Source organism: Rhamphochromis sp. 'chilingali' (genome assembly GCF_963969265.1).
Source record: "Rhamphochromis sp. 'chilingali' genome assembly, chromosome: 5".
NCBI classification, from domain to species: Eukaryota; Metazoa; Chordata; class Actinopteri; order Cichliformes; family Cichlidae; genus Rhamphochromis; species Rhamphochromis sp. 'chilingali'.
Window position 1 is genome coordinate 3,209,932 of NC_137932.1, and position 72,089 is coordinate 3,282,020.

At 43.1% G+C, this 72,089-nt stretch overlaps 2 protein-coding genes across 5 annotated transcripts; one reads left to right on the forward strand and one right to left on the reverse strand.

Annotated features, from left to right (window-relative positions):
- Positions 1–964: 964 nt before the first annotated feature.
- Positions 965–9,086, reverse strand: ccnk (cyclin K). 2 transcript variants are annotated; one of them, XM_080883699.1, is made up of 11 exons: positions 8,946–9,086; positions 7,941–8,173; positions 5,760–5,841; positions 5,531–5,662; positions 3,975–4,080; positions 3,830–3,887; positions 3,525–3,694; positions 3,222–3,430; positions 3,104–3,134; positions 2,788–2,859; positions 965–2,328 (listed from the first exon to the last, which is right to left on the reverse strand). In XM_080883699.1, exons 1-11 carry the CDS (start codon positions 8,952–8,954, stop codon positions 1,814–1,816), a joined length of 1,617 nt encoding a protein of 538 aa, XP_080739825.1. In that variant the 5' UTR covers positions 8,955–9,086; the 3' UTR covers positions 965–1,813. The 2 variants fall into 2 exon arrangements, with proteins under 2 accessions (XP_080739825.1, XP_080739824.1); XM_080883698.1 differs by having other exon boundaries at positions 7,941–8,176.
- A 3,908-nt stretch (positions 9,087–12,994) lies between these two features.
- bcl11bb (BCL11 transcription factor B b) lies at positions 12,995–49,893 on the forward strand. 3 transcript variants are annotated; one of them, XM_080883197.1, is made up of 4 exons: positions 12,995–13,817; positions 21,009–21,392; positions 44,705–46,641; positions 47,008–49,893. In XM_080883197.1, exons 1-4 carry the CDS (start codon positions 13,754–13,756, stop codon positions 47,044–47,046), a joined length of 2,424 nt encoding a protein of 807 aa, XP_080739323.1. In that variant the 5' UTR covers positions 12,995–13,753; the 3' UTR covers positions 47,047–49,893. The 3 variants fall into 3 exon arrangements, with proteins under 3 accessions (XP_080739323.1, XP_080739321.1, XP_080739322.1); XM_080883195.1 differs by having other exon boundaries at positions 44,705–49,893; XM_080883196.1 differs by having other exon boundaries at positions 21,012–21,392; positions 44,705–49,893.
- Positions 49,894–72,089: the final 22,196 nt, after the last annotated feature.

Consider the following 72,089-nt stretch of genomic DNA (forward strand, 5'->3'; position numbering starts at 1 on the left):
AAGCATTCTCCTCTGACCTCTGGCATCAACTACGTATTTTTGCCAAGAGATCTGCTGCTCACTTTCTTTCCCATTTAACTTCACCAGGTCATCATGACTACGTCTATCTGCCTAAATGCTCTGGGTTGCTGCTATGCGATTGATTAGATATTTGCGTCAATAAGCAGTTGAATGGGTGGACTGAAGAAGTGGGGGAGTATCATTTTCACTGCTAAAACCGATTAGTGGAAAAGGTATCTGCTCATCTGTCTGTATCCTGGCCTCTGTTCATAAACATTTGACTGGTGGAGATAAAGAGGAACATGAGCTGGTGTGTAAAGGGTGGGAGAAATCTAAGAAGCAACACCTTCTCTCTTCACACAGACCCCATTTTCAGCTATGAAGAGCAGGTGACGAGAACTTTTCTTACACCTAAACCAAAGCACAGAGTAGTCTAAGGCAGTTTTATACAGAAGTGCTCAAAAAAACTGAAATCTACACTTGCAAACTGTCCAGTGTTAGTTGTGGTTGATCTGTGTGTGTTTCCTGCAGTGCAAGGAAATAAAAGGTGCTTAAAAGTAAGCTGGTGGTGCAGCGGTTAGCACTGTGGCCTCACACCCAGGTTTTGCTTGTTCTTCCTGTGTCTCTTTTCTCAGAGTACTTAGATTCACTCAAAAGATGCTATTTTTTATTTTTATAGTTGTTTTTATGTGTGGCTGTAGGAAAGTTGTCACTGTTTACTGATGACCTGCCCAGGCTGTAACCTTCCGCTCTTCCAAAAAGCAGTTTTTCATCCTTTTAACTATTAGTGTTCTGCGTGTGTGTTCCCACTGCAGGAACAGCCACTCAGAGGTACCTAACCCAGAGGAAGTACTTCGCTCTGCTTTCTTTGATGAACTTTTGACTCTTTTAAACTTACGGCCATAAAAAGTACCATTTAAAAAAAATAGAACCAAAGCAAAACCCAGATAAAGAACAGCTGAAGTCAGTTTTTCTTTTCTTCTTTATTGGGCTTCTTAGACCAGTGACAGTGAATGAGGAAATTATTGTTTTAATGTTTACTGCTCTGGGTGCAGAAGCGGATGAGAAGATGGGTGGTGACATGAGGGGGGAAAAGCAGCAGAAATGTCTTGCAACACTACCTCAGTGTTATCAGAGTAAAATGTAAAAAACCAACAAAAGAAAAAACGCTGTTTAAACCACAAAAAATATACAGCATGTGTCTGTTCAAGTCTTTCAATACGACAGTCCCACAGCATATTCAACCACCTTAAGATTTTATTACACTGCTCTCAGCAGAACAATGAGAATGTGGAGAAGAGAACACAAAGTGAAGGGAGGTGTATTCAGGAAAACCAATAAAGGTGACAGAATAAAGGAAGGAACACAAGACCCAACCTTAGATCCACTCAAAGGCTGAATGAAACTGGAACATTTCACCATCCCACAATTAGTGAGAGTGCATGTATGACAACAGAAAAAAAATCTCTTATTTCCTGATAAATTTCCAGAAAAAAACTAATAAAAACAATGACTGGACAGTGTTTCTCATAAGCTCCTGGAACTGGGCACTGTGAGTACCTATCCTCTACATATTTGCTAATTTGTTAACCTTCCTATCACCTCCCATAACAAAACTGTCCAGACCTCACTTTATCTTTACAGTCCATTTACCTACACGCTTTCTTTCACAACCCTGCACCTCTCTATCAGAAGTTAAGTCATGAAGCAGCTCCGCTTTTCCTGTTTTGCTCCAAGATAACAAGATCCTGGTTGTTTTTATTCGCCCCAGTTGTGGCTCTGCACAAGCTCAGTTCACAGACTTATCACATTCTCATCTCATCCATGCGCCACGGTTCATAGGCATACCAGGCGGAGGGGGCAAGGGCACCTGTGACTGTCCTGGAGGCACTGGAGGTGGAGGAGGGTACCCAGTGGGTGGAAGGGCCATCCCTGGTGGAGGCACGTGGCCTGGTGGCATGCGTGGAGGCGGTGGCGGGGGGTAGTTGTTGTAGACCGGTGGTGGATAGGATGGTGGCAAGCTGGGTGGTGGGTATGTGGAGGGAGGAGGTGGTGGCCCAGGAGGAGGTGCTGAAGGTGGTGGATAGACGTGATACATTGGGGGTGCGTAGCTGGGCGGCATGGAGTAGGAGGGACCCTCAGTCTTCATCATGGACTGTAGGCTCTGGTAGCCTTCACCAGACATATAAGAGCTCGTTGTGGACATCAAGTAGTTGGAAGGTGGTGGAGGAGGAGGGCGGTGGGGCAGCGGAGGAGGCTGGTGTGGAGGTGGAGCCTGTGGGGGAGGAGGAGCTGTTTCATTTCCTGGTTCTGCTTCTGCGGGAGGAGCTGGAGTGAAAGGACAAAGTAAAGAGAAACGACTTGTTAATAAAAATCAGCTTCCCTACTGCAAAGATCTAAAATGAAGCTCTCCATTCTCAGACAGTGAGCACACGGGCAGACCAAAACTACCAGGCTTAGCCACATAGGAGGTCTCATTATGAGGCTCAAGCACTAATCAGATTGGTCTGGGATAGGTTAGGGGTATGCGTGTCTTGGGAAATAATGTCCAGACGAGATGTGGTTACGTAAGCAGACTGAAAGGACTAACGACTGTGGGCTGCTTCTAAGCTCGAGCTGCAGGCAGGGGGTCCTGGCTGCTCATTATTGGTTGCTGTGGTGGCGCACGCAAACAGAGTATTAAGAGGACGCCAGCACGTAACGATATTTTGATCCAGCTCTAAATCATTTGAACTTCCTGGACAGTGTAAAGAATGCAGATGACGTAAGCTACACAGTCACGCTTACCTGGGGGTGGCTGCGTTGTGGGTAGAGGAGGCATGGGGCTCTCCAGTCGAGGAATCTTTGATCCAACTTGTTCTGTGAATTAAATAGAAGCTTTTTAAGACAAAACAAAACTGTAACTGCGTAAGCAAATGCTTCTGTGCTCCTGGATAATCATAAAAACCTCAACCCTGCCAGGAAAATCTAACTGCCGTCTTTCATCTTTCTCTAAACTGCTCTTCGTTGACATTAATTTGTTGCTTTCTTGGAGACATTTCAGTTTAATTTCATCAGATTTTAACAGCTTTAAAATCTGCCTAATCATTAATAAACATGTTACCTGGAGCCTTTGGTTCATCTTTGGGGGACGTCTGTAACACAGAGGAAATAAAATATGAGCCCCGTGCATGAATCATGTTAAACACGAGTTGTACAGCACAGGCTGAATGTATACTTACATGTGAGCGTTTAAGCTGGCGTGACGGGCTACCACCCTGAGGGGAAGTCTTTTTTGGTGGTGGGGGAGGAGGGTTAGCGGCTGGCGGTTGTCCCTGTGGAGCTGGAGGAGCAGAGATCGGAGCAGCAGGTGCCCTCTCCTTCTCCTGCATCTGCTGAGGGATGGGTTTGTTTCCCTGAGAGTACAGGTCCAGGATCTGGTGGCAAATGTCTGGAAGGCAAAGACATGTTTTTTTTGGTAAAGACAAAAAAAAAAAAAAATACAAAGGAAGAGGCTTTAAGTGGAACGTCTTTATGCTGAGTACCTTCAAGTAGCTCCACTGGAACGTCCTGGACAAACTGCTCCCACCAGCGGCGTGTAGACTGCTTGTTGGTCCATTCCTGGATGTCGAATTTGCACAGGCGGCCAGCCAGGTACATGACAGCGACCGCGATGATCTCCGGCTCCCACTGCAGAGACAGCATGGTGCACAGGCTGCAAACAACACGAGAGGTGGTTTGAGTTTTTGCCCGTTGAAGCACCAGGTTATTGTGACATCACCATATAACTTTGCATTCCTTACAAATGAAAACTAACCAGGCTGTAAAACCTGACGCACAAAATCCTCACCTGTCGTTGACAAAGGTCCAAGCCATTTGCAGCACCTTGCACACTTTATTCTTCTCCCCTGTAACGTGAAACAGGTCAGAGTTTGCCCACAGGACCATCATTTCTCACGCTCTGTGGAGCTGATGTCATACTTATCCTATCTCACCTTTGAGCTGCTTGACATAGCGCAGCAGGAACATGTAGGGGTGCTCCACCTGCAGGTCAAACTTGATCGTCTGGAGCAAAATTCTCTCTAACACCATCACCTCTTCCTGTTAAAACAAGCAGGCTAATTAAAAGCTTACTGCTGTGTCAGAGTATCGTTCTTCCAAAAAACACCCTGCTCGTAAATGTGGAGGCAGTCTCTAAAAACGCTGTAGGTGCTGGAAATCCTGCACATGTTAAAAACATGAAAGCTCACAACTAGATTGTATGTGTGGTCGTTTTCTCTGGATGTTGCCATTTGTTGTGGCAATGAATGACAAAAAATTCTCCTTTTAAAAAATGTAACAATAATATTGTCTTTTGGAAAAATCCTAATTTTAGTGGCTTAACAAGACAAGTTCCCATTACCTTTACTTCCAATTAGTAACGATAAGCCAGATGAGAGTCGAATAGCTAAACTTTTCATTTAAAAACACTTAAGTAAGAAAGAAGCTGATGTACAATTCTGACTTAATGACAGTAGTTAAGCTACTAAAAACTGGTGAGAAAAGCCAGGACACTGATGGTGGCTTATAACTAAAAGGCTGGTATCCAAATACCAATGAGGTATTTGGTATGACTGCAAATGATTGGCAGTAAAAGCCCTCTATAAGTTAAAGCTATTGGACTAAAGGCTTCAGCTCAACTGAGTAAAGCACTCAGGCTCATGTTTTGGGAGAAACTGGCTAATTCTAGCATGATGCTAAATAAGCTAAAGAGCGACTGGGAAAGCAAACAAGCCGTCTGTAAGATGCTTGTGCCGCTTCATGTGAGTGCTGTAAATGTGTCTAACAAAGTGACAAGTTATAAGCCAGGTCCAGATGTCACAGATCTATCAGCTCTATCAAAAGTACTCAAGGTTAAGTGAAACAGAGGCTACTTCAAGTTAATAGATATTTTAGCTCGCCAACTGGTAAGAGGAAAAAGAAAATCTTGAATGTTGAGAGGGAGTTTTTAATAGCAAAGACGTGAAGCGGCATAATGACATAATCATATTCCACTGCATTTACAGCTTGTTCTTGTTTGGTTTTGACCCCGTGAGAGCTGCCGGTTTGATTACTGTCTCTGTGAGTCAGGGCACATAAAGCTGTGTTGAGTGACGCTCTGATGACCTCGCTGATGTGTTTAAAGAATGAGTCATGGCTCACTGTGGTATTACACACCTAATGTACCAGCTTAAAACTAAAGAAATGTAAGCGTGTTTGAGCAAAGCTTTGTATGCAAGTGAACACAGACAGTTATTCTAATAAAAGCGAGGAATAAAAGTTTGTTTGTAATGCAAGCCTGCTTCGCTTACAGGCAGCAATGGTAAATAAAAGCCCTGATCACTAAAAAAATAAGTAAGGAACTTTTTAGGTTATTGGAAACTTCAGTTTTACCAGGACCTCATTTATTCTGCCTGTATCAGTGAGCGCTGTTACACACCACCTGTTTTTAAACAGGTATTCACACCCATTCTGCTTCTGCAATCACAAGTGAAAAACCTCTCAAAACAAAGGTCAATACAAGGAACTGCACCTTGGGATCATCTCCAAACTGGGCAAACTGCACATCATTCAGGAGGCTGCGGGCAGTTTTAATGATATCTTTGCACTTCTTTGGGGTTTCCTCTACTTTACCAGCCAAGAAAAGACAACAAGCTCCCGTCACCTGTCGAGACACATATCACACCATTACTTCACCATTACAAACATCAGGTCTGCTTCCAGGAGTGAAACAAACAGAGACCATTATCAGATTGACTTACATATCTGGGAAACTGCTTGAAGGAGTGAAACATGTAGAAGCGGTGGAAATATATGATGCCCGTTGCCAGTGTGTCATAGTGTCTGAATGCAGGTCAAGGACTCACAAAGACTATTAACGGTTTGCAAAATATCAGCTTTAACATGTGACTCTTTAAATTAAAAAAAAAATTATTTTAATAATGCTTCCACAAACATCATTATATATAAGTATTAGGGGTGCAACGATACACAAAATTCACGGTTCGGTTCGATACTTTGGTGTCACGGTTCGATATTTTTTCGATACAAAAAAAATGTTCATGCCTTTTTAATTTGTCATTTATTAAAATTATAAATATATATTTTAACTCAAAAGTACAGTTTTTAAATTTAACCCTAACCCTTGTGCGTGTTTTTTATTTTGACAGCGAATGCGCACCTGCGGACCACTTATGTGCAGCCCTGGTTATTTAGCTCGTCATATTGCAGCCACAGAAATTCTTTTGTCCATGAAACCATAAAGCTGCACTTTCTTTTTGCCTTATAGTCTGATTTGTCATAACTTCTCCGTTTTGTGGTAAGCTTTTCTTTGGCTGTCACTTCTTCACCCTGACCTGTCTTATTTGGCTCAGCAGAACTAAAATATATATCTGTCTGTGAAGGTTCTCAGTCATCCAGGTCATCGTAGTGATATATATATCCTGCCGCACTCACATAAGCTCAGCGAATCTCTGCGCGATCAACCTCTCACATGTTTAAGCTGCGGGAGATTTCACTTGTCATGTTTGCATAGTAAGCTAACAATTAATAAGACGATGTCAGAGGAATTGGTGCACAAATTATCATCACTCACAGATCAGTGCTGTCGCTCTCTATACACAGTTCACGTGATTGCAAAGTGAAAGCAAAAAACAAGCGCAAATTCAAACGCGACTTCAATATGTCACATATTGACAGTGGCTCACCGATGCCAATGACATAATTACCCAGCTACATTTCTGAAAGAATGCAAAAGCATTGACATATATTTTTCCTACAATAGCCCGACGGGCAGGGAAGAGATAGATTTTGGTAGCCCGACTGAAAAGATCGCTAGCCCCGGGACGTCGGGCTAGCGATATTGCGAGCCCTGTATCTGATTGAGGAATCACTCATCTTTGGAAAAGAGAGTTTATTACAGAGAAATGTCTCTTTCCAAAATAAAAGCTATACTATCCGCTTCTTCTGGGCTATATTCTCAGCAGCATATTAAACACATAAGGAGAATCATGTGCTAACAGCTGTCTAAATGACTCGGCTAAAGTTAGTAGCATGCTTGTTGTTTTTTTTCTGCTTCCACTTGTCTTTGCACTAGGATGATGTCGGCGTAAATGTGCAGTCATATTCGTTGTGTTCCCACTAGTGCTTTCAGGTTAATCTCGTTGAAATGACCTTAACGCCACAACACGGCAAATCTCCGTTAACGAGCTACCGCCGATCGCCCGTGCATGGGGCTAGATGGCCAACATGTTAACGAGCTAACTGCGCTAACACACTAGCTCCCACCCATGTAATTGAGCATTGCATGGCAAACATACTGTTTTACTTTAGTCCATGACGCACTTACCTTCAGGGTCATACGTCACATGAAAACCAAAATAATTCCAAACGCCAGATCTGAATGAGGGTGCGGGAGGTCCATGTTGTAAGGAGAGCTTAACTTCTGTCTCGCTAGCTTGCCCTGCGCTCTTCCTTCTGACGATGCTGTCTGTGTTGAGCGCTCAGTGAATCTGCGTTCGACTACTCCGCCTAGGCTGCACTGTCGAGCCTAGGCGGAGTAGTCGAACGCAGATTCACTGAGCGCTCAACACAGACAGCATCGTCAGAAGGAAAGTTGATAAAATAAATTAAAAATTTTGTATTGTTCGATACATATGCGTACCGAACCGAAAGCACTGTATCGAACGGTTCAATATCGATACGAATATCGTTGCACCCCTAATAAGTATATATCAGACAGACCCTGTAAAAATGTTCACATTCACATCAAAGTAGGTTCTGTGAGAAAGGACAAGACAGCCATAAAAGGCGTTTTCAGATGTATTGCTTTTTAAAAGTCTCTTTATCTTTAACTATAAAACTGAAGCATGTGGCACTGATTAATCTTGTGACCCTTTCTCTTGTAGCTGTAGCAATGAATCTATCATCTAAATCAAGGATACAAGCCAAGTCGGGTCCCCACGTCGAATATGAAGCGAGCCCCTTCTCTGCGATACCGGGCCTCTGTGCCAGGGTCCAGACCCTCAGACTGAGAGGGCGTGTGGGCTAAATCCTTCTTGTCCCAGTACCAGCATGGTTTTATATGGTCCAAGATTGCCTGGCCCGTCATTGACGAGTTTTCCTTGGATTCCTTCATTGATTGAGGAGAGGCGGTGGATGGACCCGCTGTGCTGGACTGCTGAGATAAAAATAAAAAGGATCATCACTAAGGGCAGCAAAGCATTAAATAGCATAGCTCATACGAGTAGATATTTACGTTCAGGCAAAGAGTACCACAAATCCTGTCTCTTTCTTAAAAAGGATCTGTCTATAACCTGGCCACCAGTGTATTCTGTGAGGGCCATAGCGCAGTTTTATACACACTCAGGCTTATAAAAAGTGTAATTAGCTTGTAGTCCACGGTGTGAGACGCTAAAGAGCAGTAAACATTTCTGAGCTACACTGAGCTCCAAGTCCAGGCTCGTTGTAAACAAATCGATGATTAAAATGGATTCAGATAGCAACATAATATATTTCTATAGTTTTCACGGATCTGTGAATGTCGGCTCCCAGTGTGCATACAGCAGCACAGCAGAATCAACAGTCGAGTTTACACACAGCGAATAATGCTTTGCAACGAACCCGCTACTGCTGGCACTGTTAGCTGTGATGGTAACTTAGCTTCGTAAAACTAAAAAAGCCGCTAGAGGCGGAGATTAGGGTAACACGAGCCACACACTCGAAGCGGCTTAAACGCACCGACAGGCTAACATCTATGAAACACTCAAGCTGAGGGCAACCAACGCCGTCACATCAACAGGGCCACTCTGCACCAGCCTCGGCTAGCTAAACCTCGGCTAGCAAACTTGCTCCACTCGGTGTAACGCCGAAGCTTCCGACATGTCACAAGTAGTTCAGAATTCAGCCTCTTCACCTCCCCGCCGCTTCCAACGAGACACAACTCTTACCTTTAACATGTAGACGTCCGAATAAATCGCCTGAATCAGGCAGTTGTAGCAATAATCCACAGTTGATCACAATAAGTTGGCTAACAAGTGAACAACAGACCCCATTGTAACAAGGGCACCACCATTTTGCGGTACGTCAGACCGTTGGATGACGTCATCACGCAGGCACTGAGGTACACGTGCTCTCGGGTCACATTTTTCTTTCCATTTCCACTGCTAAATTAATTTCATTCGTGTTTTGAGTCTATCTAGCGCTGCTGGAAACAGCCCGCCTTTCCTGAAAACATTTTAAATTCTTATATTCTTGATAATAATCTAAAGGATGATATTCCCAATAATATCCACTAGAGGGAGACACAGAATCTCTCTTGGACTTTGGCGGTCAGCATTGACCAAATAGTTTACATGTGCAAATTACAAACAAGCAAGCAAATATTATTTACATTGTGCTAAATAGTCACCGGTTATTTTCACACCTGGTGAGTCCTGCAGCAGGTAACACCCAAACATAGAAATATGCTCCTCATAAGAAATATCACTCGATGTAGCAGTAGCAGGATGTTTAAGGAACCCAACCAAACAAGTATGAGTTGTGACCAGTATAAATGCGAATCTGCAGGTAAGTTAAAAATTAAATTAAAAAGAAAAAATGACAAGGTTAAACACGTATAATACATAAACTGAAGCAGATTTTCCTTTGATACCTATAGATCTTTATACATCTGTATGTGTTACAAACATACTTCTGATGCACAACTGGATCTAAGAGTAGATGAGTTTTGCCGGTGTTTGCCTGATAGTGCACATACTAAAGAACACTGAGCCAAAATCTACTCTGTCTGACTCCCTAAAATAAACATCACTGGTTTATTTTACTGATTAAACACAAGAAAATCCCTCATTCTTTTACCTCAGTGCCGGCGTTATCTTCTATATTACTCGTGAGTTATTTATATCTAATCAAACAATACGTACACGTTTAAAATTAACTTAAATATTGGTTTTGAGCTGTATGCACAGAATGACGATGATATTAATTAATACGCAAAACAATATATGCACATGAGATTCAAACTGCAAATAATTATCATGTATTATCTGTCACTATGGCTTCTGAGTTCAAACATGAAGGTTGTGAAACAGGACAGATTAGGAAAGTTTACCACCTCATCCTGCTGCAAAGGAGAAGGCGAGAAAAGGGACTGATTAGGACAAAAAAAAGACGTGTTTATTGGTAATGGAAACTTGCTATCATATTAACCAAAAAGGAATTTTAAGCAGGAAAATGAAAATATTAGAAAAGTAATTTTCCTTTAGGCTCCTGTTGTTGACACGTGAAAGGTGCAGCATCATCTGTGCTTGTTTAAATGTCACTGCATAAGAGCGGGGCTTGCAAGTAACATCTTGTGCCCTCTGCATCCCCCTCCCGCCCAGTCTCACTTCTGAGAAAAGCCAGCATTGAATCATTTACTCCGTCCAAATTAAAATTTGGAATCTGCATGCATTATATATTCACCCCTGCTCGGACAAATCCTCTTAACTGTGGGAGAAATTGTCAGGATGTGTCCTGTAGAAAAGTAAGAGCCTTGTCTAGTTGTATTGCCTGTAGCAAGGGAGCATCTCAATCTGTCACTCAAATCCACACACACACACACACACACACACACACACACACACACACACACACACACACACCAGCCACCGTAAATCAGCTTATGAATAATATATACTTATACTTTCTTTATTAATATTAAACATTGCATAATGAAGCGCCGACTATAAGCAAATCCCAGAGCAATATTCATATTACCCCAGCTCTCCTGGAGTGGACCTTTCATTGTTTATGTCAGCTCTGTCACGCTGTGGTTAAACGCGTTGAAGCGACTGCCTCCAAAGGTCTGCACGCTTAACCCTAAAAACTGTATAAAGTCCAGTTTCCGTCATGTACATTAGTCTATTTTAGGACTATATTAATGTCTTTGTTGTATTCTTTGGAGAGTAAATAAATGGGAGGGACATGAAAAATGGAAGACGTAAGGGATGCAATGATGGAGGTGACCCAGAGTCAAAGCCGGGGGAGTCGCGTGTCCACACAAATGCAAAAGCTTCTAATTTTAAAAAAAAAACTTTGTTATCGGGCTCATTATTTTAATGCTTAACTGTAAGTTACAAACAAGGCAGATCTTTCTAAAGTCAGTAGATTGCATGTCAGCACCGTGGCCCCTTGTAAGTTGGACAAAACTTTCACATCTTGCTTGGATGTTGCCCCGTGGTGTGTTCAGGTACCTCCTCTTGAGCGACCGCACTTAGCATGAGAGATGCATGTCTCCTTAGAGGCAACATTTGGACTTAAAACCTTTCCTGTGTCCACAAGTGGGGTATTTGTGGTATGTTGGCCCCATGCAACCCAGCTTTAAACTGCCTTTGCCCAGAGCCTGCAGTTACAAGCTATAATGGAGACATTGATGTATTATTGAGAAACCCATGGGTAAGGATCAAGGAGCTGCTCGCAGCCGGCAGGGATGGCAAGAGAGAGAGCGAGAGAGAGAGAGCGTGCGTGAACTCAGGATAATGTTTTCCTTCAGCATTCAATATGTCCGCGACTGCTGTTGCTCTCTTGGCCCGACGCGGAGTCGAAGACACTCCGTGTAATATCACATATCGAATTTATGCGCTCCAGTCAAAGCAATATGCTCGACAACATGCTTGGCCTATCTGTGAAAGATAGCTGTTGTGCCGTAGTGTTTCCATGTGGTGTCTGCTGAGGTTACGTCTACTTGAGCCAGAGCTGAGATGACATTTCATTTATATAAATAATTACTGTCCTGAAAGTCCCCTAGGCCTGCCCCGAAGCAATCAAACTTCTAATGCTCTTAAAATTGCCCACCATGTTTTATTAATGGCGGGCTGTAAAATGTATTGCTATGGCTGCACACTTCTCTGCTGATCTACGAGGAAACAGTGTCAACTTTAAACGGCCGTGTGAGGCTATTATTTTTATTCGACAATGTATTTCAAGCAAATTACGGCACGGCACCACTTTGGACTGTATGGTGTGGTGGCATTAGAGCTGTACTAACCTGTATCTCAATGCAGACCCGTACGTGTGCAATTACCTTCCCTTAGTGCTATTAATTGCCTCTCAGTGAACCCGATCTGCTTTTCCAAGGACTCTCTCTCAGACGCTGAACTGTATAAATGGCAAATTAAGGAGGCTTCATTCTAAAAATAGGGATGGAGTTTAGTAATGCTGCATTAAGGTATCACCGCCTAAACAGGTTCTCCAGACTGTGCCAACAGAGGGTACTGTTGCCTCACAACATATTTAAATGATCCCCAACAACAAAGCTACAGCATGGGTTTTCCACCCTCTGACTCAAATGTGAGTAAATACTACATGTATGGTGCCATGTGTCCTGTGCATTGCTTCACCGTTTACACAGCCGACAAACGCACAGCAACACAAAGGATTAATTGTCTAAATTAAAGGTGACCCTTCATCCAAGTTTGACTTGGACCTGATCGAGGTGTTTGCTGTTCTTGTTTTAAGATCATTTCCATCTGGCGTGCCTGTGAGGCTTCTGTAAGCAAGGATGATGAGGTGGTGGTTCTAAATAGGTAAAAGGTGAAATGACCAGATTGATTTACTTCATACTATTTGTGATAGAATTACCAAAAAGAAAAAAGAAAGTCAAGGTGAATTTTGGCTGCTAACTCGACACTGCTTCCAATAGCCAGACATGAGCGTGTCTGTGAAGTAGCCACTGCTGAGTGATGTTTGCGTCTGAAGCTGGTGGTGGAGCTCTGGGGAGCCACTGCTGGTTGCCCCCCGCAAATTGTCTCTGTGTTGTTTGCCGTTCACACCTCTGTAGTGGCTGATGTCTTGGACGCACTTAAACTTGAATGAGGCAACACCAACCACACACACAAACACCCACACACACATGCGGGTCGCCCCAAACAGGGCATGTTTCGTCGTGTGAGCTGCAAAGACGGCTCAATAGGAGACACTGGAGCTTGTTGGAAGGAGGGGAGGGAGGTGTCTCTTGTCCGTCTGCCCGCCTGCGCTCTCTCTCTCTCTCTCTCTCTCTGTCGCTTTCTCTCCCTCTCTCAATCAACGCGGCTACTGCCACGAGAGCCAAGAGTTGCCGTTTCTGCGCACCGATGCCAAAACGCGCGAGGGGAGTCAGTGCCAAAGGGTCATTGTAGCGCGCCACTGCTGAGATGGAAGGACTGTAGGGAATCCTAAACTAAAGAGCCACCATTTGAACCCAGATGATATAATTATATCATTAAAATTAAAGAAAAGGAGAGGAGTTAAATAGGTGACAACATCCATCACTGGTGGAGTGCTCCGTAGGCTACTTAATCTGTCACCGCGGTCGCTGCAGAAGCGGACAGTCCAGGATTTTTTTTTCCTTTCCTTGTCCTATTTGGTTAATCTGCAAAAGCTCACTGTACCGGCGCACTCATTAAGTCATCGGTCGTCTGCAGACGCTTCCTTGCTAAAACTACACTTTTTTGGCGTCCTTAATCCAAGTGTTGCTTCCTCCGAGGCGCAGCAGGACACCGTGGACTGAGCGGTCCTTCATCCTTATCGCGCTGCTGTCCGACTGGTGATCTTTCCAAAAGAAAAAAAAAAAAGAAACAAAAAAAGACGATTTCCAGCTAAAGACTGTGAAAAGCAGCAGGGGAATACAAAAGGGAGCGGGAAGTCGGGGACCTGTGATCCAGAGAGGACCGACACCACGGTCCAAGCCGACTCCAAGTGCCGTTCACCGGGCGATGCCAGAGTAGATGCCGGGGCAATGTCCCGCCGCAAGCAGGTGAACCCGCAGCACTTATCGTTGACGCACAGGGAGACAATACAAGGTGAGGTTAAAATCTTTACACGCTTATCACTTCCTTTATCGTAACATTTACTGCTTTGCAATTTTGTCAATATTATTATTTAGCCCGATTCGGACTTTCGGGCCAATATAAATAAATAAAGAACTAAACGTGATTAATAACGCACTTTTCTTTTTAGTAAAACACGAAGACAGCACGTTGTTTTCAGTGATTGCAAAAAATGCGCCGAACAAGAAAAAATAAATAGATCATGTGATATCACTCATGCACAAACAATAAAAAATAGTAGGTATACCGTGCAGCTGCTTATTTAAAACTAAACTTTTAGACTCGATGCGAGTGACTGCATGGCTTCTAAACTATTTTATCATTTGTATCAGTGTAAGTGAGACCGTTTTTACATGCGCCTTTTTCGGCTTCAGTGGATTTTACTACAAGGGACGATCCTGTGACAGCTACAACTGGGGTGTCTGCTTGATTGTGTGTGTGAGTAGCACTCACACACACACACACACACACACACACACACACACACACACACACACACACACACACACACACACACACACACACACACACACACACGTGCACTGAGGTTGTACTCTAACAATTCATATTCAATTTTACGTTTTCTCTTCTCCCGGGATGTGTCACATTTGCGCGTGGATACTTTGTTAAACATTTCCACAGAGGGTGAGTTTGCACGATTAAAGTTTTTTTTCTTTCTTAAAAAATAGCCTCTTTCTCTTTCTCTCTCACTTTTTGTCACACACTCTAACATTTTGGCACAAAGCATCAAACTTAAAATGATTTTTTTGCGACACACCGGCCCACAAGAAGAATATTTAAGAATGGAGCAGGGCACGAAAATAAACACACACACACACACACACGGGGAAGATCACTATTTTTTTATTTGTACTATATTTGCTAATCTTATTATTACGTGGGCCACATTTTAGGATCCGTAGGGTCACAACTTCTTTTCACGAGTGCGGCAAAAAAAAAAACTGCGCAGGATTTTTCCTTTTTCTTTCTTTCTTTTTTTTCTTTTTTTTAGGGAGGCGAGCATATGATTAAAAAGTCTTATAATCCAATTTCAAATCAATTATATCAATCTAACCTTCATCTCCCAGCGCTCTGCTGTGCCTAAATCCAATTTCATAGAGGCCTAATCTGGGTAATTCATTGCAGAAGTTCATGATGTAATCTTTGGCCAATCTGTTTTGCGTTGAAAACGGTTAGGTGCATTCCGTCCCACCCGACACATTTAACATTTAGACTCATCACTATTCACTTTGGCACTCTCTCATTGACTTTCCCCTCTGAAGTTTTTTTTCTTTTTGTTTTTGTTGTTGCTGAAATTGTTTCGCCAATTTCAGACACAGAGAGCGATCTGAGAGACACATCCAGATATAAGCGGTTGGTTTTTTGTTAAATTAATGGAATTATTTTTATTTGTGATAACGTGCAGCACCACGTTAAGCTGATGCTTGGCTATGGTGCAGCTATTGATGTGAAGGCTGATTCTCTCTGTTGTCGCTCTGGCTGTCTGATAATTAATTCAGGTGGAGATGATTTCAGCCCCAGTCGTACATTTTTTCGACTGAACCGAAAAACAAACAAACAAAAATTTGCAAAACTTTGTTTGCACCTCAGGCACTGCTTTTGTGTGTTTAACACTTAATCTGGATAAAGTGTGTCTAACAATTGCAGCTTTTTTTCACCCTCTTTTTTACATAACATCCCTCTGTTATTAGTCAACTCATACAAATTAAGGCTAAAATAATATTTGCTTCTGCTTCTGCACCTGCTGAATGTCATTAGGCTGATAATTAGCTGTCACAGATCAGCTTTCATTTTCTTAATTTCTCTGTCCAAGCTCTCAAGCTGTGCTGAAATGTCCCCAGGATTCATTTGCTCTTGCCTGAAGCTTTAAATGACTGGATTTAGAAATCTTTTTAATCATCTCTGGCTTGGTCTTTAAAAACAAAAAAACAAAACTTGCAAGTGTCACAAAACAACTTAATATCTCTAAATGCTGACAAATGTTTTGGTGCTTAGCCTAATAACACAGGGGTGGTCGAGTACAGGGTGGAGGAAAGGAGGGGAAATGTGTGGAGAGAGGGCCTGGCTCTCATCTTCTTTCAGTGTCACCTACTTAAAAAAAACATACTCCAGCAGTGGCAAAGACCTGAGAGGCTCAGGTTCAAGAGGGAGGACTTGGACCTGTGTCCACAACTCAGGCTGGAGGACAAAGAGGGGCAGTGGGAGGAAAGCCAACTTGTTATTTGATTAAGTCAACACATGTACGGAGATACTGCCAAAGAAAAAGAAAGAAAGACGAGAAGAAAGAAGTACATTTCTGAAAAAAGAAAGTTTGATTTTAATATCACTTTGCAGCTCGACGGTTTCACATTTTCTGTATCAACTGTCGAGACCAGTCTCGGCGTATCTCTTTATAAAAGGAATGATATTTAGCTTCTGCAGGGCACCAGCATTCATCAAAACACACATCATGGCTCACTGTAACAGAACACAGCCTTGTGCCAGCTGCAGGACTACAGGTCATGCACTACTTATGAACAGAACCTGAATATCTGCATATTTCTGGACAGGCTTAGCAGAAGCCTGTGTACTTGCCAGGCCAGACATCTAAAGGGGTGAACAAGCGACTGTAACTGCAGTCGAGGCACTCAGTGCGCAAGTATGCAGCAAGGAAGGAACACGCTGACTCTATGTAGATCTGCCTATACTGTGCAACTGCAGAAAGAACCACGCTCAGAATACATCAGCACGTATCTGTTTATGCTCTCACTGTGACAAATGCAGCAGGCCGATTCAGTCGGCGCAGTTTATAGTTCATTCTCGGTTTCCTTACAGGGAAATCATCCCTATAGGCTTTTTCAGGCTCGGTGATTCAGCTTCGGAGTCACATCCGTGACAAAGAGAGACCTGTCACACAAATATCCTTATGAATTAGTCAAATTAATGTAGAACGACTGGCGTTTAGCATCCCAGGTTTGCTCCCCCCCCTTTCTTCAGAGAGTGGTGCATTTGCAATCTCGAATCAGATTTATTACTGTGAATTCTTCTCTGGATTCAGCCGTGGAAACGCCTCGTGATAACTGTTTACCCTCCGAATTGGCATGCTACTTGTGAAACAGTTAATGTTTTCTTCTTTATGCACACCATATGGCTGTCAAATGATGGGGAGAAACCCACCGTACGCAGTCTTACGCCACAGTAAATATGCACACACATTGTGGTAACCGGATGATAATCTCACAGGGGAGATGACTGTTGAGCGATTTATGATTCACTGCGAGGCAGTGCTGCAGTTTGTTCGCCGATTTTCCTTCTATATTTCAATATTATTGAACACGTTTAATCCGTTTTGCAATGCTTATAAAGCGGCTTTTTAAAATTATTATTATTATGATATCTCTAAAATTGTTTGGCAAATTTGATTTATATCACCAAATGTCATGCCTCAGAGGTTGCAAGTCATTTATAGCGATTTAGTGACAAGTCACAGTCAGCTGCAGTCGTATTTTGCTCACTTTCAGGCCTGATAATCTAAGATTTATGATAAGAAATAGGGCTGCTACAGATTAAATGGTGATATGATAATGAAACACACAGGCCTGGCCTTTCACAACGCACACTGTTGCAGCTCTCCTTGGCAATCGCTGCTGAGAAAAAAGGGGAGAGGCTAAGCGAGGCCGCTTGTCGTTTGAATTTTTGATTGCAACCATCTGCGTCGTTGCTGGTGTCATTTATTTTCAACGACAGCGTGAATCTTTCCCAACTTTCCCCTTTGGGGGTTTCTGTGTGTGTGCATGTGTTCTCAGCTCAGCAAAATGGAAAGGGGGAAAACAAAGAGAGGGAGACAGGTCTGAACCCATACGCTATGGCCGACTGTCATACGAGTGCCCATGGCCTTCCTCTGCCTTTCAACTGCCGAACAGAGCACGCAGCTGGTATTAAAGTGTTGTGTAAGACCAGCGGAAAATAGTTTCGTGGTTTTCTGTTCTGACACTGCTTCTTCGGGGCATTTCGTCAAATTCAAATAAAAAAAAGAAAAAAGAAAATTGTGTCTTATCCAAAAAAAATTGACTCCCCCCCCTCCTCTCCTCCTTTTATTCCGTTGGGAAGAGTAGAGCTTGTTTTGCCGTGCTGTCAAATTTCCTTGCTTTTGCCCTCACCTCGGGCACAGTGAAACTGCGAGAGAGTCGTCATGTATAAGAACATATAAGAACAAACACAATAGTTGAGGATTAGAAGGACTTATAGGTGCAATTAATGTCTGAGGACATGACTGGAGGCCAGAGTCCTCCTATATGCACTCTGGCAGGTTTCACCCACCTAGCTGGTTTCACCCAGCCGCTAACTTTTTACCAGTTTAATCACCGCTCGAGCATAGCCAAACTACACGGGATCAATTTCAGCATTTGCACTTAAAAGTATCTAAAAAATCCCAAAAATATTTTTTTATTAAGTGTTTTCTGGCCTTTGAACAGCTTTTTTTGACCTTCTACAAAGATGGAAATTTTGGTGAAAGAGGCCCATTGTCTTGAGCTCCCATCTGGTACATATTGTGCAGTGGCTGTGTGCAGCAGCAGCAGCAGCAGTAGTAATAGTGGAGTGAATGACTGACTCTCTCCTCATCAAACTGATAGGGGGTGCTCTAAGGCTGCCTCAGTTAACTCACACTTGATAAGGCAGAGTAGCAGGACTGTCACAGGGTGAATATAACTCCAAGTTTATATGTGTGTGTATGTGAGAAACAGAAGAAGAAGAAGAGACAGAAATAAAGTATGTGTGCTATCATGTCAGACAGCCCGGTTTCATTGCCATCATCACGCCTTCCCCAACGATGGCATGTTTGACAGCGTGTCAGCTATGCTCCTTTACCTATCAAGCTTGTTCCTCTCACATAGGAGTTTATACTGAGGAATTAGACACTGTCTGTCACCGTGATCGGCTACATTAGTCTGTTATTCTTTCACGTTTCCATTTTGCCGTGCTTGTGTCCAAGATTTTTTTATTTTTGTACCACCCTCCCGCCCCGCAAGCATTCCACGTTTGGTTCCTTCTTGCACACATGTTTTTCTCACACAGGTGAGCCTCGGGACAGATGAGTGCGCGGGTTTCAGAGAGGGGTGCGGTTTTCAGAAGATGTCCGACTGATATTCCAGATATTCACAGTCACGGTGCCAACTCCTGCTAATTTACTGCTTTCAGCCTCGGGCCGTGTTACTCAACCGTAGGCTAACAAACAGGCCTTTTCACTATTTGTCTCTGTCTCTCACAGGGAGAGAGAGTCGAGTTCAAATGCCCAGGTGTCTGTCAGCTCGCTGACTTGTAGTTGTCTTTTTTTTTCTTTTCATTTTCGCATTTCTCACACGAGGATCCGTACCTCATGCCACCTGTCTTCTTTCTTTTCTCTTTTGTTTTTTTTTTCCCCAAAGTAAAAAAAATAAATAAATAAAAAAAATAACGTTAGCAGAAAGATCTCCTGCACCGTCCTACTTGTATGCATTGCACATACATGCAGAGTTACATTGCCTGCGCGAGCGAATCATGGTCACAAGCTGTGAACTGTAGGTAAATATGCGGCTGTGTTCCTTCTTTGCCGCCAAAAGATTATGAGATGGAAATTATTTGGCGGGCATCCAGGAAGCCATCGCCATTTAGAGAAAAGATATTTGGCATCGGATCATCACTCCAGGGTGGAATGAGAGGACTGGAAAGTGTGTATGAGTGTATACGTGGGCGGATGGGTGATTTGGTAAAGGGGGTGGTGGTGGGGGGGATCATAGTTACAAAGAAATATTTGAAAATGATAAATAATAATAATAATAATGATAATTTGGGGAAAAAAGGGATGCGTTAGTATTCATCCCCAATCCTGCCCGAGTTTAAGCATTATGACAGCGACGCAATGCTTCCCTGACAGAGTGAGATGGCTGATAAGAAGGTTTAGGATCTTTGGTCTGATAAATACAGCAGAACAAAAAAAAGAAAAAAGAAGAAGAGAGCGAGAGCACACACCCTCTTTGTCTAATCTTTGCAATTATTAGGGTGTCAGGAAAAGAGAAAAGGAGGCAAAGAAGAAGGGGTGTAGGGGGAGGGGTGTGGGGGCGTGGGTAGGGGGGGAGATACGGGCACTAGAAGTGGAGACGCAGCAGACAGGCAAGTGCTGCTATGCTTCTCTCCCAGGCATCAACACCTCTCCCTGGGTACCCGCTCACTCAGACACGCCTTCAGTCTCTGGAGCTTCAGGTTTCCTCGGGGCTCTTTAGAAGAGGACACATTTCCATACTGGTGCATGAGGGTAGAGTTTTAAAATGTAAAAAAAAATGGAGGTTGTCCATGAGGGATTTACGTTAAGCTGAGGGACAGAGTCTGCGCCATCGGGGAGGAACAGAGGGAAGAATGTGTAAATGTTATTAATGACCGTGTCAGATCTGTAAAGAATGAGATTTACTCTCCTAACAGGACCCCGGGTTTGGCTTTATAGATTTTCTGTCTGTGGAGAATACACTGTTCAAACTCACCTGATCCATTCATGTACACACACGCACTTAGACATGGCCCTTTTTTTTCTCTTCTCTCTCCTTTTAATTTTTCTTCTCGCTGTCTTATTCTAGGATGCACACAAACACGAACACACACGCACGCGCGCACACACAGGGTGGTGGATGTGGCCTACGTTACTCTACACTTTGTTCTGCACAAGCTGGGGCTCCCGTGGTGTAGGGAGCCGTCTAGCTATGACAGCTTAGTGCAGCAAAAGGCCCTCACCGGAAACCAAGCCTGCACTGTGAGATGAATAGCTTCCTGGCCACACACACAATCACACAGGCTGATATGCACACAGACACACATACACGTGGAGTTTATGTGTTGGGTGCAGCCCACGCAGATCTCTCACGGATAAGCAGTGCAGGTGTTTGCCTAGGCGAAGCAACTTAACAGCGGCGTTGTTTCATGCCATGAAAGTGACACACAGTTGTGACTGTAATGATCATCTTGTGTGGTAGGAAGAGATGGCTTTCATCAGGTAATGGTTTCAGGGATAACTAAACTCGCTGGGTGTTTTTTCCCTTTACCTCTCTATATTTGGCTCTAACTATCTTACTCCTATCTTTCTTAAAATAACATCACTGACTGACATCTTTTACCTTCCCCTTCTTATTTCGGCAGCAGAGGCCAATCATGACTCAGGGGCAGGATCTCCATCTCCTGAGCTGTCCACCCCGAGCCCTCGGAGGAGAGCATCTGGAGAGCATGACCTCTTGACCTGCGGCCAGTGCCAGACTAACTTCCCTCTGGGTGATATCCTGGTTTTCATCGAGCACAAGCGCCGTCTGTGCCGGGGGCCCATTGGCGGACTGGGGTCCTTCTCCAAACCTGGGGCAGCTGGCGGGGTTATGGGCCTTCCCATCTCTCCGAGGGCCAGGTCACTGGAGCTGGGAAGAGGGGCTGTTCCGGTGGAAGTGGGCGTCCAGGTGACCCCAGGAGGGGAGGAGGATCAGGCGAGGAGGCTGACCCCAGCCAAAGGGATCTGCCCGAAACAAGAGAGAGGAGGTAAAGAGATTGTAGCGCACCAGTACACATCGAGCCCATAAACACAGAGGTCGGGAAAGAGCTCTCTTGTCACACAAGAGGCGCACTTACATAAATGAGCATTCACATCCACATATAGAGTTTTATATCTGTGACTTCAGAGGACTTGCTGTCGACTTGCTTTCATTTTACTACACTTACCCAAACCTTAACCTGCTGTGTTGAAAATATCATGTTTTTTGTCCCTGTCAGTAAGACACTTGGCCTATCATGGCAGAGCAAACGGATTTAGGTCCCCACAACATGAGTAATACCTGGATCGGGCACACGGGCACACACACGTCTCTCACCTGTCCGAGACAGATAGCTCTCTTTAAAGAATCCCAGCTGTTTGTTATTTTGACAGTGGCCTTCAGGAGGGATTAATGTAGCCTGAGATGATTTTATTAGAGTGAGTGAGAACTGCACTGTGTGTCTATTCTGCTCCATTTTAAGTAAAACATCACACACACACCAGAACACACACAAACATACACGGGCACGGGCACACACACACACACACACACACACACACACACACACACACACACACACACACACACACGCACGCACGCACACACACACACACACACGCACACGCACACGCACAAACACACACACACACACACACACACGCACACACTTGCAGGCCTCAAGGACTTCTTCAGCTGAAACCAATTGTGAAAGAAGGTGATAGAGGAGCCGCCCCCAGAATGTGTGTGTCTATTTGTGTGTGCCTGTATTTTTTCCTTCTTCTTCTTCTTCTTTTTTTGAGTGCACCTCACGTGTCTGAACGTTTGTATAGAAATCCTGCAGCATATGAAGAGGTTAAGAAAGCTGATTAAAATTCATCTGTGTGCGTGGTGAGGAGAAGGGGATTAATAAAGCAGCAAGGCCGTTCATCTGGCTATGAGGGGAAGGGAAAGGCGGAGGGGTGGGGGGCAAGGCCTGGAGAGTGCCAGCGCCGGAGGGAAACCAATTCAAAGTTATCAGGAGAGAGACAGTCACCATCACACCCGAGAGCTGGGAAGGGTATCCAGGATTACACAGACTCCAGTAGAGTCAGAAAGGGCTGGTTAGAAGAGGGAAGATGGCTTCACTGTGAAAGTTACCGAGTAGAATTACATGCGAGATTATGCAGTTAATGCAGGAGCCGGTCAGCACAATGTTATATTGTTACGTCCTCGTGTAACAAGTGCTGTGACACACTAATTTATAATATATTTACACACATGTACAGTAGAAGCGACTGTGAACTGTGAAGTATTTGATCCCAAACTTGATGAGATTCAGTCACCACAGTTACAAACCAGGCAGGTGGTCAAAATACAGAGAGGCACTATTATGACCCTGAGTAAACCTCACTAAGTTTGTAACATTATTTTTTATTTTTTTTAAAGATTGTAGCGACCGAGCTGATATGTGAAACAGTATCTTACCCAATAACCTCACTATGACACTTTAGAGCTCCACTGGCTGCTGTCATTTGACAACCACACCATATTTACAGCGACTCTAACCTAAATTGGGTGAAAGACAAAACACAACTCCTATGAGAGAGAAGAACTGCAAAGACATGCATGCACGGTTAGTGAAACCATCAATGATGCACCACTATCACAGTAAAACAGGATGCTGCATCACATACAGACACCACAACGGCCAAATCAATGTCATTATGAGAGCAACGAGTACAGGGCTCACAACAATCAGTAACTTTTACAGATGCAGCAAAAAGGCAAAGACGCCAGGCGCAGAATAGCACACTCGGCCGTAGCAGCTGCACTGCCTAACTGCACACACACACACAGGCACACACGCACACACACACACACACACGCAGAGTCAAAGGCACAGACAGGCCACTTGATCTGAACATCATACACGCCAGCAGCACCGATCTAATGTAAGCAATGACAATAACTCAAGCACAGCCAGTAACAGGCTGCTGTGTGCTTCTTTATTTCAGCACTGTGGACAGCGCGGGGTCATTTAAGCACAACCCGCCTTGCTTGCACCTAAAATACAATTTCTTATACGAAAAAAAGCAGTCGAACTTTACAAAGGCGTCTGAGATGATTCTCAGTGGAGGAGACATGAAGTCCATGCCATCTTATTTTTCTGAACAAACATACATGATCCCTGTTGTCTAAAGTAGGCTGCCACCTGTTTAGGCCTCTGTGTGTGCTGGATAAGTGTGTAAATCTTTGCTGAAAAGCACAACAGCTATAGTACGATGTGTTTTTGTGCAAAGACATGAAGATAGCTTTCAGATATCGTTCGTCATATGTCAGTGGAGTTGAAGAAGCTGTGAGGTCCTGGGCTAAATGGAGACAAAGCAGGCTTGCACCAGTGTTCAGGCTCTTAATGTTTACCACGTCGATTAAATTAGAGCTTCCTTTTGTCCAGAAACATGAATATATCGGTATTTTTCCTCTTTTCTGCCTGCATGGTTTACCTTCTCTCAGTCTCACCATGGCTAAGCGTCTCTCAGCAGTTCCATTAACTTCCACGTTTACTTGTTAGACCCACTGATATGTGCCCATTTTTCAGTACTGCCCTTTTCTGCAAGTGTCCCACCCTCCTTTCTATGTCCTTCTACTAAGCATGCTGTGCTATCTCTTTTACTAGTGTGCATTAAAAATATCTTTTGATAAAGGAAAAACAAATTCAGATTCTTCAGAACAACATCAAAGGATTGAAATGTAAAGTTTGACGTAACGCTACGTGGTTGGCAAACGTTACCTTTTCCTTTCATTCAAAAAGAGAACTGCTAGCAGGCAGCCCCTAAACCTCCTCCGCCTTTGTTTGTGAAGACTTGAAATCTGATTAATGTGATATTTAAATACAGTTTAAAATTTCTAAACCTTTCATATATTCTAAGCCTTACCTTATATACCGCCCACTTATGGATCGTAAAGGAACTTCAGACAGTAAAGGGAAACGAAGAATTTGTTACATACTGAAATAAATAAAATAAGTGAATAAAAAATAGATAAACTTTACTAGTTAAAGATTCTTAATGTAAAGATTTTTTTTTGTTAATAACGTGTGGAGTAACAGATACAAATTACAAAACAGCATTTGTCCTTATCAATTAAACACACTCCTTCCTGTTTAGTGAAACAATGTTGCATAAAGTTGCATCCAGCTGAATAAACTTACACTTTGAGTAAATTATTAAAATTTATATTTTGATGTATTTTCATATGTGCAATATTTTGCTATAAACTTTCAAAAACATTTGTTCTTGATTTAAAAATATACAGTCGTGACCAGCGTTGCACTGTGAATACATTTATATATCAAATATATTAGAAGAAAAAAATTAGCAATGATACTTTTCATATTTTTTAAATATACTTTCAAAATACCCATCATTCAATGTGTCAGGCGTTACAGAGTTAAAGACTATTACAGGTTGCAGCTGCATGTACCACTATCACACAGATTGGTTAATATCTACTGACCACAAACCTGCGACAGCTTGTTTTTGATGTACCTGCTAATTTTAGTGTACAACGATGTTGTTTCCCTTTACTAAGACTTTACCCAGTAGTGGATAAAAAATCAATTACAAAATAACCAACCAGCACTGATAATAGCAAAAGCTTTTTTAACTGTCTAGTTTGTTCCCATTAGACTGAGTGTGAAGCATTGAGTAGCAACACAAGTGCAAAAATAGTGTTTTGAAAGCAAAAAAAAAAACAAAGATGCTATACATTTTACAGAGGTGCTGAGTGAATGTTTAAAGGAGGGGGGTGAGTCAACCTGTTACAGCAGCAGTCAGTTAGTCATTCACACAGACAGTCTTATCACTAAGAGAACAGAACATGAAAGCACTCGAAGCCCCAAATGAAAGAAAGGAGGATGGCTTTGTTCAACACATTATACTGCCACTCAAGGCAGTCTCAAGTTTCAACCAAATTGGATTACATTATTAGGTCTAATTACGTCCAGTGTGTTAGCAGCTCTCACATTTGTACACGCACACACTGTAAGGAAACATCGCATTGGCTTACACGTGGTATCGAGGAAGTTTGGGGTGCGCAACCAGATGCACGCAAATATTTGCAGCACAGGAGTCGACACAAAACACACAGGTAAATTAGAGTGTGTATCTGACTTGCGGGAAGATGAAATAAGCTTTAATGTAAGCATGCTGATAATGCATGAAATGCCTGGGCCGTCCCTGCATATCTAACATTATTAACCCTCTGCCTTCCTCCCCCCGGTCCTGGATTTATTTTTTTTTACTCCTCACCTGGCTGTGTTTTATAACATCCTGTCTGGCCTCTTTGTCTGTCAGCTTCCTTGCTTAAACTGCAATCATGCTGCAAGGCTAGCAGATTCAACCCCAAAAGCTGCACGCAGACACACACAAACACACGCGTGCACACACACATGCACGCAAGCAAATGCATACTCGACGGCGTAGATGAAAAATGGCCCTTCTGTGCCCTGTTTGTATTTTTTCCAGAGTTTCTCTTGCTGATGCATGCACTATGTGTGCATGTGTGTGTCAGAGCTTTGTCAGACTATGTTAATATGCGTGCGTGTGTGCCTGGGATGAATTTGTATATGTGTATGTGTGGGTGAAGAATGATGCGTGTCATCCAGAAAGCGAGAGGTTGTCGCAAGGGGAGTGTTAGTGTACTAAGACGACCCTGGCCCCGCTTTGAACTCCTCCTAGGACTGCTGTTGGGCCCCCTTGGAGCACTTTAAGACATCCAGCACAGACGGGTGAAGTCGCATCATGACAGCCTCTTTCTTTTTCTATCTCATTCTCTACCGCGCGCGCAAACACGTTGCGAGGAGCTCAAAGTAAATATTTCATGAGGTGATGTGAACGACAGTGACATCCTCAAACGTCTTTCTGTGTTTCTCTCTTCGGCCCACCTCTGATCCCCCTGCTTTCGCTTTAGTGGGCATGTCACTACACTGAGATAAAGATTTCGCGCTGCTTTTTTTTTCTCCTTCTTTTTTCTTCTTCTTCACAAACTCAATACGATACCGATACTTCTTTTCTTAACTGAGCCAAAGTAGCGCTGGATTCATGATCAAAGAATTCAAATGAGGCACCCGCCACTCTAGAACCGTCACACCTACATTTTCTGCAGGTGCAAAAACACGCAGAGGCATTTTAACGTAAAACACGTCTTTTTTAGTCCTAATGAAACGGGGAATTTTTTTTACGTTTTCTATTTTTTTTACCTGAAATGAGTCATTATGGTTTCTAGATAAAGGCCTGTGGAGTAACTTACAAAAGCAACACTGACCTTTGCTATCAAAGAGGTCAAAACTGCCACAAAATAACGGTGACATTCCTGTTTCCACACCTCTACATTAGATTTGAAGGTGTCCCTCTCCTCTCTCCTCTTCTTTCCTCTCTCTGTTTCTCCCTCCCCACCCTGATTTTTTTCTTCTTTTTTTTTGCCCCACCACCCAATGTTCCTTTAATCACCTGGCTTGCTCTCATTTCCATATTAAATAGGCTTTAATCATGAAAAGCAATCAGGCTTTTGCATATTCATACCTTCCCCTGTTCGCCGGCTTCCCTGTCTCGCTCCAGTGCCAAGCAGCCAGTAATCAGTAGGCAGGCGGCGTAATGCCATAGCCCCGGCCCATCGCATGAAAACACACACACTGCGTGAGTTAGAAATAACTTCACATGCTACTTATGTATTATCTCTACTCCAAAAGAGAGAGAGAGGGAAAGCAGGAGAGAGAGAGAGAGAGAGAGAGGGGTAAGAGATAAAAAAAGAAAGATGGCGAGACTGATCCCTGATTTGAGCTGCGAATATTTGTACAGAGGCTCAAGGAAAAGTCGATTTGCATAATGACTTTGTAGTTTTGCATTAATCACATTTGCATATGAAAATGCGTTAATTACTCCTGATGATTTTTTTTTCAACTTGCTTCATTTGATGTCCAAGCTCTGGGGTTGTGATTAGGGGTCACATGGTGGGAGTTGTGGAGGTAGCGTGTGTGTGTGTGTGTGTGTGTGTCTTTTGCTGCGGTCTGAGTGTGTTTCTCTGTCCTTACATGAGTGTTTTGAATGCTTGCCAAGGAATTTATCTTGTGTCTGCTGTTAGGCATGTGCGTCTATTTTAATTTGTGTGTGTGTGTGTGTTTCCTAGTTTCTACGAGTGGCAAATATTTCCTTATTCCTCTGCAGGGGGAAAAAAAAACGGCGAACACTCCCTCCTCTATTTAAACACACAACACTGAGTAACACAAATTCACAGTATCAGTTGCATTAATAAATAAAACATGTTTGGCTCGGTTTTACATTTGAAACACTGAAGTCAATTGCAAAATACGTCCAGCACGTGCATAGAAAAGTATTTCTATTTTATGCAGTTTGGTCTGGAGAGTTGGCGCGCACGCTTTTGTTTGGTGCTTTTGCACAAAGCTGCACGTAAATCTTCTCAAGTCATCCTTTCTGCACAGCTACAGGCGGTTGCAGGCTGAAAGCAAAAATAATTGGCCACTTATTTATTTGCAATTTTCAGCTTCTAACATGTTAATGAAAGAGCGAGAAGCACGCTGGACTGTGTGTTTTCTAGGAGCTGCACATGCATAGTAATACTGAACCTGTGAAAACACAGCAAATGTAGTTCCTGCCTCAGCTTTAAATTTAGGTTAAAATAATTAAATCCTTTGTGGTGGTTAAAATCTAATTTTTTTGCCTGTGTGTGTGTGTGTGTGTGTGTGTGTGTGTGTGTGTGTGTGTGTGTGTGTGTGTGTGTGTGTGTGTGTGTGTGTGTGTGTGTGTGTGTGTGCGTGCGCACAATTACCGTATGTGTTCCTGCCTGTGTATGGGCCCCTAGTGTTGTTGGCCCATAACACCGCGACTCAGACAGGACCACCCCAGGGGCCGTCTGACTCTGCTTGTGTCTGTCTGTCTGCTCTATGCAGCAGGGTCAACTAGGTCTATAAGCAAGCTGCTAAATGGCACGGCTGCACATGCACACTGCCACAGCATCCAACGCACACACACACACGCAGAGATTTCAAGAAACCATTTGCATGTGTGTGCAGGAAAGTAGAAACATAAACTGATAAGAGCCACACACACATAGAAAACATATGTGCATGCAAGAATTCATACAGGGACTCTCATCTTCCATTAAGGCCTGCATCTCCCACCAAACACGCACGCGGGCATACACACACGGCTTAAAGGCTCCCACATGAAGGCATCAAACACTCCAGAGCCGGCTTTATGGCACTCATATGGCAACAGATTTGATATTTTCCTACCACAGCGGGGGAATAAAACTCGCCACTAATTTGGACTGCGAGCGCCACCGCTAACTTTCAGCATGTGCTGACTGACTGTGTCTTCCAGATGTGTGGACTCTTTGCTCCTTAACGGCCTTACTGAAGAGGCATTAGGAACCTCACACCCCTGGTCCCTGCTCTATATATATGTGTACGTACGCACGGCGAGTGATGATGGCGCTTTGGGATTCCGACACAGGCGCAAGAGTTTGAGGGAAGTGAAGACCTTACGTTGTGCCAGTGGGAATCTGAATGTGTTTATGCTCTTTGTGTAAATAGCTATAATCAAGGTGTTTCCACCGCTGAACTTGAGCTACCCCTCGCTTCCCCTCGCTGGTGGTGACAATTGATAACAGGTGTGCTTTTATCAGTGATGGGCAATGTTGCAAATCTTTTAAAGAACCTACAGTAAGTGCTTATAATTAAAGTATACACGTGCATGGACCTTAAATGGGAACTTGCACATAAACCTTCTCCCACTCTGGAAACACTTCTCGGAGAAACCTTCAAGTAAACATGCGGATAAAATCCTCACATGTGTGCTCAGCTATCGCGGAGACATTAGTGCGTAAACATATCATATGCCCCTTTCAGACATAAACGGGGAAATTTTCGCTCCCATTTTCCTATTGAAAAGTTGTGTGTGTTTGCCTTTGGGGGAGGAAAAGTGGGGCTAGCATTAGGTGTTTGTGAAAAGAAAAAGAGATGGTGCTTTTTAGCCAGTCAGACAGGGGTAATCCTACTTGCCACACCGCTGTTGTTCCTTTCCTCTTATCTTATTAGCGTCCTGCCTCTGATTGGGTGGGATGGTCGCGAGAAGAAAATAAGGAGACAGCGTTTATGTCGTTTTTTTTTTTCCACCCCTTTTTTGCAGGCTGCTTCACCGCAAGAGATATTGGAAGCCTTTCATGGTGCAATTCCTTTTATTTCATCTACTTATTTGTCTTGAGCAATTATGCCGGGAGAGAACACTAGACACAGACAAACACGTGCTGAACGCGGGCTGCCTTTATGCTGGTCTACCACTTAAGTATAAATCAGGAGTGCTCCTAGAGCAATGCTGTGATATACATGCTACTAATACCGCCTTCTTCCTACACGCTACGCAATCAGCAACGATTTACTGTAAGCAGGAAAAAGGAGGGAAGGAAAAAGCATGGGTGCAAAGGTCACCGTCGCCTCTGTTTTTTACACTTTCATTTCTTTCAGTGTCAGTTTTCTTCACTTACCAAATCAGTCATCTGATTTCATTCACTCACTCAGATTTGAGATACAGATTTCTGGGTTGAATGGCTCCACCCCATTGCATGAGAAATGACTACTACTAAAAAAAAAACTTAAAAAAATAATAAAATAAAATATAAATTTTTTCTTTTTTACATTGTAAAAATTATCTCCATGTTAGAGACTTTTTTTGGTGAAGTCTGGAATTACCCAGACTACAGGGGACATTTAACGGACTGACATTTAATTTATTTCTTCAGCACTTTGAGCAAACACACCCTCTAGATGAAAGGTTCATAGTTGTCCTTCTGGCCTTATTCATTATCTTTTATTATTATGTTACCTTATAAAAACTGTGTTTCCATCTATAAGAATGGAGAAGAAACATCAGCTCTGGCCTGGTCTTTTTTTTCTTGGGATGAAAGAGGGCTTGCACTGTCATGTCCATAGATGGCATTGAAGACAGGGGAGTTAACTGCTCAAGGCTAAGGGGCTACACTCTCCCCGTATACTGGCTTAATTTATTCTTTTCCAGAAAGCCCTCTTGCATGTGCCGGTCTTTCCCAGAGCAAAACAGAGCAAGCCAAAATGAAATAAAGCCTAAGATGTTATCAGGGTGATTGGTGCCAGCGGAGCTTGTCTGGGCCTGTGGTCTGGCAGGGCAGTGCTGGCCTGTACCAGTGATTGTATATGTGTGTGTGTGTGAGTATAGGTGTGAGTGTGTTTATGTGTGTGTGTGTGTGTGTGTGTGTGTGTGTGTGTGTGTGTGTGTGTGTGTGTGTGTGTGTGTGTGTGTGTGTGTGTCCTAGAGGCACTGGATAGATGAAAGCTTTCTTTAACCATAAGCTATGCAGGAGCCGTGCCAGGAGCAGGAAATGTATCACCGTGATAAGAGACAGAGAGAAAAACGAAAAAGAGAAAGAAAGAAAGGAGAGAGGGAAAGAGGTCTGGAGCCAAACTTAGCCCTTCATAAAAATGTGTTAGGTGCACTGGCGGCTAATGCTAAAAAAATTTGTGAGTGCAGACACACTGAAAATCACACAATCAGTAATGTGTGACTAGATAAAAGCCACTTGACACAGGATATATCCATGTATTAACGCTGCTTATTGGCTAGGAATAAAAAAAAGAAAGAAGGAAAGTCACTGTTAGCCCCTGTAGTAAGGTACCACTGATCGGGGACTTCAAGTGTGAACACCACCAAACACTCACAAAGCAAAACTGAACCTATTTAAGAGCACCAATAATACGTGAGACATTAGAAAATAATCACGTTATCACGGTAAAACTACGATGTAGTTATCAAACTTTTTGAAACCAGTCATTTATCTGTAAATTTTAAAAAAAAATCTTGAATTAAAAAAAATTGAAAATGAATTTTCTTTTTAAACTCTTTGAGAAATATTTGTTCTCATTTTGAATTTGATACCAGATTAGCAGAGGACTCCTCTGGACAACCCTCTGGAATTCCTTTGGACTGCTGCAGCTTTGAAAGAAACCTGTTTAATGATTCCTGATTGTGTTAAGATTTGAGCTGCTTAACAGATTCCATGATTTTTTCTCTCATAATGTGCCGAGTGTTTTCTGTGGGTGGCAGGAAAGGACGAACACTACTGTCGAGTTACGCTGTTGGAATGCATGCACGTGTGACTTGACATTTTCTTGCTGAAATAAGCAAGATCTTCTTTTTAAGAGATGCTATCAGGATATAAGATGCTTCAAACCCTCTATTTAAGAAGGAGTGACTTTTGCTGCTCCACAGCGGGTGGCTCCGCATGGCTTGTTTTGGCAGATTTCTACCCTTCGGGATGCAACCCCAGAGGGACGTACGATTCAGTATTAATGGGGCCTTCATGTTTGTGCAGGTTATCCAGTCCATGTCCAATAATGCAGTCATAAATCCCGTTATGTTTCTTTCACTTTTGCAGTTATTTCCACAACAAAATCATTGGATTTTTAATGCAGGAGCTGAAAATTACCCCATTTAGTAATGTGTGTAAACATATGTACACACATTTAGCAATCATAGATAATCTCTCTCTGGGATGTACTTTTTATACCTAATCATATTATTTATTTACCCTATTAATTGTGAGATAATCCACTAGGTGCTAACCTTTTCCTGCCGCATGCCAAAATCTTTTGAAAGATGCCATCAAATTTTAAAGCTTGTGAGTTTATATATTTTACAATCAAATTCCTCAGTTTCAGTATTTATCATGCTGTCATTTGTGAATCGATCACATTACCAGTTAAAATGTGTATTTTCAAAACTCAAAGAAATGCCAGTGAAGTGTGTCAAATACACGCTCCTGAATCCATTTAATATTTGTTCAGACATTTTACTGCCTAACATAAACCAAAACTCAAGTCAAAAAAGACTTAAAACAAAACACCACCCTGTCATGCTGCCCAAACACTGGCCAGCACATTTCTCAATTACATTCTGGTTAAAGTAAGTCATCTCTTTTCCGCTGACAGCACGGCCAATGCATTCAGCCTCTCCTGGGTTACAGGACAGGAAAAGTCTGAATTCTTGTGGAGGTTGAAAATACCTCAGAGCTTCTGCTGTCGTCACAGATATGGTGTAGGGCTGGGAAATACGGATCAAAAATCAGTCCTCTGCATTGTCAGTCTGAATGGTGATACAGGATATGTGAATCTCAGCATTTACTGCCAAAGTTAATGTGAGTGTTCACGAGCGAAAATCAATATCACACAACATATTTATTTTTTGTTTTTTTGCCAGAAGCTTTTTCAATTTTCATTTTACATACGTCACCATCATTTTTTAAAATAACAACCACTTTACTTTGTTTTCACTCCTTTAGGCATAGTTTGGTTCCTTTGAAGTGGGGTAGTATGAGGTACTTATCTATAGTCAGTTTATTCCCTACAGCGAATGAACGGCACACAGAAGAGCTGCTTCTTAAAACTTACATCAATTTAGTGTGCACTATATTTAAGGGCATGTTTACCACAAACAGCCCATTTAACAAGCAGCTAAAGCTATTATATTGCTCTTGTCAAAGCCTCTAGATTCCACTAACAAAAGCTTGCAGAACATAGAGGTGCTGGGTCGTTGGGTTGTGAGATTCTTGTTCAGATTTATCGACTAAATCTTTGAAGAGAGCCACTGCTTTCTTGAGACCCATTTGGTATGTAAAGGCATGTGCAAATTAAAAACCTCCAGCCAGTGATATTGTTCACATTGGACAAAGAAGTCAATAGTCCCATGTGGTATGACATCAGTGAGTCTAAACAGGCACTATGGCAGCTGGCACGAGATCAAGAAGTCAAAAAACTATATTTAAAAAAAGGATTTAATGGTTTTGCTGTGGTGACATGAACCATTGTCGAGTCCTAGTGAGAAAAAGTCTAATTCTTCATGGTGTGTGTAGTGGGAAGAACCATTGTCAACTAACATGTTGTTAGCGTATGCCTTTAAACTCTGAATTGCTACTTATTGCACTGACTTTTGCTTTCCCACCATGCTGCAGGAAAAAAATTATGAGAGATGCAAAGGAAGGGGTAGAAGTTGGAGAGATACAAACACTGGCATAGTTTTATGGGATAAACAGATCATCTCACCCAAATTTAATTTTAACCCTAATTTTAATTTGACACCTTATCCAGCCCTAGTGCAGTGACGAGATCCGCGTAGATTGACCGTCTCTGAAAACTCTACTTCAAGGTTCTACAGAGACAGCCTTCATGGATCATCAGCAAACAGGCGGTGAGCTTAGCCTTGCCTTCAGCTTACCTCCACTGAGGCCTTCAGGGTGTTTCTCATCTTGTACCGTTCAAATCTTTCAAACTGTGGCAATAACAAGGTGGTGTGTGAAGGAGAATCAGTCCCTATTGTGTCCCAGTCTGGCATCGCAGACCTACACAGAAAAGAATAAAAACACCATATTATGCAGTGCAGATAAAATATTCTCCATTTAAAAATGACCATCCACCTACCTATTCTTCTTCTCAATCTCTTATCTTCTTCTCGCCTGGAAAAATTGCCCGTCAATCACAGAGCTGACACAGAAAGGCAATCATTTGTGCTCACCTTCACACCTACAGCCAATTTAGAACCTTCCATGCATGTCTTTGGACTGTGGGAGGAAGCTGGAGAACTCTACACCACTAAAACTCATCCTCTCATTGGCAGAGAACCTGCACAGAACACAGTCAGCAGGTCTGAATCATGCCTGTGTTGTTGTGAGGTGACAGGGCTAACCATACCTCCACCATGCTGCTGATGACCAACTAACGGTCAAGTATTCATCTACACATGGAATAACGCAATTAGATTTTACTGTTATAGTTTATAAACAGGTAAAGTAAACTTGAATAAATAGATAACTTTAACATAGTTTGTCAGGTGATTTTGAAAATTTGTGAGGAAATGCTTTTTATTTTCCATCTTCAATCTTTCAAAGAGAAATACAAGCAGATGATTAAAACATCCTGCCACAGAACAGATGTAGGCATCAAAGCCTCAATTAATGTGGGGTAAAACAAATCATTGTTCTATGTCAATATTTTGTCAAAGCTAAGGAAAAGAGACTGTTGCTGTTCTGCAATTCCATTTTTTTAAAACTGAGATTATGTCCCACTTTGCAGTAAGATATGTAAATGTTGCACATAACTGCTTAAATCCTGCAGAAAAAAATGTATGTACATACATTTTACTTTTAGGATTTTACTTTACAATATATATATATATATATATATATATATATATATAAACGAAATCCGTGCAAACATTAGATTAGCTAGATAATACTTCCTAATAATATAGGATAATATAGGATAAAATGTTCCAGTTAGTCTCTGGCTACCTTTAACCTCCATGTAAAAATGGCCAACACCATTTTCAGAATTGTGTATTAGTATCTGTCCACTTACGCCCACTATTAGTGATTACATGGGCTAGATAATTATTTGAACAGATTAACCTTATTCAGCCTCTAATGCTCTGCTCTCTTTGTGTCTCCCCTCACCTGTGCTTAGCGACATATAAGCCCACACCTGTCATTTGTTCCTTCTGTTTTAGAATTGTTAGCTCTTAATTTGGTACAGATTAAAATCCTCTCGAAACCCTAAACACTGACCAGAGGATTGTCCAGGCTCCTGTTCTTCATGTTATCTGCCTAATAAAAGCTAGACTGACACCTCTTGCTACTTTTCTGCCATCTAATTACACAGAATATTAGTAGTTTAGCCTCTGTTAGCTTGCTGAATAGCATTAGCACTTAGCATTATTTACGAAGCCTTTGCTACTTAGACTTTACCTGAAATGTATCCATAAATGTCTTCTGCCAGCATTTTGAAACAGCTCGAGTGCAGTCTTTGTTCTCCACAACTGCAGGCTTTGTAAACTATCCTTTCTGGCAAGATAACATTTAGAATTTTTTACTCTGGAAAAAATGTTGTATGCACCTGAAATTTCTTAGCTTAGCAAAGTACCCAAGGTCAGCTAATCTACAGCACATCTATGTCTACTCTCTCCCTACCTGCAAAGGCTGCTGCTTATTGGAGCCAGTGGCAGAGTTATAGAATTATATTGAAAAGAAAAAAAACTCTACTCAGACATTCCTTATTGTTGTGAAGCAGCAACACCAAGATTTCTCATTTATGTAGTAACTTCCAGGAGGCCTTACCAAGATCGTCTATTTTGAGTTACTTTAGCACTACCAAAGATTACATCAGCTGCAATCTTCAGAAATTAATATTACATTTGACATAAATTACTTGTAAAATATTAGAGAGGAAAATATATAATATTACTTAAAATATAAAAAAGACAACATTATATTCATGTTATAAAAATGGAACAGTGATTTTGATATTGGCAAAATATAAGTTAAATCACAAAAGGCATGAATTAACTCTAGTCATGCTCGCAGAAATGATAGTACAATGTATTCAACATTAATAAAACGGGTTAGCAATGATTTAATACACTGAATTTCCACAAAATACTTTTAAAATGTTTGAAAAAAAATTAGTATCCTGTTTTGACTTGTCCTTGTGTCAGAAGAAGTCTTCGGTAGATTATGTGGTTTCGATGAACTGTAGTTATTTTTATTTTTTTCAGATCTTCGTGCTTACATTTTTTTTACATGAGGTAATTTGAGAGGCTTTGTTTTTAGACACAATGTGGGACAGGAGATGGTTTGACATACAGAGGCATTCTTCAGAACTGATAGGAGATAAAAAACAGAATTCCCCCTGGAGACATGACAGCTACAACTACAAATAACGTTTAGCATTTTGCTGCTGGCCTTTACTGGATCACAAGACATTATATAGCTAGGAGAGATGCATAAATACATGGGGGGGGGGCACAGAGGCTGATTGGTTTTAATTCATTTATTTGCATATAGAGACAGTAATAATGAAAATAAACTTTACTGATATCTTGTTTTTTGTGCGCAGTGGAGTGTAATTAATTTGATCTCAAGTATCAAACTCCAAATATTTTCCCTTTCTGTTGGTGAAAAAAGTACAAAACCTTCAATAAACTTTTACATTTACCAACCATCCATTTACACAATAGCTGATAAACTGAAATGTTTTAAGAAAAAAAAAGCAATTTTAAAACTATGTTGCAGTTTTTTCCACATTCCATGACCCTTTTATCTTTGAAGGCAAAAAATCTCAACATGTAGAGATTTGGAACATTTTTCCTTTAAAAAGAAGATCTTTAGAAAAAAAAAAAAAATTTCCGTACATGCTCACTCCTGTGCTGTAATGCTGGCATCAGTGCGTTTTTTCGTGATAAATCACAGTGATACACACGAGGTATACACAGTGGCATCTGTGGCTCAACATGCTGGTTAAGGGAATAGCATAACAGATCTCAAATCATCCCCTGTAGACGCCTGCATGCATGTGATGCTTCGGGGCCCTTTACGGTCACGTTTAATTGCATTTTGGGTAGTGCTAAGCATGATTTTTTAAACCCCAGGTTTAAATTTGTGAATTTTCCTAAATGTATCCAAGAAGTTCACAAAAAAAAATGCAAAGCACGAAGCCCTCAAAACGAACATCACCCAACTGAAAAATGGATGCTTTAGCTGAAAAAACAGCCCAACAAGATAACAGCAGAAGAAAAGGTAAACAGCCAAATGGAAACAAAGGGCAAATAAGGGCAAAGCAAACACCTCCGAAATGAGACGCGAACCGCTGTTTCCTGTTTGATAAAATGGCCGCATGTGACTATGATATGAGAGCGTGTTGGAAAACCCAACTATACCACAAATCTAAGAGAAGCCCGTCAGCTTTAAAGCTTTCTAAGTTATATCTCGTTTATTTAATCCATATGAGCTGAAGTGTGAAAATGACTGCCCAAGCTCCCCGTTTTTCCGCTGTGCTGAGTTTTTCTGTTAACCAAGTGCACAATTTCCTGGCTTTAGCCTCATATTTGATGAACAAATATGTACACTACCTTTCGACCCCGAGTTAGATAAGAAAAATGTAAATCTGTGGTCCAACTTTACCCTCCCGTAACACAACTTTAGTGAACTAGCACTAATTACATGCAATCGTTGTTGTAGTCTCTCTTGTTGCCTCTGCTTTGTTCCTGAAATAGGGGAACAGAATTGATCGTTTATATAGAAAAGGTGTTCATTAATAGTAACTCAGATCACGAAGGTCTTCTCCTTTGTGACATGCAAGAGGCGAGTTTTATAGTAAGGTAATTAGATTGGAAGGACTTGTGTTCCATTCAAGGCCATGCTGGTGTCTTCCTGTGGGCTGTTAGTTAAGCGGGACTGGCTTCTTGGCTCCAGTGGGCAGAAGCCAGCTGGGAATCATTACTACTGCTGAAAGAATATTTCACCCCTTCACAGAATGGTAGACCGAGATATACACACAATAACAAGGGGCGCATGCATGCAAACACATATAGGGCACATGGAATGCCACATAGATACACATACATCACAAAACCGAGGCACAGAAGCAACATTGCAAAAGATATGTCTGTCAATGCAGACGGCTCATCCATTTGCAAAAGGATGTGCTCTTTAATACAAGTCAGGACAAACACTACATTTCAGCATGTTCGCCATATTAAAGCTCACATTTTCACATCATTTTATAATGCCTACATTGTTTTAATTACGCACATTTCGCTCACATGTCACAAGTCAATTTGCTATTTAGCGCCGCTGAATAGCAAATTGGCTCTGTGGACAAAGTGTCCCTGTGGGTATAAGTGAAACTCATTTGGATGTAAAACCTCCAACGAACCGGTGATATCTGCCGTTTGCTCCTCATGTCTGAGACAATACGTGAAAATATTCAGGATGTTTCTATTTTAGGACATTGTAAAAGTATGAGTAAAAAAACATTTACACCCATAAATTGTGACCGTGTGATGCAATTCAAGTCTCGTCTCAATTCTTTGTAGTTTCGCTTGCTGTTTCAGTAGATTGCTGTAAAACTGATTGGGTAATTTTAGGAAAAAAATTAATTGCTTGGGTTTGTTAGAAAGCTCAGTTTTCTAGGTTAAGAGTGTTTAGAAACCTGCTCCGTGTGAAAATGTTGACACGGGCGAGCGTTTTACTCATTCACGTGGCGGCTACAGGTGGCTAAACTTTGAAAACAACTGGAGGTTGTAAAAACCGCCTTCATGAATGACGTATTTGCCCATTTTAGAGGGAAGGACATTTTCAACAAACCTTGTGCGAATCCACTAACTCAATTTCTCAATTTGTTTGTGAAAGTGGTTTTTGAGTTCTCGTATTATTTCTGTTGGAATTTTCCCTTCATCACCCCCACCCGGTGACGCCGCCGCTACTGGGTCCTTTTTTTTAAGTTTTAAGTTTATGTTTTGTCTGTTTTTCGCGCTTCTGTGTCATGGTAAAATGGGTAGGAGATGGAACAAGAGATTAAAGTGGATGTAATTTTTGCCTGAAAATTGAAATGCATGTGATAAAGACAAAGACAAAACAACAAAAACAAAGTGCGATTCTGTTTTCTTTCCACGCTGCGTGCAGTTCTACTTTTTCCACTTCTTTTCCTCTCCTCCCTCCTTCAATCCCCTTTTCCATCTCACTCCGACTTTCTTGCATCTTCTTTCAACCACAAGCACGACTGAGTGTCATCCATTTGTCATCATCACGTGATAGACAGCAGACCCCACAAGTGTGTTCAAAGACCCCCAAAACACACACACGCACACACACACACACACAGGCGCTGGGACCAGTTAGGAGCTGATAGCGATGAGTCAGGCTTAGAGAAATGGCACAGAGGGCTTAGCTAATGCACTTTATGGAGCTCCCTTTTTCTTTTTATTCTCCCCTTTTACTTTATATCGTTCCCTCTTTCTCCCTCTTTGTCCTAGAACCTGAGCCAAAGTCATAGCTCTTTACTGACGGAGAGGTCTTGCCAGTTATTTTTCACAGCGTGTCCTCCGTGCCCTGGCTGGGATAGCTTGCCTCATGGCGGTAACATTCTCCCTCAGTCGTGCTACATGAGAGCCTCCTCCACTCATGCATTGCTGTGCAGCTGGACCTAGTCAGTGTGTGTGTGTGCGTGTCTGTGATCAAGTTGTTGGAGATACCCGATCCCTTATATTGTTCATTTGACCCACATAGCAAAAGGCATGAGGGTCAGGGTGGAGTACCCAGATAGCATGTACAGGTGCTTAGTGTGTGCGTGAGAAAAAAAGAAAGACAGGGAAAAGAGAGAAAACACGCAGACAAGTGAAGAGATTAAAAAAAGAAAGGAGGCCATAGTAAAACACATCATAATAAATATTTATATATATTTTGTGTGTGGCTCTGAGTTTGCCACAATTTAAAAAGAGTGCTGTTTCTTTAAAATCCCATCTGAGGCTGTCAGGCATTTCAGCTGGTCATATTGGCTGCAGACACATACACACACACACAGATGTATATGGTTAGCAGGCTAAAGCTGGTTTGAGTTAGCATGGAGCCAGCCACACTGTGTGAGAGCCTTACCCCCTGCCTACTACTGCCACCCTCCACAGTCTCTCCACTTATTTCTTTCTTTCCATCTCCCTCTTTCTTTACCCACCTATGTGTGACTGTCAGCGGGGGCTGTACTGTAGTTTACCGTCCAAACTCCCTATCTCCTGTGAAGCAGACACACACACACACACACACACACAGGCTTCCACAGTTGATCTGCGTGGCCCTGTGTCTCCTGATTAGTCTGCTTCATGACAAACAAGCCATCAAGAGCAGAAAGGGAGTGCAGCACAGAAGAAGGAGGAGGAGGACGACGAGCGAGAGGGATAGTTGGGAGAAGTGAGGAGGAGGAGGAAGAGGAGGAGGAGAGGAGCAGAGGTTTGTGGGGGGGCAAGGGGTGAGGTGAGGAGGCTGGGACCCCTGGGGACCCCTAGATCACAGCCATGCTAATGAGAAGCTGCTTTGCCAGCAGCAGAGGTGTCAGCTAACCCCTGACAGGTGCACACATGCGTACTCCCAGGGCTTGTGCAGGCGTGTGCACGGGCATCAGAGGCAGTGTGAGTGCGTGCACAGAGGTGGAGAGGAGAGGAGGGGCTGCAGGGGCGCAGGTTTGTGTCCCAGTGGCCTAGCCGGCGGGCGGCTTTGTTCTGTATGCAAATCTGTCGCTGTGGCGTTCTGTCGCCCTTGATGGAATGTTGGAGCAGTACAGCGAACGTGAACCCCAGGAATGCTGCAGTGTGTGGGTGTGTGTGTGTGTGTGTGTGAGACGTCGAGTATAGCACATCCTCTCTACCCCAGTTGTTTTCTTGTTAACAACCAAAAACCTGCACTGGGTTATTCTTTTTTGGGTTGTTTTACATTAAAACAACTTTGTTCTACACTTTTCATTCATGCTGTTTGGTTTGGTGCTGTCCAGAAGTTGACGGTCTGGAATTCATCGCTACTTATTTTCAGTTATGATTGTATTTCCCTGAGCTTTCTGAGAGTTAATTTGGCATCAGCGAGGATTCATTAGCATCCACTCGCTGTTCTCACTCAGCAGAGAGGCTCCTGTTTGCCCCTCTCGTTGAAGGCTGAGCCTGTGGAATTCTGTTATCCTTCTGTGGTCTTATTATAAGTCCGTGTGGATTAGCACACCCGATAAAGGCCTCATAATGTAAGTGTAATGTAAATGGAGGAAGCCCATGCTTTGAAATATAAATCAGACAAGCTGGAGAGATGGAATATGTGAATTAAACACAACTCCATATGTCTCCGCCATACACCTGGTGTCTACGTCAACCCTTACCAGCCAACTACACTGGCCATATGCAAGCAGTCAATGTCATGGCTCCCCTTCCTTCACTGGCATTTTGTTTGTACTTTTTAAGGCAAAATAATGGCTATAAAAGGCAATCTGGAAAGAATAAAATCTGATGTAAAGCTCAGATCTTAGTCCCCGAAGTCTGGGTTAATTGGCCTGGTGGTTTAGTAAAAAAAAAAAAAACAACCCAGGAGAGAAGGAGAGCATTATTACTGGCCCACCTCAGCTCCACGCATGTGCCAATGTTTTAATAACTTCCTCCAGGCCTCCTGGCCCTTAGCCCTTGTTTTGTTGCACAGGACAAAGAGTTGCCCTCCTAAGCTGGTCTCAGTTCTGTATTGTGTTCCTCTCTTTCATGGGAAAAGTCTGCTGGAGTGAACACCTGGGCTGGGAGTCTTTTCGAGGTGAATCCCATTACACTAGAACATTTACAAACCACACTATTGCTAGCAAAATGAAGAAGAAAAAAACAGCAAAATGCACTGTACCACATTACCGAATCCTGCTGTGACTCCATTTCATTTAACCTCTCTTCTCAGTCTCATTCACACACAAGCTGAATGTGTGTGTGTGTGTAAAGGCTGCGTGTGTCTGTGCGCGCATGGCGTGCTGGAGTAAATTGGGCGATTAGGTCCAGCATCAGCGATCGCGTAGAGAGCAGAATGTAACTATTCTAACTGGTAGTTGACCTTGGCGGTCAGCGGTGGAGGGGTCCCTGCCTGTGTGTCAGGCAGACGACTGTAATTACCACAAACTGAAGCATGACACGGCCCACCGTGATTCTTTAATGAAGGCTTTTATTGGCCGGAGCACTGTCGAGCGACGCTCTCTCAGCATGTGTGGAAGTCTTTATATAAGAGGAAAGAATGGAGAGAGGATGTCTGTAATATAACTTATTTGTGCAGCTGTGTGTGTCATGGCTCGTAGTCGGCGAGCAACAAGAAGGTAGTGCCCTGTGATGTTACTCATAAGGGAGGCTGCAGGCTTTGTTTTACCGCTCTCGTCCCTTTGGTGATTCCTAGATGTACCAACACTGGCATTGGTATCAGATTGATGCTAGAATGATAGGATTGATACTTTGTTTCTATCCTGTGAGTTCACTGAATTGTGTTAGATTGTGTTATTCACCTCATACACTACAAAAATGTCTGATTTTTCTTTTTGCTGTCTTTCAAGTTTATTTTATTTATAGTTTATGACATGTTTAGCCACAGTCCTTTAGAGACAGGCTCCCAAACAAACGCAGTTTCAAAATATATGAAAAGCTGTGTTTTGTTGTGTTAATTAATTATTATTAAAGTAAAAATCACATTGATTTAGCGGTCGTTAAAATGAGTTCAGAACTCGCAAATCATTGATTCATCTCATAAGTCATGACACACTGATCTCCATTACATAAGCTGGCTTTATGGGTTAAAAGTAACAGTATTGGTATCGATATCGACAACACCGGTGCCGTATTTACTTGATACCAAAATTGGCAGCACAGCACTTGCTTTCTATTCTTTTCCCCTGTCTCGGTTTCCCCCCTCCCCCACCCGGCTTGCTTCCTTCCTTGCTTGCTTGTTTGGGAAGTTGATGAAATTTGTCTTTGGCCGTCATTAGGCAGCAGCCATCAGCTGCCACTCTATTAGCTGCCACGCTTCCTTTAACAGCATATGGCACGGCTGTGTAAGATATGACAAGATGCAAATGTGTTGTTGTAACGGTGGGGGGCTGGAAGGTTGTGGGACTGGTGTTGTTTGATTGGATAACTTGTACTGATGAGGCCTTGTGCGCTGACAAAAATGTAGACAAAACTGGAAAAAAAGAAATCACCAGTCCTTCTCTTAAACTCACATTTTCATCTAATATTGATCCTTGTGCATTGATGAGATTATTCAGTCTATACACCTAACTTGCTCCCTGGGGACATGTAAGCAGCCCCCGTGTGTGCGTATGTGTGCTGTCTGTGTGTATGCGTACGTGCACGCGTGTTTAGCCAAGCACGTCTGGCCCTTAAAGTCCCTCCACCTCTCTTCTTACCCCCTCTCCTCCTCCTCCTCCTTTCCCCTTCCCTCTCTCGCTCTCTTCTCCCCGTCCAAGCTGTTAAGCTGTCCAGCTCTCTGCTGCCAAGCGGCCGTGTGAAGCTTAGCCAAACTAAACACGGGCAGGCAGCCCGCCACTCGCCCCACACATACACACAGGCGTACGCAAAAAAAATACATCCACATACATGTCCGCACACACGTTCACAAACACACGCTCGAGCATACGCATTAAGTAGCGGGAGTCAGGTCGTGTCCCACCCCACACAAATAGCGAGAGCGATGGCTACACCAGAGCACCACTAATAGCAGAGAAAAACAGACAGAATCAGTAAATGAGCCCCTCATTAACTCTTTCTGACCCTCTCTCCCCTGGGGAAAGCCAAACCAATCACACCGCCAAATCAGCTTCCTGTACTAGACACTGATCCAACATCAGCTTTCGCTCATCTGTTCTCCACAGCGCGAGTGTATGTGTGAATCTGTGCGAGTGTGTACAGAGGTGTAGAGAGAAGGGAGACGATGAGTGAAAAAGGAAATGGGAAAAAGGGGAAATGTGTGTTTTATATTCGTCAGCCAATGGTTCAGGACTGCTTTCTTGATCACACAAAACTTTGAGCGCTACTAACTTCCCCGTCTTTGTTTTGTCCCTGGCGGGCTTCAAACTTTGGGACCACCGTACCAACTCGACTCCGCTCGCGGTAGCCACTGATGATAAAGTAGATGCAGATGGTTTGTGAGCAAACACGAGAAATGTGGAAATGCCTCTCCAGCACGAGCCTGTGTTGAATTAGATGAATCTCTACGAAGGCCCTTTTTATGAGTCACAAGCAGGCTGACAGGGCCACGCCACAGTGACTGATAGATTCATTTGGCATTATTAAGTCTCAACATTTAAAGGGCCAATTTGTCAGTGTGTGGCATATAGCTCTGTGCATGTGTTTGCATGCGGAGTCACAACAGATCACTTTACTGCTGTTATTACATCCGTGACGTAGAGCTTTATTTAATGTGGATACAGTGTCGGCTCTTGCTGTTTACACGTCGTCTCGCTCTTCCTTCCTTCCTTTTGAGTGGCTTTCTTTCTCTAGTTCCACATCTCACCTCCCTTCCCCAGCTGCCGCCCCCACCTCCCTTCTTCCCCCTTTTCCACTGCTGCCTACCCTTTCTTCATATGGAAATGACAAAGTAGACGAGATGGATCTGTATATTAAAGCCAAGCTGACATTAGAATTAGCATAATATGCTATGGCCTAAGGGCAATACCTGCCACCTACACTAGCCTGTAGACACATGCCCTGACTGCACATGTATTTCATACACTACACACACAGAGACAACACAAAAGCCCACAGAAGACACTCACACTCACACACCGAAAAACAATGCGCAGTTCATTTGCTTGTGTTTAATAAAATATTATGGGTTGGTTTAGTTGTCGAAGGAAAAAAATGATTTTTGAGTTTCTTGTTTCATCACTGATGGTGATTTTTTTCCTCTCTTGGTCCACAGAAAAAGATGAGCCATCCAGCTACATCTGTACTACGTGTAAGCAGACCTTCACCAGTGCCTGGTTTCTGCTTCAGCACGCCCAGCACACCCATGGCATCCGCATTTACCTGGACAACCACCCAGTCAACTGCTCCCTCACTCCCCGCATGGCTCTTCCTCCACCCCCAGGAGCTGACGCCTTGCCCCGTTCCCCTCTCCCCACTTTCCTTGGTGATGCCAGCAACCCATTCCACCTCCTCCGCATGGCTGGACCCCAGCTCAGGGATCACCCCCATCCTCCGGGTTACATGGAGACGCGGCTGCCCGCGACACCGCCCTTTGTCAGCCCACCGCCTCCCCCAAGACCACCTCGTGAGCGGCTGGGCCCAGAGGAAATGGGGCTGCTGTCACAGCACCCCAGTGCCTTCGAGAGGGTGATGCGAATGACCCCCATGGAGCACCCGCCCATGGACTTCTCCCGTCGGCTGAGGGAACTGGCAGGCAACACAACCAACAACGGTGGACCCACGCCTCCTCTCTCACCCAACCGTGTGCCACCCATGCATCGCCTCCTGAGTCCCACGCTTTTCCAGCCCGGATCCCAGCTCTCGCCGTTTCTTACCTATCCCCCTCAGCCACCCACCTCTCAGGGGGGACACGGCTCTTCAAGCCCTCCTGACACACAGGGTCAGAACCAGGCCCCGGGGAAATCGAAATCCTGCGAGTTCTGTGGCAAGATTTTCAAGTTCCAGAGCAACCTGATCGTCCACAGACGCAGTCACACAGGTGAGAGGCCGTACAAGTGTCATCTATGTGATCACGCCTGCTCTCAGGCCAGCAAGCTTAAAAGGCACATGAAGACACATATGCACAACAAGTCTGGGGCCATAACCGGCTCACCAGAACAGGGAAATAGAGGGGAGGGGGGAGAGGGTGAAGAGAAGAATAGGGAGGGAGATGCAAGAGGAATGGGGATGGACAATGAGGAGGAGGAGGAAGAAGAGGAAGAAGAAGAGGAGGAGGAAGAGGAAGAGGAGGAAGAACTGCAAAATGGCAGTCGGCCAGATTCCAACTTAAGCGAGGACTCCCAAGAGTTCACCCAGAACAGAGAAAATGGCTCAAGACAGTCTCCCAGTGAGAAGCCCCCGAGTGGGGATAGAGTAAACGACAGTGGTGGGGTGGGCATCATGCACCCCTACAACCATCTGGACAATCACCTTAGACTTAACCCTAACAAGAGAAGCTTGGAGAGACAACCTAACGGCGACGGCGGAGAGGGGGTTGAAGGAGAACGAGAACGAGAAAATGAGAGGGAACCTGACAGACAGCGAGAGGAGCAGGAGGACCAGAGGCCTGTGATGAATGGCAGAATCAGCGTATCTGAAGCAGAGTGCTTTCCCGGGCTGTTCCAGAGGCGGCCCACCCCCATCACCAGCCCGAGCCCCTCCAACAACAAGAGGATCAAGATCGAGAAAGAACAGCTGGAGATTCCCCCGACCATACCTCTCATTTCCCCGGAAAACGTCTACTCTCAGCTGCTGGCTGGCTACGCTGCTTCGCGCCACTTCATCAGAGAACCTTTCTTGGGATTCACTGACTCCCGTCAGTCGCCGTTTGCCACCTCCTCGGAGCACTCCTCTTCAGAAACGGGAAGCCTCCGTTTCTCCACCCCACCTGGGGAGCTAATGGAAGGCGGGAGTGCCTCAGGGCGCAGTGGCAGCAGCACCCCACACCTCCTGCGGGGACCCGGACCTGGCAGGCCTCCAAGCTCCAAAGAGAGGAGGAATGACACCTGTGAGTTCTGCGGCAAGGTGTTCAAGAACTGCAGCAACCTGACGGTGCACCGACGCAGCCACACGGGGGAACGGCCCTACAAGTGTGACCTGTGCAGCTACGCCTGCGCCCAGAGCTCCAAGCTGACGCGCCATATGAAGACCCACGGGCAATATGGAAAAGAGGTATACCGTTGCGACATCTGCCACATGCCCTTCAGTGTCTACAGCACACTGGAGAAACACATGAAGAAATGGCATGGTGAACACTTGATGGCCAGCGAGGTCAAATTGGAGCAAGCAGACAGAAGTTAAGCCAGCAACCATTAGTTACACAGCATACAGTGTACCCAAACACACACACACACACACACACACACACACACACACACACACACACACACACACACACACACACACACACACACACACACAAAATCCTTATAACCACTTTCTGCAATGGGGCTTGGCTGGATAATCTCTCTAGAAAATGTTTTGATTGATGATTGATGTTCATCCTTTTTTCTTTCTTCTTTCTTTTCCTCGTCACAGAAACTGCCACCTGAGAATATAAACAAAGGGAAACTTTAATGAGAACTTGCCTAGAATGCCTAACTAGGTGTTTCTTGGCAAACCGTCTGAGGATTTTATCAGTTAGGAATCCATGGAGCCTTTCTACTGTGCAATAATTTCTGTATTTATTGGATTTTTGTAATGATATTTGGCATGTGCAGGTACATCTTTGTGGGATTTCATATGGAGTTAGTTTTGAAATGTGCTTAAAAAAAATAGAATTTTCTTTACAAAAATGTGATAAAAGAAGTCACCCTTAATACAAATTTTCATTCTTTTTTCCTGTAAGGAAGCTTATTATCAAGTGAGAATAAATTTGTGTGAAGCAGATAGCTTTTAAAAGTAAGATAAATAAATAAATAATTGTTTTCTATATTAACTGCAGCAGCGGACTACAATCCATTCCCTTCGTACAGGCTCAAAGCACTGAATGTCAGCCTGACAATAAAACAATATGGCGGATTTTTAAAAAAATCCAGCATTACCTTAGAGATCTGGTGAGTTCCTATTAATTTATTCAGGGAATTATTATTATTTTTTGTCCTTTTCAACATTGGCATGTGAATAATTTGAAAATGCAGTTACTGTATTGCTGTCCTTGCTTCACAAAGGACATAAATAAAGGTTGCACTTGATGGAGAAACCCTTAACTGATGCTCAGTACATTCCCAGTGTAGGTTAAAACCACCATATTTAATATGTTGAATAAATTGAGACTACTTGTGATTAATGTGAGAAGGAGAACAGTCCTGTTTATGGTTTGTAAATATATTATTTTTTTTTATATATGTAAAAGTAGCCCTGACTGACCATGAAATATGGCCGAGACTAAACAATCAGAAGACCAGCTGCTTGCGTCATCCACAGTATATGCTAAATGTAACTACCATACATTATTGCTTTATCAGACTGTCCGAGTACCCACGACCCCACCTGATGTGTGCTTTACTTAAAGGTAATTTGTTAATCCAAACCTGCTTCAACACTCTCTAAATCGTTCTCCATCTCCCACTCATGTCTGGCACGGCGACTCTCTCTGACCCAGGTCGACTTCCTGTGTTCCCCTCACGGCGCACAAAATGGTTTCAGATGAAATTCATATCAGTCCGTGTTGGGCGTGCGTTCTCCTCTCGGCGGCGCGCTCTAAGCCCTTCTCTGTGACGGCGTCTTTTCACAGTTCACTAGCTCAGATTCGTGTATTAGCGCTGCTTTTAAAGGGAAGCCTGTTCATTCGCCTCACAAAGTGATACGGGTTTAACTGTCAGTAACAGATTTTGAGACAGTGTGCGAGTTCGTGTCTTCTGGGGATTGGAGTTTTTATTTTCTGCATCGTTCATTCTGAAATGAATCTGTAATATATATATATATATATATATAAAGAGAGGCTGAATGAGTTATGATAATTTTGAGCACAGCTGCACTAAGGGATGGCCGGCCGACCTTGAGTAGGGGGCTATTCTCAGAGCATAAAATGAAAGATTGGAACTGAGAAATGGAGATGCGAGAGAAAGAAATGGAGGGAGAGAGAGCAAGACCTTGACCAGGGAGAATAGTCATTCAAATGAAATTGGGAGCATATGAAAAGTGTATTTTTTTTCTGTAACCAAATGCACATCTACTCGCCACATCTTATAACAGACCATCAGAGTCAGACAGAGTGAGCGTGAGAGGGGAGGGAGACAGCAAAGCCACATGAAAGGAGATTGAGAATACATCTTTCATTTTACTACTGCAAATCTCAATCATCAAAAGCATTGTCACTTGAAGATTTGACCTCCCATTTTGGCCTATTTTCAGATTTTATCTGTGCCATTTAGTTTTTTAAAGAAACTGAACTACGCGGTACCTTGAATTCAAAGCGCTCTTTGTTTCTTTTAATGATTTTCGAAAAGGAGCAAGCTGTCGAGCTCTTCATAAGCTTATGAAGAGCTCGACAGCCTTAATACAAGGCTATACAATAATAGGGAGAAAATCCCAACTATCAAACTTACCTGCTAGTTTGACATATTTTATCAAATCGACTTGAAAAGCGAGACTGCCTGAAGAGCTACTTTCAGTTTGCTTACACGTGTTGACGCACGACTGCAAAAGAATCAAGGTTCTGTCGAGAACGCGCACGTTCCCCCGAAAGCCCAGTTTCAGACTTAGGCCAAAGTGAGTCGTGCAACTGGAAGAGTGGAGCCCTCACAGTGTCCCAAACACACACACACACACATGGACATTCAGTCTTACAATATGTTTACAGTGTTGAAGTATGCCATTAATGAAATACTCTGTGTAAGTGTTTAAAAATGATAATAAACTATTGTTTTCCTCCAATGTTTTCTCAAATGATTTGAATGCCATAGCAGTTTTTGTATGATTGTCCTGGTGGAGGGATTTTATCTACATGAATATATTTCTGTATGATTGCTTGTTCACTCTATGAACAGATTTTTTGGTTTATTTTTTAATGTAATATTGCAGAATCATGCCAGGTTATCATTTTTTTTCTAACAGTGGTGCCATTATTGACTTTTGGTATCTTCATCTTTTTAAGTATTTTTTTTTCACTTTTCTTTTTTTTTTAATGAATTTGCTGTTTTTTGGTGAAGCTATGCTCCACGGGTGTAAAATAAAATGATTTTCAAAACTGAGAAAAACGAATACAGTGGTTTTGTGCAGGAATACTTTTATCGAATCATTTTATCAGACATTCATGGACTCCTTCTTCTTCTTCTTTTTTTTGGTGTTTATCCTCATGGTTGGTTGAAGGTCTTGTGCTAGCACATTAAAATGTAATTTTAAATACATTTTCATATTTCACTTTTCACAACTTTCACTTACACTCTTTGTACAAAATAGTTTCCTTGTTCTCTTTTTTTGGGGCGAGGGTGGGGGGAGGGGGGTGCATCCTTGTGAAAAAATAAGTGATTTCAGAACAGTACACATCTGCTGTTTTGAACATATATGTATTTTTGTAATGTGTTGAAAAATCAATACAAGAAAGCCAACACTTCAATAAATGTTGCAATTGCTCTATGATTGAAACAATTTTCCTCTCTGATTATTTCTTCTTCCTTTGACTCGGACGCGGCCGTGGAACAGCTACTGTGCGCGACTTTTAATTTTAGTGCACGTCTAAAATGTGAATAGTCATCCATTTTCGGAACTGCGGCAGGCATCTCTGTAAGGCATTAAGAAAAAGTTATTTTTTAAATCATTTCGCTGGGCCGACACACACGAGAAACTGACTTCTGCATACACTTATGTACAAACCAACAGAAACAGCTGCTCATAATTTAGTATAACCTCATAATCTGATGTTGGTTCCAAGTGTGCTGCTGATCTGCAGATTGCAACATGAATGAAAACTATACAAAGCACACGCCAGCCAAACAGAAACCCAATTACTCTTACCTTTAATCTAAATGTTTATAGAAAGAAAGGTTTGATTCCACGGTCCAAAAACATGCACGATGGGTTAATCTGTGTCTTTAAAGTTGCTGTTTGTATATGAATGGTTGGACTTGATTGGACCTGTGCAGAGTGTGCAGCTGTGATAGGCTCCAGCCACCATTATGGCCCTGCATGGACTGATGAGCCAAAACATTATTCCTACTCCTCAGTGAATCTTTGCTTATCCTTATATGCTTTATTGCATTTTGTCAAAAAAAACAAAAAAAAAAAAAACACACCAAACTCTGGCCACCGATTACGGATATTACTGATGTGGTAAACTGTTAAAGCAAGGAGTCATGTCTTATGATCATATTTAAGTATGAAGTGAAACTGCTGGAACAGAAGACAATAAAAGAAGGCCAGATCAGATAATCCATTCTGACTCACAACAACAGAAGACAAAACATATTCAAAAGGGTTATGACACTGTGCATGGCGAGCTGGACTACTGCGCTGCTGGATATGTCAAATTCTTTGTGAGATACTATAAGTGCATAATTAAGCATTTCTCTGATGCTGTCCAGTTTTAAGTTATATTTCCTGTGCTTACAGTGGAAGAGAGAAATCTCCTACTAAATCAGTCATGTTCAATCTCGAGATTTATATAGCACCAAATCACAACAACAGTCACCTCAAGGTGGGGTAGATTGTAAAGTGAAAACCCAACAATAATAGGGAGAAAACCCCAACTATCAGATGACCCCCTATGAACAAGCACTTGGCAACAGTGGGAAAGAAAAACTCCCTTTTGACAGGAAGAAACCATGCACAGGGAGGGGCAACCATCTGCCACGACCGATAAAATTGAATTGAATTGAAATTGAATGTCCTGCTGACTGAACTGCAGTCTCAGCTGGATCTCTCCAAGTTGATATCTTTATGGTTGAAATTCAAGAAATACCTATCATGCTGTCAGTGAGAAATCTCGCTGCCTCGCAGACATTTGGCCGAAGGCTGGGGCAAGACAAGACACAGATGGATGGTAAGTACAGAATCTTGATTAGAATCTGATAAACCATATTTCACAGCGCGCTAGCACACCAGCTCACGGGTAAACAAAACACCTTACATGGAACCTCAGCGATAACTGCTAGTAGAACTCCTTTGTTCTTATTGAGAGTAATGCTATGAATGTGACTCATAGGTTTTTATTTCTGAAGATGGCTGTTGACGGTCTCACGCTTCATAAATGAGTCTTGGCATGAGTGCAGGGACCCATCAGGTATTTCTTGATATGAGGCCAACAGCAGTCAAGTCTGTCCTCACTTGAGCCTCCAGGCCATTGGATAGCATAACAGAAATAGTGCGTGTGCAGGACGCGCGTGCTCAAAGAGAAAGTTCGAGAAGGGAGAGGAGAAACGCCACAATAGGGCGGAGGTGGTGGAGTAACGTAAGGAAAAGAGGCGCGCGCTGGGTGGGTTTGTGTGAGAAAGTCGAATCAGGAGGAGCTCTCGGCGCAAAGGCCGAAACAAAATGTCCCAAAGTTGCGAGCGATTCGGTGTGTAAAATGTGATTATTACTGTAAAATATTCTCTGGATTGCCAGATAAGAAGCTACAAATACTCAGATGATGGATTTGGTGCTTGAAGAAATCTGACTGTGATTTTGCTGACTCTGTGTGTGTGTTTGTGCCTGAAGGCTGACATCTGGGTACCATGTTGATGATTCTGGTCAGCAGAAATGTGCATGTTGAGAAGATGTCACATTCCCACAGCTCTTATCCTAGCAATGGCATAACTATTGACATAACAATTGGAACAGTGTGACTGTGCGATTGTTTGTGGCTGCAGATGTTTTTAATGACAGAAATAAAATACAAATAGATTGATCAAAGTTAATATTTGCTCAGACTATTTCTCACCAACTACATGGCGGACGCGTTTTCTATGGTTTTCCTAAACATTTTCTTTTCAGATGGACAAGTTTGAATACAAAGCTGTGAGTTTCCACTTGCAAAACTGTAAATCACGTTACAACCCTAAACATCTTATTATACAGCTTATTTTGGTGCAACCTTGTGCCCATATTGAACTGTCTCTTTTTTCAAAAGGGCTGCTCTCCATGTAATCAAAGACATCCCAGCCACTTCTCTGACACCGGCTCACAGTACACATGTCACACGAGTTTAAAAAGCTCTCTTTTAAGCTCGTGCAGAAGAAGGCCCCCTCCTGCGTGCCCAGCTTCGTGGGGGAAATGTGGCCACAAGCACCGCTAGTGAGGTGGCGTTGTATCCTCTTCGCTAGAAAGCGCTGGGCAGAGGCCTGCAGTCACAGACAGTCTGTCGCGGAGCAGTTGATGGGAAATCACGATTTGGAGTAAAACCGCGTCCTCGGAGAACAGGGTGTCAGCAGGGATTGTGGTTCGTGTCCTGGGCCCCACAGAACCACGGGGTCACCGCAGAGACCCCGCTTTCCAGTGGATGACAGGGCTCAGGCCCCACTGGCCTCTCTGTAGATATCCAGTTAGTAATCTGCCAGCCCTGACCAGGACCCAGTCAAATGACGCTGCCCGCCCAAAGAGCAGACGGCGCTTCGCCCTGCGACATGCCGACCAGAGTAAATCCAGCCCAGCTGGCTGCTCTTGGGAAAAGAAGGAAAAAGGGGTGGAAAGAGGCATGGAAGTAGGGGAAGGGTGGAGGGAGGACTGGATAGAGAGAAGAGCAATTTAGAAGGGTGGTCAGAAGACAGAAAGCAGTGTGGTCGATGGTGGTCATTCAACAGCTGTGGCTGGGGACGATTCTCTCTTCTGGGAGAATCTGACCCAGAGGAACAAAGGCTTTGTGGTTGTGTTGAGTGTTTAACTAGAGGACAGGAAATGCAGACTTTTTTTTTACAGTGGGAAGAAAACTCAAAAGCCGCTCAGTGGGAGGTTTTGGTCGTTTACAGCATAACCATGTCGTCAAGCATCATAACAGCACTCACCTCAAAACAGAAATGACAACTTTCAGATGCTATAATTGCTCCAACCTATATTCAAAGGATTCCTCGGCTACAGTAAGCCTGAAATCTATTGTTTGACAATTAGTCATTAGAGTTTCCGTTATTTTCACAAACGCTCTTTTCACTTGAACAGTGATTTTTTCCCCCTTTTTGTCCTCGAGTGATTCGGGTTTTTTAAGCGCTTATACAAACTTAGTGGGTCGTGACTGCATAAGTCCTCCTAACCACTGGCCGACACCTCACCATGGAGACACAGTCAAGCAAAACGTTTATTTATCTTTACGCTCCAGCCACACCCTCGCTGTCTGCATATTAAAGTCTGCTGCTTCTCTTTCTCTTTTCATTCAGTCACTTCATCACTTGCTCATAACATCGCTTCTTTCATTCTCGGCTCTTTGTTTTCTGTTTCCTCTCCTTCCTGTCCTTCAGCTAGATTAACCTCTTCTTGATCATTTTTTTCCTCATACGTCGAGTTCCCCCTCTCCTTCTTCCTTCTTTCTATTTCTTAGATAAACTCTTCCTCCTCTCTACTCCCCTCTGTCCCACTGTCAGTGTAATTCCACTGGTGTCAGACCTCCCAGGTAGGCTCCTACACAGGTAGATAGCTGCTGTGGTGGGGAAGCTTCTGTGCTGTCGGCTTCCTGACGCCTGACCTGCCCCCCCCCCTCCCTCAAACACACACACACACACACACCCTCACACTCATACACATGCACACCTTGCCTCAGGGGGGTCAGTGTCATTGTTGACATTGGACACATGCTCGTTGTGGTGCAATATTAAATCTTCTCATTTGATTTGGACTGTAATTATGTCGTAAAAACAAACTGGCTGTGAAGCCATGGCCCGCCAGTGTGATCTACTTTCATCAAGTGCAGACTGGCTTAATTACAGAGTGCGCCATACACCCATCTTTCACTGGGCAGCTTTTCCTGCAGCTTCTTTAAGCCATCACATTCTTTTATTGTGCGTTAATCACAAGGCAATTTGGCCGTTTGCAATGGCTGAGGGTAGATTTTAACACTGGTCTGTACACATCCTGTGGATTCTGGGGGAAAAAAAGTCAAGAGTTAAGCAGATGTACATGGTAATGGAATACGATGCCTCTTCTATTTCTGCGGTGCACTTAATGATATGGTTTTCATCCCACAAAGGTATTCAAATTCTCTGGTGAGAATAAAGGGGCTTTTTTTCCTGGTCTTTGTACACTTCAAATTGACTGTGTGAAGTCAGACAGATAAGTAAACTTAACAATAAATGAGTAAATCTCATCAAAAGAAATCACACTGATGTGTGAACGCCTTTAAATAAACCGTGGCTCTTTTATCTCGTGCATTATCTTAGGACGGAGCCATAAAACACACAAAATAACACACGTGTATTATCTATGAATTTTATGGGCAAATTATTTCCACATAGGGCTTCAGCTCTTTATCTGGTCTTTACAGCCACGCAACTGAAATACATGCTTGTTTAGGCCCACATTTGCCAAATGGTTAAGTCGAACCAGATTTCACCTTCACATCAATGCACACAGAGGGATGCCAGATGCCCAATCACAGCATATGGTAACAAAGTGTGAATTTTTGGGGGGGGTTGTAATTCATGGAGCATATTTTGAAGCAATGCTCATGCTCTGATACAACAAATATTCCAGCCAAATAAATACACTGGCTGCTTGCGGAGTCTGTCAGAAACAACAGGAGTGTTTCCAGTTAAGAGGACAAAGTGGACATCAGAGCCTGCGAAACCTCCACGCACCACTTTCAACCAGGAGAAATGTGGTTTGAGTCTCTTGTGAGACCATTTGTTTGGTTTTCACTCACAGTTTGCTCAAATTTAGGCACCAAAACTCTTCGACCCCCTGAGGTCAGGTAATCTTAAAATGTAACCATAGGTTACAACAAACTGCCTCCACACACAACCTGCACATTTGTTGATTTACAGGGGAAGAGTTTGAGCAGCGTAAGAGACGTAAAATGCAACAAGTCCAGTGTAAGCGACTGGCATGGCTGTGTTTGGTTCTACACAGATGCACACATGGCTTTGCAGATATTCGTCTAGACACGAGTGTTACAACTTGTAACCAGGGTGTAAAATCCACAAATGTACGGCAGCCCCGAGAGAGAAAAAACAAAACTTACTGCAAGTTAAGAAAACAAGAGGAAATAGAAACATGTTGGAAAAAACATGCAAATGATCACAGCTGGTCCGTTGCATTATTGTCTCCAAAAAAATCTTGTGTTACATTTTGTGTGCTTTTGCAGGATTTTTCTATTTGCTCTTGTTTTCATTTAGTTGCAGTGCCTTTCGGGTCACCATACACGTGCTCAAATTTGATCTCAGTAATGTGTGTATGAAAACCTATAAATAAAGCACCTTAAAATTCTTCCTTATGTTTTCGTTTACGGTGGCACAGTTGGTAGGACTGTTGCGTCACAGCAAGAAGGTCCTGGCTTTGAATCCACCATCTGGGCGCAGACTTCCTGTGTAGAGTTTCCATGTTCTTGCCGTGTCAGTGTGGATTCTCTTTGGGTTCTCTGGCTCCCTTCCACAGTCCAATGCAGGCGTTTAGTGGGTTTACGTTACCTGGAGATTCTAGGTGTGAATGGTTGTCGGTCTCTCTGTGTTAGCCCTGTGACAGACTGGCCACCTGTCCAGTGTGTACCCCACCTCTTGCCCCGTGGTAGTTGGGATGGGTTTCAGTCCGATCCTGGATTGGATAATTGGAAGAGAAGGTATGGATAGACCATTCAGTTAAAAGAGGTATCCTACAGTGGATTGTATAAATGTACACATTTAATGGATTTACTAACCAGATGATGAACAGCCTCAGATGTCTTAAAAATAAGTAAGTATTTAAACAATAAGTTTATTGTTCACAGTGTGGCAGGGGATATGACTTGTCAATATGAAGGCTGTGAAACTGATAATATAGGGTTCATGATCCATTCTTCAAGATTTACAACACAGCATTTCCTGGTGTAAAATACAATGAAGTCAAAACATTGTACCCACCGTCTCTGCAAAGCCACTCAGTGGGCTGGTTTGGACCCACTGACAAACTGGCTCTGGTCCCAATTTAACTCATGAAACCATCACTCAGAAAAATAATACACCAATACAGCAAATACATGCTACAGTCATGTCAGTGGGTACTGATAAGCCATAGAATATGGACACGGCAGGGTTCATGTTAGCGATGAGTGAGTGAGGGAGGGATAAAGGATGGATCTGTCTGGGGACTCACCCTTTTATGTCTTAATAGATGAAAAAGAAAGACTGAAAGCTGAAGGGTCACAAAGGGAAAATCCCCTTGTTTTTGTCCCTCTCTGCCGGCCTTTTAAGATGGGTTCATCAGCGTTGTGACAGGTATGTGAAGTGGACATCTTACTAGAGGTAATTGCCATTTCTCTCCTGTGGGTCATTGTTTGTCCCTACGCCCAACAAGACCATTACAGAAAGAGGATTTTAGATTGTTACAGCAGCAGAGCTTCGGATCAAGGCTCTGCAATTCTGTCGTTCTCTCGTGAATAAGAACCACAAAGATAAAAAAAGTCAAAATCTTCCAAGCAGATCCATTAGCAATGTGCTGCGCTGTACATAAACACAGTAAACACTCCCCACTGATGCGGTTCTTAGAACAGACTGCTGTGGCTTCACTGCAGAAACTATTACGGTGCCACCGAGGAGTCATAAAGGTGATTAACAGCCGCCTCTAATTAAAGATCAATGGAGAGTCTTTCCGAGCCGATTTGTTATGTGAATTAGAATGGTGTCCATTAATGTTGTCAGGCAATATCACTGTAAGACTGGGTATTGATGTGCCCTTGCTTGAGAAATAGCACAGTCTAAACTGTAGCTCATGACATTAGGATTTGCTCATTAATGTCCTTTATTCGTAGCACGGCGAACTGCGAGCAGCCTCCTAGATGAGTTTACAAATGCATGGGATACGAGTCATCAGAAGACTGATAAGCAGCATACATCTTTCTGCTGGGTTTTAGGTAGTTGTATGCAGTCGCATTGAAGTTTATAAGCTAATCTGGTGTGGGCTGAAGTGCACCATTAAGTGCACATAATGCACAATTCTAATAAATCTGCTTGTTCAAGCTCAAAAGCTTTGAACCATCGGTTCAAGTGTTATGAGCATCTAATTCTAGGGGTGTTGTAGAAAATGGTTAGACGAGATGCTTTTAGCATTTGCCCCATTAAACAGCTTCCGTCATTATTGGATATGTGAATCCCCAATGGCCTTCACATGTTTCTGCTGAAATTTGTGAGTGGACTACAAACCATAAATTTAGAAATCTTAAGTGTCATTTTAAGTAATGTCTTTTGCCATGTCAACTCATTTAGATGAGTGTACTGAAAAAGGGTGAAAAAAAAAAAAAGAACCCATAGAGAGCACAGTATTAGTGAATCAGATCTTTAATGGGCAACATTAAAGTTGGCCTTCAGAGTGTCCTCAGGGCTGCAGCCGCCTGCTAAGATGTACAGGCACGGCCGCTCAAATCAACCTGGCTGTGAGGGGGAACCCTCCACCGCGAGGCCTGGTGTCGTCCAGTCACTTCACAAGCTAGTGTAGCCAGCTACTATTGCACAAACTGGCTTGGCTGCGTAAGGTCATCAGGATCCGAGCCAGCAGGTTGGCCCTTAATGTAGTGCGTATCATGTGTTTGCTCACCCCCCTGCTCAAAACTGGAGCTGTAGTGAGTGACTGTGCCTGGGGGATACTTGCCAGTAAGCAACATGTAGCCCAAAAAAGGGTTTTCAGACCAAAACCCATCAAGGTCTGATGACAGAGGGTCACTGAAGTCCTCATTGAAACCTTCAGCATCAGGATAAGACTCAAAGCCTTGCATTTCAGTTTCAGATTCTGAGTTGCCATGCTCAAAGGCCCTCTCCACACGAGACAGTTCGCCTTTCTGGAACACAGGGGGAAGAGGGTCTGGTGCTCCCACATAGAAAGGTGGAAATTTGTCAGATTGAGGGCTGGGAGGCATAACTGCCCAGCTGAAGTCTGAGCACAAAAGTTAAAGGAGGGATGTTGAGTATTATGGCAAGCTTGTATTAAGAGTTTATTTCTACATGTCTGTACTAGTTACCGTGATTTAAGCCCAGCTGAAAACTCGGTTGTGTCGAGTCTGCGTGGGAGTCACTACTGTGTCCCGAGTATGCAGACGCAGGATAAGCATCAGAGCTGTGAGAGCTGCCTGCTGATCCACTCGCAGCACTACTTTCAGGGTGATCTGAATTTGGGACAACCCAAGAATCAGATGACACGGGCGCAAACACAGCAGAAGGTACTTCCCAATCAGAATCAGCAGGAGATTTAAAGTAACCACTGCTGGAGGAGACGTCAGGATCCGTACCTGCACAGCAAGAGAAGTCATTAGTACAACTTTAAAGCAGACTTTTAACATTTAGAATTAGAAATGCTGAGACTTGTTGAATTTTACCTCTCTTCACAGAGTAGCTGTAACTATCGCCACTCAGCATGACAAGCAGCAAAGCCCTGTCGACATAGAAAAAATATTAACTACAGCAACTTGGCAACAACTAAGACCCCTCAGAAAATATAACCACTCACTTACCCTAAGGAAAGCCAAACACCCATCATGTTGAACGAGCTTCTTAATAGCCACTGCTGCCCTGTCAAAGCTTTATAAATGCTACAAATGACCTGCCCTGACCAATCACAGCATAACAAGTTAACCACGCACAGCTGCACAGATAAAGGCGGAGCCCTCAACCTGAAATTTAAGCTGGTCCAGTTGCAATGATTTTGTTCAGTGCTACAGTACGTGCAAAACGTTTTCTTTACATACAGTTTTGTGCCTCACTGCGTGTTGGCCCAGTGATTTTGATTGGTCACTTGTTTTATCATGGTTAACGTGCACCAGTAATTCAGCAGCATGTCCATACTGTAATGAGACGGACACCTATCTAACTGAATTCCTCAGAGTCTTGGGTTGTTAAAGATAAATAACATTTTAAAACACAAGAAAGATGTCCTATGCTGGTGGAGCTAAAGTGCCAAAAGGCCCGTCACACGGCTCCCTCGTAAAATATTAGATTTCCGAAAGATTTTTACAGCAAACAAATCATCGGCGCCAACCAAAAACTGGGGTGCAGCAATTTGTTTTCTTGTCACAAAACTTTAACTCGAAGAACATATCCTGTGGAAATTGATAAACAGCGCAACTATATGAGAAAGCTCAATGCATTTGATAGAGCACATCCCTTCATTAAGATCTTATTCCTCCATACCCAGCTTGAGACTGTGCCAAATGTGCCGCGGTTCTGCATTGTGACAATTTCCGGCTCTTCAGATGTGTATTTCCTGGCTTTCTAATCAGAATGTTATTTTGTATCTCAAAAGGGGCTCCATTCAGCCCAACATTAACAACCCTCGTCTGAGATAATGTGGATGCTTCGGGCCATAGGCCACCAGCTGCATCCACTTGTCAGTCTTTGGTACAGATGCCCTGTCTGTCTGCTGTGCGAATGAAACTCATGGACTAAATTGGCACTTATTGTGCAGAATCATTTTATGTACTGCTGACAGCTATCTCGGATTTTAAACTGATTTAAATAGAAGGCTCCTGTCCCGCTTGTAATTTATGTCTTTGAGTGGCCAGTGGAGGCCACGTAGAAACGTTATGGATCTTTGGATTAAGCTCAAATACTCTCAGGCAATTTAGTCAAATCTGCTGTATTTTCTGTGCATCATATTAGTTTCTCATACAAATCAAATGAAGAGAACTCAATTATGATGGATCAATAATTCAGCATTCTCAATTATGCTTTAATTGTAAGAAGCAATATCATCCAATCTTATTGTGTGGATAGGTGTTGTTGCTCTGCAGAGCTTTAGCTGATTGTTTGTATGAGATTAGGGCTGTGTATCAAGGAAAAGATCAGGCAATGTCACAGAGCCTTAGATAGCCGGCAAGTGATGCGCATAGACACACTCCCGCAGACACTCGGATACACTCCCAAATACACACAGACTCTTAATGACATGAACACATAACATAAAGCCAAATGCTGCCACTAAAATTTGCATGGTGCTCAGTAATGCATTAGTGAACATCACTTGGCAATCTGTTCATACGGGCTTAATTGGATTTTAATACCGCCTCTGATCTTGTTTTCTAATTAACGGCGGTGGCTGGCAACCAAGCAGAACCATGCACCCAGCAACACCTTTGATCCCGGCCATATGGAGTTCCTCCAAGCACGCCGGGGATGTAAAAATCCCTCACCTAGACGTGGGCGAACAACAGGCCCCCGTATCAAAATGGATGGGGTGAGGAAAATGAAGGAGGGTGGAGAATGGAGGAGTGCGGCGAGAGGGTGCCGAGGGCGGTGGGGGCCAGCTCGGCGGCGGTGGGGGGCGGGCAGTGGCATGTGTCATCCACACATCCTGGCGGCATTGTTATTGATTAATTTCGCTCACGATCGGTTGTGATCACAGATACATAAAACATGAGAGGGGGGACTAAATGCCTGTACACCTTATCATCCCCGCTGCCATTCGACACCCCTTCCTTGCTACAGGGAAATGTCAATAGCTTTTCTAATCTGTTTACTTCTCCCCTTGTGGCCACTGCTTTATGCTTTTGATGAAGGGCTGCCAAAAATGTGTCCTTTTTTTACCCTTGCTTTTCCTGTTTTGGCAGACAAAGTGTGGGTATTAAACTTTACATCTGCGTAGTCACCTCAGCTGTCACGTCTTCTATTTTGCTATTTATCAGGAGATCACTTATAGGTCCTGTGTCGTTTTAAAAGTGCCGGACTCGTGGTTTTTCTTTACGTCATCAGCCTGACAGAACGCAGGCAAAAGCCAACCTGGATCCTTGGCAGAAAGGGGACAAAAATCCAACAAATAGCCAAAATATAAAGCACGCCACATAAACCATGTCAGAAATTGCACCACAAAAGCAAAAGCAGACAAGAAAGAGAGATGCCGTGATCTTGACCCTACCGGTATTATCATCTAATCACTATCATCTGTATTGCATGTTTTCTGTTAGTGTAATTGAAAGAGCACAAATTCCTTTGTGAATTCTAACGAAAAAAAGCAATTATATCCCTTGGAAACTGCTGGATATTTGACATGTGTGAAACAGTAACTGCAAGTAACATCATAACAACACTGCAGGGAAAATGAGCTTTTTCAATCATCTATTGAAGAAAAATTTCAATGTTATTCTGCAGACAGAATTAGACCCCTTCCCTCAGAAGCTAGAATTGCCTCTTTAGCAGAAATCACTCATTCCTCATCAGCTTGCTGAAAATTTTGACCACTCTTACATTCAAAATTCCTTCGGTTGTGAGATTCATGAAAGTTTTCTTGGATGTACTACCTATTTCAAATCCTCCCACAACATTATGATGGTATTAAATCTGGGCTCAGGCAATGCCATTCCATAACCTTTCATTCCTTCTTTTTGAGGTATTCTGTGGTGGATTTGCTTGTTTGCTTAGGATCGCGATCCCGTTGAAACGTCGTCTTCCATTTCAGCTTCGCTTTTCGGACAGATGGCCTCAAAGTAACTTCGAGCCCCTCTCGCATGATGCAGAAAGCGTAGCCGAATCAGTGCCTGCGTGCAGACCTGTCCTCGAGGCAGTGAAGCAACCCCAAACCAGAACATTTTTGGAGTGCAAAGACATTTTCCTGGCACATTTTCCATTTCATTTAAATTTGGGCAAACTCTTTGTGTAGACATTCAGCAGAGGTTGTCAATAGATGCACTTTGACACCAGTAGTTGCAAAAGTTACCCGCACGTCCTGGAGAGGTTTTGAGTCTGCTTTTAGGTTGAAATTACTGTGCAGGCCAGTCTTGGAATTACTGGCAGTCATTTAAAAAATCTTCACCACTTGGAGATGATTTTCCTTACCGTGGACTGATTTATTCCCAAAAAAAACCTGGAGATCTTTTAAAATCCCAGACTCATGGGCATCCACAACCTCCCCCCCCCTCTCCCCCCAGAAGCTTTAGAGAGCTCTTTAGATCTTGGCGTGTTGACACCACACACTTCAATAACAAAGAGAACAGCAGACCCAAGACGTCTGAGGTTGAACTAGCTCCCTAAGAAAGCTGTACCGTTGGCTCCGGAGCTGGAAACCCTGATAATTTTATGAATTTGAATGTGTGATAAAAGCAGGGGTGCTTGTGACATGTGATGTTTCGGTTTTGTCTATTCTTTCATATTATTATGAAAATAACAAAAAATGCCAACAATCTGTAATTTGTTTGAGGATCTCATCTGTAGACATGTTTGTTTCTTTTTAAAGAGATTAAGACTTTCCTGAAAAACTGACATGGGATGTACAAACATGTGTTTTTTCACATGACAGATTGGATCTTTGTAATCATTTTATCAATAGCATCTCAGTAAAACATGCGCTGCACTTTTATGTAGAGGATTTTGACTCTTGTGTGCAGGATACATATAAAGTGGGCAAATTAACTTAGCAACAGGCTACTAGCCAAGCGTATTTAATGATCACCAATATACCAAAACAGCCAAAACATTAAATACAAACCTATAACAGAATAGCCTAAATACAGTAGTACAGCTTGATAAAATGAAATAAATATCATAAAATGGAGCAAATGTCAAACATTACAAATCTAGAAAAAAGACAATAAAGGTAAAAATAACATTTATACAGTTATTCATATAAAAAAATAGCAAAAAGATCCATCCATCCATTTTCTTCCTCTTATCCAATTCAAGGTCTCAGGGGGGATGGAGCCTATCCCAGTTGCCACAGGGCAAGTGGCACGATGCACCCTGGAGAGGTTCTCAGTCTGTCACACAGCTCACACAGAGAGAGAGAAAACCATTTACGCTCCCACTCAAACCTGCAGCCAAATTCGATTCACCGGTGTTCACCTAAATTCATGTCTTTGGACTGGTGGAAGAAGCCAGGGTACCCTGAAAAAGCCCACGCAAGCACGGACTGAGCTTACGAGCGCCACAAAGAGAGACCCCGACGGGCTGGTGGATTTCAGCTGAGGACCTTCTTGCTGTGACGCGATGGTGCTAACCACCGCGCTGCTCTAATGAAGTGACAACAAAGTCAGATAGCGCAGTAAATTCACCAAAGCAGAATAAAAGAGGCTTGCTAAATGTTGTAAAAAAAACAACAAAACAGGCACAGCAGATGTCAGATGACGTTCAAGTGGCTTAAGAATATCAGTGTTAAGTGTTGTGACATTGCAGGGTTGAATTAAACTCTTAACATGAGAGAAGAGATGAGTCTCTGCTACACAGATGTGTTGCAATGTAAAGACCTAGAGGGCGAAGTATGGGAGATTTCCTGCATCTGTCCAATACGGCAGCAGAGCTGAATCAGTCTGTCAGGGTCAGTGCTCTGCTGACTGTCCAGTAGGTGGTGCAGGGGGTGGTCAGGATTATCCTGCACTCACTTATAATCACCCCCATCCTGATCAGTTTATTCAGACACACTATTCACACTATACACCTTTAGGATAATTTGTCGATGTACAAGTTCATCCAGTAGGGCTACAGCTGTGATAAGACGACTGAGAAAAGTGCTCCCATGGTGCTGCAGGTTGTATAATTGTGGTAACTAAGGGAATATTTGGGAAGCTGGCTGCAGAGAAGTTTGGCCTCTCAATGCTGGGAAAGTGAGGATTTTAAGCCTGACCCTAAGCAAACCTTGCCTGATTAAGAACAGGCAAAATCTATCTTCTTACACTTATCTATCATTTATCAGGTCTCTAATCTGCCACAGGACGACATTTCACACTCACCTGCACACAATAAAGTAAAATAAAGTAAAATTTTTGTTTTGTTTTTTTCAGTAGGAATATCAGAGGGCGTAAAAACTCGTCTGACTGGTAGGAGAGGCCACCAGTATTTAGTTTCTATGGGTTATTATAGATTTGACATCAAGTGTGAGTAATGATAATACATAAGACAATATGGCAACCAGCCATGCGTGGTGATGCTGGTTAGTTCAGCAAGCTGCCATTTTACTGCTGTCTGACAGAAAGAAGCTAATTAACTATGCATATTAATTAAAAACCTGAGATCTATAACAGGTGATTGACAACCGGAGGTGGGGTAGGGGGGTGTTTTTAAAGGGTGTCATTTTTTCCCCCAAACTAGCAGAGTGTTTTTTGTAAGTTTAGATTAACACACCCAGTTTGAAACAATATCATTAGACTAAGGATCGTGATTCTTCGATACGTGTTGATCATAGCAGCAGCAGCAGCAGCTCTGATCGAAGACTGTTTAAATCCACACAGGCGCTCGTGCTGCTGTTTGGCAAATCGCTCAGACACTCTGACATCAAATGGCCTTCTGCAACAATGGCAAAGAAGAGGGAAGGCCTGAAAGTCCCTGCCAGTGATTTCACCTAAATAATGATGCCTTTTACATGGTGCTTGTTTGTCCTTCACAGGGTAATTATTTGAACAATGTGTATATATTCTTTTAAAGAGGGCTGTGACATATTGTGCCCTGGATAATGACTAGAAATGCATTAAGACTAAAGTGGGGTTTCTAATGAAGATGGTTGACAAGGTCTGAAGGCCTTCTCTTTCTCTTTATATGGCACTCTTTCTTTCTTTATGAAAAGAGAAATCCTTGCCCTCCCTAAATTATCAAATTGTCCTTCGACCTTAGCGTATCACAAAGTTTCTCATCTTTTTATCAAAGATGCTTTCGAGCGCACTGAATGTTGCCTTTGCTTAAGTGCCGCATTTGATTTAAAAGTCCTTTCTTTTAAAACGTAATGGATGGCAGAAGTGGAAAGTGGTCGCAAGCAATCATATGCTAATGTCTACCTCGTGCTAGCGCTGCTGTACGTGTGCCACCTCCAAGTGAGAAAAAGTCAATAGAGAAAGCGACCGCAAGCTCTGAATGTCTCACACACTAGAAATTCATCATTAGCCAATTTTTTTTAAACAATATTGTCTTTTAATCACTTCCACGCATTCTCCAGCATCTTTTCATGTCACAACGGTGAGTATTACCACTGTACCGTTTTCATCTTCTGCCACAACGCATTGTATTTTCTCCAATCCTCCAACTTTAAAAGGCCATGTTTCCTTAAATTAATGGACATAGAAACTTGTGGTAAATTTTTTAATACATGGCCGAATAAAGTTTTATATACAAAACGTACAATGTTCACAAGGCCCATTGTGTCGTCTCCAGATGTACGGCATGTGTCCATATGATACCCAAACTCATCCCGTACTTTTGCAGGCTTGTCTGGAGTCACTGCACCCGCTGTTGTTGTGATGCTACCTACCTGCAAGCCCGTGAAAGTCGTGAATCCATTTCCCCGAGCTGCAGAATTAAAGCATTTTTTGACACCCTGGCCACACCCTGCATATTGATTGCCTGAGAATTGGGATCTATATAGGTTTGAAATCTCAAAAACATAAAGATTTTTTTCACTCACTGGGCCCACGTCCTCATTTTAGGTTTGACAGCATTCCCCATTTGGGGATGGCGGCTCCCGTGCCTCGCTGATCCCCATGTAAGAAGTTAAAGAAAAGGGGGGGAACGTGGGGCACGTAAACGAGAACGAACAGCTTGCAGAACTGGGGGAACCTATATAGATGAGGACCGGAAGGAGCGTGTTTGGAGGCGTGGTCCCGCTCCTGAAATTCAGATACTGTATCTCCAATTGTGCAATTGTGCTTTTGTTTATAGCTTTTGTTGCCAAAAAAAGAAGAAAAATCTTGTTATGGAATGTAGCAGAGGTTAGAGTGAACTTGAAGCCAGCATTTACTCAGTGGATTAAAGATTTGCTAAAAACTAGCTGGTCTTTGGGACAGTGGCAGTGGGGAAGGGCTTGTGGAAACTGATAGTGGCTGAGAGGAAGCTGTCTTTTTGCAATTTTAAGGTTGTGCACGTTCCAGAAATGTATCCAATTGGCATCATCTCATCAAAAACATATTTTAAAGGATAATAATTAAATTAAAAAACTTTTTATGCCTTGAGAAATAAACGACTTGGTATTAAGACTCTGATTAAGCTACATAACACAACACAGATGTTGGGAGGTAGGTCAGGACTTGGAGGAGGATCCGTACATGGTCAGGATAAGTTAGGCGACGTGGGTGGAGCCAATTGGAATGAATTAAGCGAGGAAGAGCGGAGGGATGTAAAGGATAGCCTAACAGCCTGAACACCCTGCAATGCAGGCAGATGAGTGAACACAGATCTTCCTTACTAAACTTAACATAAGCTGCCAGTTCTCCTGACACGACGCACAGACCTGTCAAAAGGGTTTTTTAATGTGATATCAGTGAAGGTGTTTAATTTAGCTGACAAGAACAAAGGAGACTGTTGATGGGATTAATCAAAAGCTCAAAAAATGGGCACGCTGCATGGATGTGAGATTTTGTATTTAAATATATTAAAAGGTACAGTTGCATATGTTAGGCTATAGTTGCCATTAGAATAAGTCCCTAAAATCATCTGAGTTATGCGACTATGACTTTTTTCTCCCCCTTATATCGTCCGACAGTATTTGATTGATCTTTAGAAAGAGACTGAAACTGAGGTCTGGATACAGTGCTGTTGTCAACTCAGAGATCAAGGTAGTTCAGGTATAAAATACCTGAGGCTGCACTTAAAAATACACGGAATTAAAGTTGCCGCTTTGAGCCGACTTGCCCCCGCAAAAGCAGAGCTCAGTTTGTAAATCAAGATGATAATATAACCATAACATGATAATTGTGGGATAGTGAGATGAAACGGGAGCAGATTTAAAGTGATCCCAGGCTTAATCACAGACAGTAAAAGACAGATGAAAACACCCACATGGGATCACCTTTAAATTTCTGCTGAAGATAAATGTAGTGTACTCTGCAGTGTTTTCTGTGTATAGTACATATGCATTCTGCAAATACTCCCGTGTGTCTGAGTCAAAGTCATGACCTAATTATGGGTTTCACAGGATGGACAAAAAAATAAAAAATCCCTTCCCTCTTCTTCTCACACACTCACAAGCTACAACGTCCGCAGTAGTGCACACACCCATTGTACTTAGCCCAGAGAGATTTGGCACAGATACAATAACCAAAAGGCAAGTCATATCAGCAATGCAAACTGTCCCTCAGGTCAAAAGTGATCAACATCAGTGAAACACCGCGGTGAGGCACAGACAAGCAGTTGGATTCACTGGAACGAGACACCCTGCTCAATCATCGTTATGAAACAGAGGGTCATAAACAAGCATTCAAGCGTAATTTTGATTTATGCCATCTGCCTTTTATTAGACCGTTAGTGTCAAGCTGGAATTTCATGTTCCGTCCCCATCCGTCCTCCTGCTAAGAACCTCGTGCAGCCAGGAGGAGGGGAAAAAAAGCTAAGTTTTAGTGAAGCTGCAAAGTGAGCACTGCACAATGGTATCGGCAGTCTTGTGCGAGCACCGCACAGGTTGTCTCCCATACCAGAGGAAGGAATTTCTAAAGAACATGGTCAAGTCAGAAACCCTTTTGTCGCATGGCAATTCACTCCTTTTCTGCCTGCCGTCAAAGAGGAGATTAAGTTGTCAAAATGCATGTCCTGGTCCAGACTGGTCTGTTGAGTGGATATTCTCTAGTCTGATCTCTGCCACTGCTAATAGACAGAACTCAAAGGGGAGCAGCGAGAACAGGGGAGGGAGAGGGGTAAGAAGGCTTTAGGATCACTTTACCTGGATTCGGCAGTGTGGCGCTGGTGGATTAGTGCCCGGGGCTTCATGGCACGCTAGTCTGCAAACACCCTATAACACTCTATGACAGGTAAAAAGCACACACACACACACGCAGGCTAATTTAGAGCACAAGCACAGCAAGCTGACACACAGTTAATGGCTCATTTTGCACTTAGGGTCACTTCCAAACGCACCTATGCGCCGTATCCTTGCACGTGTGCAAACATACCAAGATCCTAAAACATGAAAAAAGGAGAAAAACACCAGCAGTCTCTAAAGCTTCACTCCAACTCAGCCTTACACAGCATCATCCAAGATAAAACAACTACTCTTAATTTCAGCAGCTTATAAAACTTATTTCTGGCTTCGGTACAGTTGGGATGCCTCACATAAACTTTCTTCGACATCCTAGAAGCTCTGAGAAGTCTGTTCCCGGTCTGATACCACTGTGTAAGGTCACTCACTCATCCAGAACTGCAAAACCATAACCCATAAAGGAGAAAATACAGGTTGTTCTTGGCAGGGAGGAAAGAAACCCGCCACAGCTTCCATCCCTCTCTGCCGCCTCTGCCTGCTCTCCCCCCCAGTCACTACCTGATGACTTCTCCATCCGTTTTAATTGGTAATTATTTTGCGGGGTTTAATGCCTTTATTCAGACTGTCAGTGTGGAGTCAGGAGAGGAGGATTAGGTGCCCCAGGGGGACGAGACACTGGCACGGCCAGGACAGCTCATTTTTACACGGGCAGGGGAGGAGGACAGCTCATCTTTGATCCGGTTGGGGCTTCGCAGGCCAGAGGGGTGACAGCTGCACTTTCTTTAGCCCACATTTGAATTTGAATTCTATCTTAGGATGCAGCGCGCCGCGGACTTGGCAGGGCAGTGGGGTAATCTGCTCGGCACAAACGCCCGGGCCTTTTCTTCCTGTGTGCCCTCGCAGAGATTGGAGTAATTAAAGTTAAATGGAATGCATTAAAAACTCACTTGTGCCGAGGCTGTGGCGGCCGTGCCAACAGTGAATGGGCTGGGGCTGTCCTTTTACGCTGCTCTAATCCTGCGGAATATATGTGTGCCCCGTGACTTTGATGCTACGGTACCAAAGCATCGGAAACGGCTACCAGTGGAGCTACAACTGACTGCTGGCTTTCACCTCAGAAGAACATCTTGGAAAGCAAATTCAGCTGGATTCTGACATTGGCAGGAGGTTGGATGGAATCAGCTCAGGGAGGCTATTAGCACTTTCCAGACATGTCACTTTCAAATTGCTACGCTTTGATGTATGGTCTATTTAAATACCCACACGCTGCCTTTCTCCTGACCTGTGGTAATATTTAGAGTGAATCCTGACTAGCTGTCCATAAGTAGCACATAAAGCACTCGTGCTGTCAGTTGTTTCAGAAAAGGTTGGCCTGTACATGCAGAACAGCGTTCGGTGCCAAAGAAAATTGCCGGCTTTACATATACAACTTTGTTGAAGAGATGGGCAACTCCCAGGTTTCAGCCATTTTAACGTGGACAGTAATTGGGGCAAACGACAAACCTGCTCCCAAAGCCGCAGTGAGCCAGACCTGCTCTACCAGGTAGATGTCAAAAGACTTGAGGCATCAGACATGAAGATAATTGTTGCCGCCTTTCATTTCAGAGGAATGTGGACAGAGACGGGGGGGCAGGCAACAAAACTATCATCATCATCTTTTCCTGGCTTTGTGTGGGATCCTTGAGCCCTTTTAAAGGCAGAAGATAGGACACGGGGAAACATAGGGGTGTGGGAGGAGGGGGAAATGGGAGAGGTGATTTTTTTGGGGGGTGTGGGGGAATGCAGAATAGAGCGAGTAGCAAAGATGCCAATCGATGCACGGGGAAAATTCTTGCACACTCACTCGTTAACTTTGCTGTTAACGAGGCATCGAAAGCTAATTAACAAACACATGAATCAACAAGTCAGTAGTTCAGTTGGTGACTGGGTTAACTAACGCTGCAGACCACACAAAGAACTCCCTGGCCAGGAAAAAAAAGTCAGAGGAATGGATTGTGCCAGCAAACATTCATTACATGGATGTTTCCCAGGTTTCACAATGAATGCCTGAACCCACAAGCATTCGCCAGTTTGTCTGATAACACTGAGTGCTACACCAAATATTTCCTGTTAAGCCCATCAAGGGACCAAGGGGTATGAACATGATGGCTACCTAGTTTTGACATTAATATCTGACATTTCATGTAGGATCATTACTTTTTTGATACCAGACAATAGTTTGTCCAAAACACGCCAAACACAGCAAGCCAAAACTTGCACAGAGCCAAATTTTGTGCATTGGAAATTCTTGGAAGGGCAGAAATTCAAAATGTCACTGACTTCCACAGTTTTCAGAACTTCCAGATTTGAATGGCCTTTACCTCACCACAAGCTTTCATGACATCCTGCCTGGCTACATCAAACATCTCCCTGCTCCTTTTTTTCCTCTATTCTTTTCAGTGTTTGCTGTAGCCAAGGATAAAATGCCACTACTGGTTAAGGTGTCAACATCGCCTCTATGATAAAATTTGGATGGGATAAAAATGTGAAGGCTGGAGCGCTCGTTGCATTTCTGAGGTTCAAGTAGGAAACCACAGTTTGTTTCATTTCATTTCATTGCCTGTAATCACAATCTTTACTTGCCATAAGGAAACATATTTAACTCAGCCCTGCTATAGTCAAAAGAAGGCTGATATCTCTATCTGCAGTAATTCATATTTGGCAGCGAAGCGCTCCATGCACATATATGGAAAGTTTAAGAGGCAGCAGCAAGACCCGTATCACAGAACAGTCCAGGGATCAGTGACAACAGTGGTGACATTAAACAGCATGATGTCGAGGTGGGTTGCAAAGTGGCTTGTGCAGCAACTGTGGACAGGCTAAAGCATATGAGATAGCAAACTGGATATGGAAGTTATTAGTTGATGTGAACTGCTTGATCAAATACTGCGCTCGATTTGTTGCATAAACTGAAGTTTTCTTTTTGGAAGTTGGACCACCAAAGCTTATCATATTTTAACTGATAAAGAAGAAATGGAAGAAGAAGCTGCAAGGTTGGATCAATCCACTCCACTGAGCTGATGGGTGGGACTTAAGGTGTCAAATAAATCATGCACAGGGCCAATACTATTTAATATTATCCTTTATGTCTGCTGCAGAGAAAGTGAAGGAACACGCTGGTCTGCTTTTAGTCTTTTAGTTTGCATTTACTAACTTTTCAAGTTAGTAAATGCAAAAACGGTCTAATATCAAAGAGGTATAATATCTAATATGATGCTGAGGTGACAGGCCAAACTGATCCTTGGCTGAGTTCAGGGACTGCCTAGCAACCTATCTGTAACGGAGCAAGTCCTTGGATTTATTCATGCAAACCTGCGATTCGTGGACAACCCACTCTACCACCTGAGCCACAGCTGCTCCTGGGGGTTCTTGTAGTTTGTTGTACAAAAAGGAGATTTCAAAATAAATTTGCATATATGTGTAAAAACTACTGAGCTAGAAATGCTTATGAGGCATTTTACTGAGATTATCATGAAATGACAACTAATGCGCTCTACAAATTCAACATATGTAAAATGTAACCCTTCCACTAATTAATCCGTCTTTGATCATTGTGAGGAATTGATAAAAAATCTTGTAAAATCGTGTAATTTCCTCCTTGAGAACACGTGTTATTTTAAACTGAGTCAGTCTCCTGTTCTTGTTGCCTCAAATATATTTTATCAAGAACCTAAATTGGATTTTCCAAGACAGCTGATCTGACAAAGTCTTCAGGCAGATTAGATGAAAGATCGGCAAAGAACGGGGATCCAGACACGCTGAACCCACAAACCAGACAGACTGACAGACCATAACAGAGAACGAGGCAATGCACAGACCAAACAGACAGCCATCTCAACCTTGTCCTGCCTTATTGTACACATACCCATGGATTTGAACATCGCAGGTTACAATCAAATACC

Coding starts and splice junctions, on each gene's coding strand:
- ccnk (XM_080883698.1), bottom strand. Junction 3,888..3,974: donor CTATGTCAAGCAGCTCAAAG/GTGAGATAGGAT, acceptor TTCACGTTACAG/GGGAGAAGAATAAAGTGTGC. Junction 2,860..3,103: donor AGATGAACCAAAGGCTCCAG/GTAACATGTTTA, acceptor TTTAATTCACAG/AACAAGTTGGATCAAAGATT.
- bcl11bb (XM_080883195.1), top strand. CDS start 13,754: ATGTCCCGCCGCAAGCAGGTGAACCCGCAGCACTTATCGTTGACGCAC. Junction 13,818..21,008: donor GCACAGGGAGACAATACAAG/GTGAGGTTAAAA, acceptor TTATTTCGGCAG/CAGAGGCCAATCATGACTCA. Junction 21,393..44,704: donor CCCGAAACAAGAGAGAGGAG/GTAAAGAGATTG, acceptor CTTGGTCCACAG/AAAAAGATGAGCCATCCAGC.